Source organism: Zingiber officinale, chromosome 1A (genome assembly GCF_018446385.1).
Source record: "Zingiber officinale cultivar Zhangliang chromosome 1A, Zo_v1.1, whole genome shotgun sequence".
NCBI lineage: Eukaryota > Viridiplantae > Streptophyta > Magnoliopsida > Zingiberales > Zingiberaceae > Zingiber > Zingiber officinale.
In genome coordinates, this window is record NC_055987.1 from 59,355,861 (window position 1) to 59,427,949 (window position 72,089).

At 39.8% G+C, this 72,089-nt stretch overlaps 1 protein-coding gene across 2 annotated transcripts; it reads right to left on the reverse strand.

The window, feature by feature from the left end:
• Positions 1-4,385: 4,385 nt before the first annotated feature.
• On the reverse strand, positions 4,386-21,778 carry LOC122025392. 2 transcript variants are annotated; one of them, XR_006123687.1, is made up of 4 exons: positions 21,397-21,746; positions 17,152-17,918; positions 12,469-12,624; positions 4,386-4,855 (listed from the first exon to the last, which is right to left on the reverse strand). XR_006123687.1 is itself a non-coding variant. In XM_042584202.1 (3 exons), the coding sequence occupies exons 1-3, from the start codon at positions 21,652-21,654 to the stop codon at positions 4,670-4,672; spliced, it is 600 nt and encodes a 199-aa protein (XP_042440136.1). In that variant the 5' UTR covers positions 21,655-21,778; the 3' UTR covers positions 4,386-4,669. The 2 variants fall into 2 exon arrangements, 1 of the variants encoding a protein (XP_042440136.1); XM_042584202.1 differs by lacking the exon at positions 17,152-17,918 and having other exon boundaries at positions 21,397-21,778.
• Between the last annotated feature and the right edge of the window lie 50,311 nt (positions 21,779-72,089).

Genomic DNA, 72,089 nt, shown 5'->3' on the forward strand with positions numbered 1-72,089 from the left:
AGAGGGTTCCGGGCGCCCTGGGGAGATAAATTTTATCCCCCAATGTTCAGATCGAGTTTTGACTCGATCTGGTCAAATATTAACTTCTGGGCGCCCCGGTACGTTCCGGGCGCCCCGGAGGGGTCCGGGCGCCCCGATCAGCTCCGGGCGCCCCAAACCCAAAAGTCAACTCCGGTTGACTTTTTCGGTCCAGGTCCTCTGCTCCGGCTCTGGTCGCCTCGGTCCTGGTCTTCAATTCCGGATCCACTCGCTTGGGTGATCTCAGACATCCAGAAAAGGGCTCACCCGAACCCAACTTCCGGTCTTCTCGAGTGGGCTTCCGCTTCGGCTTCTCGTCCCTCGGAATCGCTGTGTGTTTTCTTCTCATCCGCCGGTGTACTCATTCGCAGTCTTCGTCCCTCGGACGCACCACGTGCCGTCCTTCTCGCTAGCTACGTCTCTTGCTCCTCGAGCAGTCTTCCGCTCTGGCTTTCGTCCCTCGAAACCACCGCACGCTTCCTTCTCGTCCGTCGGTGTACTCTTCCGTAGTGCCTCGTCCCTCGGACGCACTGCGTGTCGTCCTTCTCTTTAGCCGCGTCTTCCGCTCAACTACCTATGCTCCTAACCTCCTGCACACTTAGACACAAGGTTAGAAACACACATGACCTAACTTAACTTGTTGATCACACCAAAACAACCTTGGGGTTTCAACAAAGATATCTTGTGATCTAACAAATGTGACTGAGCTTGCAGGAAAGTCCTAAGTATTCTTAAGCAAAAGTCCTAATGGATTCTAGGCAAGTAGAAAATCCTAGGGGGAAGTAACCCTAAGTTATGAAAATTCCTAGCTATGGTTAGGCAACGAAGACCTGGTTCGGGGGACTGGGCGAAATCCTAGAGTCGAGGATTCTAGGTGAAAATCTTAAGGGTCGTAGACACCAAGTGGAAGATTGGACGGGTTGGGATCGGATGTTCAGCATGAAGTCCTGACATCTTGGACGCTAAGCAAAAGTCCAGACGGTTTAGAGAAATAGTTTGATAAAAGATAAAGTCTCCTAAGAGGAGCAGGTGAGCACGCATTCCTCAAAGAAGGAACAGTAGGCGTCGGTCCGACCTAAAGTTTCAACAAAACTCAAAGTCAAGACTGGATAGTTCGGAGACTGTCAAAGTTACATTTTATATATTGCTTGCCTATTATTCTAACTCTGTTTTGCAGGATACTAATAATTTTGTAGGTTTGGATTTTACCCTGTTCAGTCGTCCGAATGTCCGGATTGGTCGACCAAACCCCAGAGATAAGATTAGCTTGCAGCTAAGTTTCGACGAACCTTGAGTTCAGTCGACTAAATAGTGGATAAGCAACGACTTGATTGGACTAGATAAGTCAGCGATGATAGCGGGATCGGTCGACCGAACGGTGGGATCGGTTGATCGAACGAAGGCTTTATCCAAAGCGACATAATCTCGATGGGAAGCGGAGCATATTCATAAGGTTCGGTCGAACGATTAAAGGGATAGGTCGATCGATCAACGTCGAGTCAAACCTGATCCCGAGATCAATGGATTTAGATCAAGCTCAACTTGGCTATAAAAGGAGACCTTGACCAAGTACTTCAACAACAAATTCTGACAATCTCTCTAGTGCTCTCTACTCCAAAGACAAGTCCACGAAGTCACGCTGCTCCGACTACCGAAAGCACGCCTCTCCGAATTCTAAAGTCATCAGTATAATTGTTCATAGTACTTTAATTATATTATTATTGTACTTCATCTGTGTACTTGAATTTTTGAAACTATAGTGATTGCCCAACGAAAGCACTATCAAGTGCGGGCCTTGGAGTGGGATTAGCCACATGCTCCGAACCAAGTAAATCTTAGTGTTTACGATCGCTTGTTGTTCCTTTATTTCCACTGTGCATCCTGTGTTTTACGAAAAAGACCGTGAAAACGCCACGAGTGTTATTCACCACTGCCCCCCTCTAGCACGTCTCGATCCTACACTGTTTAGACTTTATCTGCTCAACATCTAATCGACCTACTAGGGTTTTCTCTTGATTCAATATCTAGTCTTCGCTAATCAAATCCATCTTGCCAAATGTCTAATCCACTGACCCATCTGGACTTCTTACCTAGTTTCTACGATCTACCAAGACTTCCATTCCTAGTATCTGGTCCAACTGACCTACTAGGACTTTCTAAGTGGAGCAACATGCACACTTGATCATTCTATTAGATCACAACAGTTCTTAACTTGAACACAATATCAAAACATAAGTTTAATTTTAATGCTCCCTACATCAACAAATATAATTACGCAAGAAACAAAGATTCACCTCGAATAAAGAAACCCCATTGTATGTAATTTATTCTAAACACTTGGAGACTCCATTATCACTAAATACATAATACATGAGTTAGATTAAATAACAATTAAGACTCTATAGTAAGAATTAATTATCACAACAAAGTAAATCACCTTCCAACTCATATATAGCTATTTCGCTAGGATCTTCATTCAGTGTAAGCAACATATAATATAATTAATAAATATAAAATATAAAATCTTATAATCATAAAGCACCATAAAATAATATTTATAATTATTCTTTTTTATTTTCATATTTTGAAATCTTTGTACAATAATTTTATTATCAACGATTAGAAATATATTTTTTCTACATAGACAATAAGACTATCATTTATTCAATTATCATTCATTCGATTGTCTAACCTGTCTTTCACAATTCTCATGGCAAAAAATACTCTATCTTCTGCAACCAGCAGAATTAATATCAGTCAAAAGCTTATGGTATACCACACTTTTCTTTGATATAACTAACTTCTCTAAAAGATTATCAAAATATTTTATTAAAATGCATATCACATACTTAAGTTTCATGTTGACCATCAAGTATGATGAGATCAAATCTTAAAAAAATTTATAGATAAACTCAGCTAGTTATATTAATTATTTTTTGTCAAAAGTCAAAAATGAATTTTATGGATACAAATAAACTATACGAGTAACTTCATAACTATCTCTGAGAAATAATCATTTCTCTTGAAATTGCATATCAAAAATATCATAAAATAAATCAATATGATAGTGATGTAAATTTATCACTTAAGATGGATTACGATGGATACCTGTAAATCAATAAAAAGCCAATTTAAATGTGATTATATCTGTCTATAACTCCTGATAAATACTTTCATGAACTGAGCTAGTTCTATAGACTACGTTTGACCTTGAAGATTCATTACATATTCTTTTCTCCTTGGAGCTCATCATTTAATGATTGTGTTTTTATTCCTTAAATAACTTTTTTTTTTTAATTTCATATACTATGTTTTTTAGGCCCAGTGTGGGCAGTTTCCCACACTAGGCCAACATGAGCTCCGTCCATGATTCCAATCCATATTCTTGAAAATCACAAGTCCCAACCTTGTAAAATTGAGCATTCGAGACTAAAAGAGGACTTTAAGAAATAACTACAATTGCTGCCCTAAATGAAAATCCATTAAAATACTCCTCAAACACAATTAAACAAATCTATAGTCGCTAGTGTAGAGGCCTCATCAATCCAATACACAACAAACTACAAGATAATGGTCAAAAGAATCTTATCGGGAAAAGATAAATAATGTGGCAAAAGGTAAAATCGCTCGCTTCCAGTGTCCCCGTCGCACCCGATCCAAGGTCATCACGAGAGAGGTAAATCATAGCATCCTGAGCGAGCATGTGGCAGGTGGGTGAGTTGCACAGGGACCGAAGATTTACACCTCGACTACCTTGAGTTTCGACCCCGCGACCTCATGTGGCAAGCATCCCATCATATATAAGCTCGGATGACCTGTGGGGAGGTTGCAATGTCACAGATAAATCAGCTCTTAATGAAAGTTTAGTGGGGAGGTTGCAATGTCGCAGATGGCAAGCGACGATAGTGTGATCAACGGTGATCTATCATGACGGCAACTATTTTCAGCATCAACGGCAGTAGGGCAACAACGATATAAGCAATGTGGCCTTGTCTGACTTTGAAAAAGAGCGGCGAGACAATGGCACTGTTATGACGAAAGAGGGGGCCAAGAAGAGGCAGGGCGAGGGCACCATACACGGCAAAGCAGTGTCCTTTGCCGTTTCCAGCAGAGAGGAGAGGGGAAGGAACCAGGAAAAAAAACACAAGGAATAAAAAGAAAGGACTAAAAGAGGGAAAAAAAAGGTGACGTGCGTGTCCGGGGTGATTGAGGTTTTTACTGGACATTTTGCAACTTAAACCACAAATATTAAAAATTACTATTTGATCCCTGATGATTTTCGATTTGTCGATAAAAGTTTGAACTATATCAATATCACTGTACACGAGCCAAACATATGCACAGCAGATCCTAGCACACTGCAGGGGTAAAGACAAAATGTTATATAGTTTTTTTTTCATGGTTAAATGGTTCCATCGGTACATGATGATGACGTAGCCGTTTCATTAACAAGATACAAATTCAATCAGAAGTGAGAAAGAAGGAAATGGTTTGGCTGTCAGTAACCAACAAATGGATCACAATTCAAAGCAGCAAACTGAGAATCAGAGCATAAGTTTGCAGCTTTGCTAAACAAATGATGAATGCAAAAAGCCAACATAACTGATCACGCTCACATTTCTAGGTCAGGGGTGACAGCTTTTCTCTTCATCTAGTTTGCTGCTTCTGAATTTGTTCCATTAATTTTAATGTCCTCACCTATGCTTAATTTCTCCACAGCATCACCTTCATTTCTGGATTTTGTTTCCCTCTCATTGTCAATACCTTTCAAACCCAAATTCAAGTCCAAATTAGCTAGGTTGTTATCATCTGCTGAATTTTGGTCCATGTCTGAAGCCTGGAACATAAAAACACTATGAATCAGGGTTTTCTTAGCACGTACACACCAGCAAGAAAAATGCACAGGAAAATTATGTGACGGACTAAACAAATCAAAATGAATAAAGATGCACTAAAGCCCAAATGGAACAGAATTATATTCCAAGCAGAATGCATTTTCATCTTTCAAGCGAATTAATACCCAAGTCTAGACTGACAATGGTAATTATTCAAAGCAACTGAGACAGATTGAGTGGCAAATACAAGATAACAATAAATGAAATGAAGTAACATTGTACAAGGGAATTGAACACTATGTTGCAAGCCTAGCGCAATCAAAAGGTAAAACTATTGCAGCCTAGAAGCCACAGACTCATTTAAAAAAAAAAACATTAGAATTATAAAATCCTAGACTGAGGCAGTGCAAGGAACTTGGGAGAACCTTATGCACGAAGGCTATGTTAACTTTGAAAGAAATCTGGAGAGCGAAGCAATTTAAATGAAAGTTGAAAAAAGTGATCATAATTCCTTTCTTTTTGTTTACAACTATGTTCGCTTGGAAGTAAATTCAAAGGATAAAAAAAATTATTTTACCCGTATACTATTTTGACCTCACAAAGGTAAACTAAATGCAACAACAACAACAAAACCTTATCCCACTAGGTGGGATCGGTTACATGGATCCTTTTACGATATTAGGCTCTATCCCCTACATATTATCGTTTATACTTAAATAAAATTTATCTTATTTTATTGTTGCTAACCAAGTCTTTTGTTTTCCTTTTCCTCATTTAATGTGTATATTTATCATAGTTTCATATCGCTCAATGGAGCATTTATTGATCGTCTAAGCACATGTTGTACCATTTTAAATGTCTCTCATAATTTTTTCTTAATAAATATAACTCTGACTTTCTAATGCTCTCATTTTTTATTCTGTTCATCCTCGTATATCCACACATTGACCTTAACATCTTCATCTCTGCAACTCTCATCTTCATGTGCTCGAGTCATAGCCCAACATTCAGTGTCATGTAATATAGCAGGTCTAACCGTTGTTTTGTAGAATTTCCTTTTAAGTTTTAGAGATACTTTACGATCACATAAAATACTCAATACTCTCCTCTATTTTAACCATCCTGCTTATATTCTATATAAGACATCTCTCTTAATTTCTCCATCATTTTGTAAAAATAATCCTAAATACTTTAAACTTTCAGTTCCTCCTATCTTAACAATTATCTTATTACGTCTAATATTATTAAACTTAAATTTTATATATTCTGTATTTATCTTTTTTTTCTAGTGTTTCTCACCAAGATTCTAGCTTAGCATTTACTCCTTCACGTGTTTCATCTACAAAAAATTATCATTTGCAAATAACATGCACCACACTACTATGTTTTGAATGTGTCAAGTTCCTCCATAATTAGTGTAAAAAGATAGAGACTTAGAGTTGACCTTTGATGTAACCCTATCTTTATTAAAAATGTCTCATACATATTCTTAATTAGTTCAATATATGTTACGCCAACACCTCTTTTTTCTAGAATTCTCTATATAATTTCTCTTAGAACTCTATCATAAGTTATTTCTAAGGTAATGATTACTATATGTAGATCTTGCTTTTACTCCCTATACTTTTCAATTAGTATTAGATGTATAGCTTATATTGTTGAAGTTCCAATATGAACCCAAATTGATTATCGATCACCGTGGTTTCCTTCCTTAATTATTTTCTATTACTTTTTCCTAAAGTTAATGGTATAACTCATTAGTTTAATACTCCTATAACTTGCACAATTTTGTATGTCTCTCTTATTCTTATATAAGGGAATTAGAGTATTTATCTTCCATTGATTAGGTGTTATTTTCGTTTTCAATATCATGTTAAATAATTTTATAAATCATTCAATATCTTGTTTCCCTAGGCACTTCCATACCTCTATCGAAATATCATCTGGTCTAACGGCTTCTTCATTTTGCATTTCATTTAAAACTTGTTCTATTTCTAAAATTTGAATTCTACGATAAAAATTTAAATTTCTATACTCATTTGACCTACTTAAATTACCTAAGTTAAGTTGGTCACCTAAACCTTTATTAAAAAGTTCCACGACTCTTTTATTTCACTATCATTTACTAGTACTCTATTGTATTCATCTTTAATATATCTTATTTGGATAGGATCTCATCTTCTTCTCTCTCACTCTAGCTATTCTATAAATCTCTCTCCCCTTCTTTTGTATCCAATTTTCGATATAACCGTTCAAAATTTTTATTCTTTGTTTCATTCACTGCTTTTTAAACCTCTTGGCTTTGTATATTTTTTAAAGTATTCTTCATTTTTATAAATACATAATTCCTTATAAGTTGTTCGTTTTTTCTTCACTTCCTCCTATATTTTCTCATTTTACCACTAAGATTCTTTTGTAGTGCATGCTTCATTGACTCACTGAGTATACTCTTGGCTACTTATTTTAAATTTTGATATTATCTTATCTCATATCGTATTAGAGTCACCGTATATTTCATTGACCTTCTCTTTAAATATGTCTTGATTCTCATTCTTTAACTTCCATACTTAATTTTAAGAATCGTGTATATTTACCTTCTATTGATATTATACTTAAGGCATATATTCAACACTACTAATTTATATTGGGTAGTTAAGCTTTCTCAAGGGATGACCTTGTAATCTTTGCAAATCTTTTGATCTCTCTTCCTAATCATAAGAAAGTCAATTTACGATTTATTATTTCCATTTTTGAACGTGACCAAGTATTCTTCTCTTTTCTTAAAAAACGTATTAACAAATATAAGGTCTCAAACCCAAATAAAGAAGAAAGGTTGCGTTAAGTTGTCAGCTAGCATTAAAACTATGATAAATATTCAATGAATAGATCTATTAAACTATTGTGCTAATGCTAGGTTGTTCCTCGAAAGGAACGTGTTGCAGGGTCCGACTATACGTCTCAGCAAACACTACTACATCTTCAGAACTCGGGTATAGTGCTAAATTTGCAAAAATTCACATTACAGGTTCAACTATAACATATCGACAAGGACCACTACATCTCCACAATAACTTGGGTGTAGTGTTAAATAGGTAAGAATTCTCGCACCATAAGTTGGATAAAAATAAATATGATAGGAAAACTAATAATGTAAGATTTGGAAGATGAAACACAAGAACCCTTACTGTAAATCATTGGAAGTAATAGATACGATGATTAGAAGAATAATTAGTATTTTGTGTGTACCAAAGATAAAATGGGTAGGCGAGAAGGTAAAACTGATAGAGAACTCGGGTTTTAAGTATTGGTACATAGGAAAGAGTAGAGAAAAAAATAGAGTGGATATTGTTGTAGATATTTCGTTAAAAGATAAAGTTATAAAAGTAGTTAGAAAAGGGGATAAAATTATAGCCCTTAAGATAATATTGGCGAAAGAAACTATAAACATAATTAGCGTATATGCACTACAAGTATAGGATTAGATGAAGCTACCAAATCAAGATTTTGAAACGATTTAGATGAAATATTACAAAATATTCTATCAAATGAAATAATTTTAATAAGAGGTGATCTAAATAAGCATGTCGGAGTGAAAAATAAGGAATATGAAATGGTATATGGGTTATGGTTTGAAAGGAGAAATGAGAAAGGGAAAACTATATTAAATTTTACGATAGCATAGCTAATATGTTTTTTAAGAAAAGAAAATATCACTAAGTCATGTTCAAAAGTGGAAATAATAAATTGCAAATTGACTTTCTTATGGTTAGGAAGAAAGATAAAAAAATTTATAAATATTACAAGGTCATCCGTAGAGAAAACTACCCAATATAAGTTAATAACATTGACATACGCCTCAAACATAATATCAATAGAAAGAAAATATATACGATTCCTAAAATTAAATGGTGAAAGTTAAAGGACGGAAATCAAAATATATTTAAGGAGAAGGTAGAAGTACAAGCATTAGGTGAAACATACGACGACTCTAATACAATATATGAGATAAGATGGTATCAAAGTTGAAAATAGTAGATAAGAGTGTACTCGGTGAATCAAAGAAACATGCATCACTAATTAAGGAATCTTGGTGGTGGAATGAGAAAGTACAAGAAAAAGTAAAGGAGAAGTGAATAGTTTATAAAGAATTATATATTTGTAAGAATGAGAAAAACTTAAAAAATATATAATAGTCAAGAAAGAAGTTAAGAGAGTAGTGAATGAAGCAAAAAATAAAACTTTTTAACAATTATATCACAAATTAGATAAAAAAAGAAAAGAAAAGAGACATTTATAGAATAGTTAAAGTGAGAGAAAGGAAGGCAAGAAATCTTATCCAAATAAAATGTATTAAAGATGAATATAATAGAGTACTAGTAAACAATGGAGAAATAAAAGAGCGGTGGAAGAAATATTTTTCATCAACTTTATAATGAAGATTTAGGTGACCAACTTAACATTGGTAATTTAAGTAGGTCAAATAAGTATACAAATTTAAATTTTTATCGTAGAATTCAAACTTCAGAAGTAGAATAATCTTTAAATGGGATGCACAATAAAAAAGTCGTTGGACCAGATGATATTCCAATAGAAGTATGGAAGTGCCTAGGAAAACAAGATATTTAATATCTTATAAAATTATTTAACATGATATTAAAAATAAAAAAACATTTGATCAATGTAGAATAAGTACTCTAGTTCGCTTATATAAGAACAAGGGAAACATATAAAATTGTGCAAACTATAAGGGTATTAAACTAATGAGTCATAAAAAAAGACCACGGTGACCGAAAATCAATTTGAGTTCACGCTTGGAAGGCCAAAAATAGAAGTTATACATCTTAAATAATTAATTAAAAAATATCAAAAACAAAAACAAGATCTACACATGATATTCATTGAAAAAAACTTATGATAGAGTTTAAGAGAGATTATATTGAGAATTCTAGAAAAGGGAGGATTAACGTAATATTTATTAAACTAATTAAGGATATGTATAAGGATGTAACGATCAGAGTAAAGACTTCAGATGGAATAACTGAAACATTTCCAATAAAGCTAAGGTTACATCAAGGATCAGCTTTAAGTCCCTATCTTTTTACACTAATTATAGACAAACTCACTGTAAACATTCAAGACACAATATTGTGGTGCATATTGTTTACGAATGATATTACTTTGGTAGATAAAACACGTGAAAAAGTAAATATTAAACTAGAATCTTGGCGAGAAACACTAGAAGGGAAAGGTTTTAGACTTAGTAGAATAAAGACAGAATATATGAAATTTAAGTTTAACAATATTAAACAAAATGAGACAATTGTTAAGATATGAGATGACGAGTTGTCTGGAACCGAGAACTTTAAATATTTAGGATCATTTTTGCAAAATGATGGAGGAATTGAAAGAGATGTTTTACATAAAATATAAACAGAATGGTTGAAATGGAGGAAAGCGTCGGGTATTTTATGTAACTATAAAGTACCTTTAAAACTTATGGGAAAATTTTACAAAATCACAGTTAAACCTGCTATGTTATATAGAGTTAAATGTTGGACTATGACTCGAGGGCATGAGCAGAAGATGAGAGTTGCAAAGATAAAGATGTTAAGATGAATATGTGGACATACGAGGATGAACAGAATAAGAAATGAGAACATTAGAGAAAGTCGGAGTTGCATCAATTGAGGGAAAACTCCAAGGGACGTTTAAGATAGTATAGGCATGTACTTAGATGATTAATAAATACTCCAATTATGTTATCTGAAACTATGACAAACACACATATCAAACAAGGAAGAAGAAGATCAAAAAAAGATTTTGTTAGCAACAATAAAACAAGATAAAATTTATTTAAATACAAATGATGATATAGTAAGAAAAATAGCTCAATGGCGTAAAAGGATCCATATAGTCGAACCCACCTAGTGGGATAAGACTTGGTTGTTGTTGTAAGGGATAAGACTTGATTATTGTTGTAAGGTCATATGCTATTACAAAATCCAATATAATGTTTCCTTCTTCATTTCTTGTTCCAAACCCATAACCACCTTACACCGTCTCATATTCCTCATTTTTTCACGAAGACATGCTTATTTAGATCACCTCCTATTAAAATCTTTTCATTTGGCAAAATGTTTTATAATACTTCATGATCGTCTCAAAACTTGATTTGATATTTTCATCTAATCCTACTTGAGGTTTATGTGCTAATTACGTTCATAGTTTTTTTACCACTACTATCGACTATAATTTTATCCCTCTTTCTAACTACTCATATAACTTTTTCCTTTAATGAACTATCTATAACATTTATCCCTCTTACCGCTCCTATAACTTCATTCTTAATAAACTATCTACAACATTACTCACTTCATTTCTTGTTTTACTCTTTCTTTGTACCATAACTTAAAACTCAAGTTTTCTATCATCTTTGCTTCTAGTATATCCATTTTGTCTCTTGTACACACAAAATATTAATTCTTCTCATAATCATCGTATCTACTACCTCCATTGTTTCACAGGTGAAAGTTTTTATGTTTCATGTTCTAAATTTAGACTATTAGTTTTCCTATAATATTTGTTCTTATCCAACCTATGTGTGAGAACTGTTGTCTATTTAATACTACACTTAAGTTCTTATGAAGATATAGCAGTCCTTACAGATACGTTATAATCAGACTCTACAATGCGAACTCTTATATATATTTAATATTAGACCTGAGTTCTAGAAATGTAGCAGTCCTTACCGAGATATTATAGTCGAACCTGCAACTTGTTCCTTGCGAGAAACAACCTAGCATTAGCACAATAGTTTGATGGATTTATTCATTGAACATTTACCCTAAATTAAGATTTGTTAGCAATCTAATGCAACCCTCCTTTAGTTTAAAGATAAACTAAATGCAACTTTTGAAAAATTCAAAGGAGTTAATTACCACTAAAGTAAAGTAACAATTTGAAAATAATTGATCATGACTCCTAGAAAATATAAAATTAAACACTATTTGAAATAAAATCTTGAAAATTTAGAAGTAACAAAACAAAAAAAATATATAAAAATTAAAATAATTAATCACCCAACTAATAACTACGAAAAGATACATTTATCAAGACAATGTCAACAAGGAAGATTAAGTGTTATTGCCAAAGGCATTAATTATATGATTATGGAAGTATGAGGATGAAATTGTCATTTAATTCTTTCCTCCCCTTACTTTTCTAATAAAATAAGCATAGCCTAAGAACATCTTTTGAGCAATCATTAAACTTTAAGTAAATGGACCGGCTAGAGACTACCTAATCATAATCATAAATGAAAAACTATATCAATGGCACTGCAAAAACGATCTTGTGCCACTCAACCTTAACTTGTTCAGGTAAATTCAAAGGAACCTTAGTTTTCACACCTCTATTCCAAACATGTTTTTTTAGAAGCATTAGAAATAGGTAAAATGAGCATGATCTAGTTCATGTTCATCCCCTTTTCAACAGGATTTAGATAATCATAGGCACATACTAAATCTTCTCATCCACTTTCATAAGTTATTACTCCAGACACCATAAGTCAAATTAACCAAGAAAGAGACGCTATGATGATATCAGAGATGATTACCGCCATTGATTCTCCCATTAAAATATCATTCATGCCAGGTTTCAAATCAGAAGAAACATTCCGGTTTATCTGTGATGAAAGGTCAACATTACTAGGTTCATATGTTTCATGAAGCTTTTCAGCATCCTCTTGTTTTTGCTCTTCGAGAACCGAAATCTGCATTGTTCAGAAAACACTAATAACCACCCACTAAGAAGTCTTACAGAAGAACAATAACTGAACAGAAAATTAACTTCCTTCCTGCACTAAATTACAAGAAAAGAATTGCAAAAACATAACTGAATGTTTTCTTAGCAAATATGCTATATCAATATGCTTTTGATGTTTCTTCCTTTTTTTTTTTTTTTGGGTATTAACAGCTTAACAAATGCACAAACAAAGACAAGATCCAAGGAGCTTGCTCCTAAAGCCATGCTAAGGGTTTATTAGAAATGTTAAATATATATAAATATTTTTCTCTAAAAACCGAAGATAAATTACTAAAAATAATTCACTCATCTATTTCAATCATGTCCAGCCTTCTATACAACCAATGCTATTTTATTCGTGAATGTGGATCAGAGACAAGCACACATACTATTATATTATTGAAAATTAGGATTCAGTTTGCTGAGGGTACATATATGAAACCATATTGAATAGTATCAATGTATAGCTTCAATGAAACTAACAACAAAGAACTAGAGGTGCATCTCTAACTAAATTAATAAGAAATCAATTTTGCAGATAAAACCAATAAAACATAGAACAAACAAGTTACAGTAAATATAAAAAAAGAGGGTATACTCCATAAGATTGCATTTGTAATCGGTAAGCAATTAAGCCAACACCTATAGAATGTAGGTGCTTTTTGTATTATTCCTAAATCCCAAATATTGGAAGTAAAAAGTGGGAAAATTGGGTACATAATTCGATAGAAATGATTGTTTTTCAAGTATCCATATCATACAAATTCTAAATATATTTACAGTAAAATGTACATAGATTAAGTTAGGTGAGACAATATTCTGATGAACATAGTAATCTACAAATTGTCTAATGTTGTCAAACCACAAGTGCACGGTTATGTCGTCCATAGAGACCGTTGATTGAGCACTAGTCAAGTTCGTAAAGCAAGTTATCTAGATAATTGAAGGTTGTGTGAAAGCATGTACACGCAAGAGAGAAAAAAATCCAATGAGAGCAAATGATCGAAGAGGGAAATTAATTTGGGGGAAACGATTCTAAAATTTCAGTTTCACTATGATATTAGTTGATTCTCTATGTATTGTTCATCTCCTCATCTCCATGTTTACGTTCTTGTAAGGAGTTTAACCAAATTACCGGTATGGACCTGTAAAGGTTATACCGGAGTGTTTGCACTACTTGCAATGTTATTAAGTAAAGAGATAACTCTAGAAAGTCTGGTTAAAGGGATACCTTCTGTCACATGAAAGCCCATGATCATACAGTCTAGTTTACACAAGTCACTTCCTAACATTAAGTTGGGAAAACCTCATTAAACTCTAATTAGCTAATCTCTTGCATAAAATTGCCCCCCTTTTCAAGGTGATAACTTTAGAAAGTTCGATTAAAGAATACCCTTTGTTACTAAAGGCTCCCCAGTCATATAATCTAGAGCATCACCTCTATATAGTAACTAATCCTCTACATCCAATCTCACATTCAACACACACAATTCATCAAATAAGAACAAGTGAACAAATACATAGTTCACATATTAACATCACATCACAGTTACTCCCTACATCCTAGAATTCGGAGAATCTACTCCATAGTAAAAGAAATACAATGGCAAGACATAGAAACTAATAATCTACAACTCAAATCGGAGAAAGAAGAGAACAGAAATCTTAGCGAGATGTTGCCGATGTCTTCGAATGAAATCCTAGTTTGGATGGTGGGCGGATCGTTGAAATCTATCTCAGAAATAGATTTTGTGGGTTCCCTTGAAGGGAAAACTCTTCTCCCCTTGAAAAGGGGATCTTCCTTCCCTTTTATAGGTTCCCACACACGCCCTAAATGACGCGACACAACCGTGCCTTTTTACACGACCGTGCCATGTCAGCTATGGTGAAGGCACGACCGTGCCTCATGGGCATAGCCAAACCGTTGGGAATTCTATTTGAGCTCTAGGATGCTAGAACTCATGGGAGATACGGTCATGCTTGTGAGGCATGACATTGCTTCCTGAATTCTTTCCAAGTTTGCTCCAATGTCTAATATGCTCTATTTTTACTCTAAAAATGCATCCTATCAATCAAATACAAAAAGAACAGATCTCCGAACTAAAAGAGTAAAAGCAATAAAATCATAATAAAATAGGGTGTGATAATGTAAATCATGCTCATGAAATACAAATAAATGTATAGCAAACAATGCCTAGAAACATGCATAATCTACACACATCACACCCCCGATTTAAACTTTTACTTATCCTCAAGTAAAAACTTGCAATCTAGATTCACGTGTCGAAATGGTGCATCATAATCCCTAGTGAATTAGTCAATCCTATCATATAGTTTCATTGATGATGTGATACAAAAATTATTTGAGTACGACCTAAGTAGAAGTTCTTCATGCTCAGTGCAATAAGTGACCTAACTTTTTTATGTCAATCTCCAAACCTAGTCAAGTCGTCATCTAACTATGTTCCTTATGCCTCAGCGATAGACACTTATCTGCCACACGCATAATTCATCCCTCTCAAAGTCTACACAAGGTCTCAAAGGATCACTCGAAATTAAGAGAAATGTAATACTTATTTCCCTAGTAACCTAACTCAATCTCAAAAAGATAACTTATTAGTTTCCACGCAAGACAACTATTTTTATATCCCTTATTCAATTTTTTTTTTTGCTTGCAAATGTTGCAGCACTAGAACAAATATAGGGTTTTTGATTTTTTTCAAATGAAATGATGTGATCCAAGTTTATCAAGTAACCAAAAAAAATAGTTGAAACGTCACCTAAGAAGCATAAATACTAGTCTGGTTCTATAAATCATGACTATTTTTAAAATTATCTACCATCAAAATCAAGGATAGTGTGAAGAAATCCTTAAACTAGGTCAACCCTCAAACTTTTCCAATAAAAATATAGCTCACTTCATGTTACAACGGATAGAAAAAAAAAGGTAGATCACTAAGCATGTTAGCACCATAAATCACAACAACATGAAAATTGAGAACAAGTGTGCTAGTATTTTTACAATAAGAACAAACCAGAAATGATATGATAACTAATGCAACTAAAAATGCCACAAATGAAACATAACCAAATCAAAACAAACAACTGAATTAGAACTAAATCAAACCAAGCAAAAGTAAACCAAACTGAAACAAGCATATGTGCATATGTACAAATACCCTAGACTAAGACACTTCATTGTCCTAATGAAAAAGAAAATCAATAAGGTGGGGATGGAGGAAAATCAGGGAAACCTAGAAATCCAAGAAGGTCAAGTTAATCCATTAACCTCCGATTATCCTTCCGTTTCTCCCATTCTTCCTCTTGAAGGTGAATGAAATCAGCAGGTAACTTAAATAATTCCTCTTCCCTCCTAAAGTGTTGTCGCACAAACTGAAACTGATCATCCGACATAAAACACTGTCGCTCTAAAAGATCTATATGCATAGTATGATCAGAATGATGAGCATCTAGTGTGGAGCGGAACTCAGAAAAGTCAAATCTAGAACCTGCAAGGGAATTGGCAAAAACTGATGAATGTCTAGCAGACTCAAAAGTAGAGGGAGCATGGCCACTTAAAACCCAGCTAGATGGATCTACTAGAGAGGGAACAGGTTGTTAATTGGTGTTTAACATTGACCAATTTTTCTTGGCATGAATGGTGGTTAAATCGTAGTTTGACAAACGCAAAAGGAAATTATCCTTCAAAATTAGATGGTATCCATTACCATCTCATCGGATCATGAGTATTGACAAACATGAGTTGATATCAATCTAAGGGGTACCATCCACTACCTCCAAACATTCTAAATCACAACCAAGGCCAATAGCAATACGAGTAAGCAACCCTCCCAACGATAGTACTAGAGGAAGAGGATCTCCCTATTTTTACTAAGTGTTGGATAAAATGAAATCCTATATTGATATTATCCTCCTCAAGCATAGCCCATAGACAAAGTAATTCACACTTACACAAGACTCCTTCACTATCACCGCGTCCAAAATATTGGATGCCTCAGAACTTGATGAAGATATCAGAAAACAGGATTAACAATGGACGTAGCCTTAGAAATGGAGGGTTTAAAATTAACATCACCACCAAGTGAAGCTCACATATATAAACTATGGAAATTATTGGGGATTACTCGTTTCGCCCTATATGATAATTCAAAACAGGAATTAAAGTCATCAAATGTCCACTCGTAATTATCATTAAACAAGCGAAATGAAATCTTTCATGCCTCGAAAGTATCTTGAAAATTGATAGAAATTAAAAATTCCAAGACAATTCTAGGATATGTGGGGAAATTTATATTAATGAGACTTTTCCATCCTATCCTATTAATCAACCATTCAACATCGTTCTTGAGACCCAAAATATCCAAAGTGTCATAATCTAAATATTTTTTTTAGACAATACGACAGTTCACCAAATAATTATAACGAGATTTTTGCTCATCATTATTAAATATAATACCGAGAGTATTGTCTATACCTTCGTAGTGTGCCCTTTGCTTTTCCTTAGTTATAGACTTTTCTTTCCCCTTGACTTTGGATGCACATCTTTGTGTGAGCCAACTCCCTTCTTAAGGATGCTTCAACATCTTATTAAGATAAAAGAACAAGCCTAAGGGGTTTTTAGGGTGTAAGGAAAAAAAACAAGGGGAGAATCCCTCACTTGAGAAGAGAAGAGAGCAGAGATGAGAATCTTTGGATGGGAGTGAGAAGATGGAGGTGAAAGAAGGGAGGTGGGAAAAAGTCTTTGAAAGAGGTGAAGGAGAAAGGAGAAAGGAGAAAGGAGAAAGAAGGGGAAGATAATGAGGTAGCACGGTCGTGTGGAAGTGGGACGCAATCCGTGATCTGGGGTTTAAACCCTTACATTCACGCCACGGTCGTGTCAACAAACACAACTGAAGCTATATGTTTGAACACGCGAAGCACAACTGTGTCAAAAGGATACGACCATGCTGTGATAAGTTCTGTGCCTCTCCTAGATTTTCACACGACCGTATCAAAAAGATAGGTCATGCCATGATACCTTCAGTGACCAGCAAAGATTGGCACGACCGTGCCAAAAAGACATGGTCATGTCACAGGTCTCCATAAACTCCTTCAAAAATGGCATGATCATGCCTGACCATGTCTTGGGCCTTCATAAACTCCTTCAAAAATGGCATGTGCCTTTTGGACACGGCTTGCCTTCAAATGCTCTTCAAATGTCGTTTACGCCTCACCACGGTCAACTCGTGTAGGTTTGCACCCCTGAAATAAGCAAAAAGAAGACTCAAATGAAAATCAAAATGAAGAAATTGAAAACATAAACTAGAACAAGAAAGCAAAACTCTTGAGTTGCCACCCAAAAAGCGCTCGTTTAAGGTCACAAGTTTGACCTTGTTTTAGCTCAATCTGAAGGATGAGGCTCAAAAAAATATTATTCTTCTTCATCTTCAACAGGCATTCTAAGAAATATCTTTTCAATCTTTGCTCATTCACTTTACAAGATCTTGATTTCTTGCTCTAGATGTCAGCTACTCCATATGAATATACCTTTTGAACTTTGAAAGATCTTGACCATCATGATTTTAACTTTCAAGGAAAAAAGACTTAGTCTTAAATTGAATAGCAACACAAGGTCACCTTCATGAAATTTCCTTCAATGTGTCTATCATGTTATTTTGTGTTCTTTCCTTGTCATAAGCATCCATCCTTAGTATATCTAATTCATTAAGTTGAAGTTTTCTCTTTCCTCCGACTGATTTCAAATTAAAGTTGAGTCGTTGAATTACCCAATAGGTTTTATGCTCCAATTCTACTGGAAGATGATAAGGCTTTTCATAAACCAAACGAAATTGTGTCATTCCAATTGGAGTCTTATAAACAATACAGTAAGCCCATATGGATACCGTCTTTTCTAATATACCTTTTATCTCTCTATTTGCTCACTTGTCTGCGAATGATATGGCGTTGTAATTTTATGGCTTACCCCATATTTCTTAAGTAAGTTCTCAAATTGTTTTTCAATGAAGTGAGATTCTCCATCACTGATAACTACATTGGGAACTCCAAACCCATGAAAGATTATCTTCTTGAATATCTTGATAATGGTTCTGGCATCACAAGTAGGAGAGGCTATAACCTCTACCCATTTAGAAATAATCTACAACAACTAGGATATAATTATTGCTACAAGATGAAGGAAATGACACAATAATGAAACAATCTACGTGAGGGGTTCTATTTTGAACTCTGGAAAGAGGCACAATCGTGTCGTGCCTACGGCCGGGTCATGTGGCATGTTGGAACTCATATGAGCCACAGCTGTGCCGATGAGACACGACCATGCTTGGGCTGAATAAGGCACGGTCGTGCCTGTGAGGCAAAGCCTTGCTTGCTAAATTCTTTCCAAGCTTGCTCCAATGTCATTTTTCCTCCAAAAATACGTCTTGCAATCAAAATACGAAAAGAGCATATCTCCGAACCAAAGAAGTAAAAGCAATGAAATCATAATAAAATAGGGTGCGATAATATAAATCATGCTCATGAAATGTAAATAAATGTATGACAAATAATGCCTAGAAATATGCATAATCTACACATATTATCTAACATAGATGGATTAGATCCTACATATAAGTTTTATTAAGGGTGGCAAAGTAGGTTAAATTATTCCTATATAGAAATATCAAATCAACCATATAAAGGCTTTAATATACTAGATCCATTTTAGAAGATGTTTTTGTTCTTGAAGTTACAAATTCTAGTCATATGTGGAAAAAATGAATTTGCTAAATTGGTTAAAATTCCTAGTTCCTTCACAAAAGCCACATTTAGTCTCAAAGTTATGTAACTAGTTCACATGAACCATACATTAAAAAGTCCTGTTGTATCTAGGCAAACATCCGAGCAATGCTTCAAATTATGATCTAAGTTTAAGGGTGTAAATTTCATGGTATCCCTTGATTGAAAAATCTTTGCAAGCTAAACCCTAGACCTAATTTAGGATATATGGCAAGTGGACTTATAGCCTTTATGTCTATTTACTTGAGAGGACGGATTCAAAAAATTGAGAACAATTCTCCGTGGGAAAAACTTTCCATTGTTTATTTCGTTACAAAGGATGGATTATTAATCTTTCCACGGTTTACTCATTACGAAATAATAGATGGACAGATTTGTAAATCTCTTGCGGATGGATTTTAAAATGTTTTTTTATTCTCCCAAATCAGGCGGAAGTCGAATCCTTCATCCTTCGCACTCAATAATGCAAGCCACCGGCACCATGTCCACCTCCTCCTTGTCGTCAACACAATGAAAGGAAAAAAAAGGGTAAAAAATAGAGTTAAGAAACTTCCACCACCCATCATAGTCGACACTATCTGTCAGCCTCAGCGACATCTGGTTTGATCTTCGACGGATGACGTTCAACTTTAGGTATGAATCACCTCTTTTCCTATGTTCAATCGATCTTTTTTTTTTATGTCTCCTCGCATGATCACTGGATCATCTTCTCGCTTTCCACCATGATCTGAATCGAGACCCCTCATTTTCCGATCTGAACCCACACACACTCTCATTTATCTTCAAGCTCCAACGACCACAAGCCCACATCTGCATCCCTATCCCAATGAAGCCTAGAATGTCGTCTTCATTGAACCACCAAAGCTTCTCCTACGCCAACGACCTCCCCAACGCCCATCTCCTCTGAAGGCAGCGGTAGGCCTAGCTCATTGTTGGAGGCCTCGAGCAAAAACTCCAGATCGGGAGGGTCCGGCACAAGTTTCTCTTTCTTTCTCTTTTTTCCCTCATCCTTTTCTGCGAGGATTCTCTTCTTTTCTCTCTTCTTCCTTTCTTTTCTCTTCCTTCACGTGAAAGGAATTTTTTCCACAGAGAATCCTTTCCTTTCTCAATCCACGCTTCGGAGTAAAGAGAGCATTAGAGTTTATATAAACGTTTTATAATGCCTAAACTTACCTTGACAAACTCTGGAACCAAGCGAAAAGGCTTGACCGAAAATTTATTACAATAATATAACTGCAAGAAGCTATGATTGTCTTAAATGTTGTTTATCCTTAATTTCTATTTATATGCTCTATGACCAGTTTCTGTTAATAAACTTAATTTATGCAGGTAATGATCATGGTCCTCCTTATCAAGCCATGTAAGTCATAAATATTTGAGATCAGTTACATGGATCTTATCCTCCATTGAACTCTATACGAGCATATAGCACTGAAATTATTACTATCATACTAGAAAGATAGCAAGATCAATCACATAGATAAATAATGCAAATGAGAACTCGGTCAACGCTTAAACAGGCAAATTAAGAAGCTGAAAGTTGAAATGACCCACAATACAGGTTGATCAAAGTCCGAAACTAGTATAAAACCTGCACTGGACAGGTGTTGTCAACTCACTTCTTTGAGATGATAGAACGGGGAGAAACCCAGAATAAATTTCTTTACCAGCACGAAATGATCCTTACCTTAGAGAACAGAACGACCAAAGAAAAGCTATAAAAAAAATCTAAAAGTGAGGGAAATCCAACACCAGGACCCAAATCGCAACTGGCCAACAAAGTTAATCCGTATCCACGAGAAAGAACCAAACTTGAGACATGAATCGAAGTTCACAGCCAATTGAAAGAGGGGAAACGAGAATTACTGCCCGTATCTTGGAAAGAACCCAACTTTACTGCGGGAATCGAAATAGTAATTCAAAGAAGAAAAGAAGCACTTACCGGTACGTATCGGAAGTTCCTCGGCGGGTGTTCCTCCGGTTGGGCAGCGCCGTCGGCGGGCGTGGAGGAGACAGGAGCCCACTTATAGAGGAGAAGGCGGGATCGGGCGGCGTTGCCGTTGGCTTTGGCCGCGGAGGTGTTGTTGGGGGTGGCGACGGTGATCCATCTCTTCTTCCACTTCCTCACCGGTCCGCTGAAGACCGTCGCTGGCCCATAACGGGTTGACGACCGGCCCAGACGGGCCCCCACCCCCTCCATTTTGATGTACTATTTTGTATACGATCGCCGGAGCGCGGTTGGGTGAAGCAGTGGGTGAAGGTAATGCTTCCGCTTCTTTTTCTGCCTACGGCCGCCCGTCGCATTGATGTGATGAAAAGAGCGCATAAAAAACGGAAGATCTGGTTACAAGGCCCATGTATCGGAGTCCGTTGTGATAGGCCCGGTGGATATGTATCAACTTACATCATTATAATATCATCACCTCATTAAAAAAAATCTATAGGTTCTACTTTCAAATACTCATTATAATAACCTCATTCTTTCATCCACATTTCTTTTAACATTAATATTTATTATTTATGGATCACACAATTCACTCAATCATCTTAAAATTATATCATATTAAATAAATATATTTTAAAATATTTAAATTGTTATTATTTTTTTAATAATAATCTCACTTTTAAAATATATATTTATTATTTTTCAAAAATAAAATTATTTTAAAATTATATTTATTAAATAAAATAGATGTTGAGAAAACTAAATTATAAAGTTGAGAAAATAAAATTGATGAAAATTTATAGATCAAGTTTTGAAAATTGTTAAAAAATAGTCGTTAAAAAATTAATCATTTTATTCAATTTTAAATTTAAAATTTAAAATTTTTTATAAATAAAATTTAAAAATTAAGAAAAATATACATTTGGGCGAGTCAGCCAAAAACTAGGTCACCCTACATTTACTTAAACGTGTTCAAACAAAGGGTATTATAACACTCTTTTCTTAATGTGGAACCGTCATATCAGCGGCCCCCCTAGAGTCGGTCCCATGGATATGGAGGGAGGTAAATGCAGGTATACAGGTGGAAAGTGTATGACGAAGATGTTAACCCTAGACAGTGATACCCCAAAGATCGACCCCTAGACTTTTCGATCACATAACCATGCACTCCTCATCTGTACTACGCTCGGGGACAACACTCTTTTCCTAATGCTTTTATTAGTAAGGGAGTTATTATAATTCCCATTAATATCTGCATTTAATATCTGCATTACATATGCTCTAAGAACATATTTTTGAAAGAAAACACCTAAAATGCTTTCTTTTTTTTTTTTTTTTGCTTCGAACAAAAGTCGATGGAGCTCCCTATTTTTCAAGAACTTTATAGTAGAATCATTATTAGATAAAAGTTCTAAATTAACCAATAAACTTCCTGCCAATCTATCCATTCCACTAGTCATATGGCACATCTCCATTATATCGTTGTTTCTTTTCATTCCATTCTCATCAACTATCTTTCTTTCTCTTTTCTATTCTAGTAACTTATCACTAATCTTATCTTACTATGTGAGATCAACTATCTTAAATCTATTTATGTCATTCAATTCTATTTTTTACTATATCATTATTTTTATCTAAATAAATTTTATTCAACTTTATTATTATTAACTAAGGGCATCTCCAATCGTTAAAATTATAAATAAGTTTTTTTATGATCCCTAATATGTCAGATCAAAAATATAAAATATTATTCTCTCTATAGGATCAGTGTGCATCGATAGAGGGGTGAATATTGACCACTCGTTTCTTTTTGTGTTTCATTATACGTTCATTTTTCTATCAGAGTTAGTGCATAACGAAAATATAAAATAATAAAACAAAAAAACTCACGGATTTACTTGGTTCCCGACCTCCTAGGGTTAATACATCCAAGACCTAATCACGAAAAGAACTCGTCTACTAGTGGTCTCCTTTTAAAAATTTTTTAGAGACATAGAAAGTCATCTTATAGTTTGTACGCAAACACAAATGGAAATTAAATACAAGCGTATAGTAATGTAAATATAAACAAACCAAACAAGTCATCGTCAATCTATCCGGAAGCTCTTAAGTGTCACACACTCCTCTTGGCGCTTCCATGGTGCCATGAGCATAACCTTATCGCTTTTCTTCAAGGATGGAGCGTATGAGCAATAGAAGAAATGTTGATAATTATGAACGTAAAGTCTTTGTATCCTTTTATAGAGTTGGATCATATCCTTATATGGATCAACTCTTATTTGGATGAAGCTATATTTGGATCAAGCATTATCTTTATCAACATCATATGACTTATCCTTATCCTTATCCAAATTATCAAGCTGAACTTATCTTTTTCCATATCATCTTTTATGTCAACATTTCTAACAACTCAGCAATCTAGAATCAAACTCAATCAGTGTATCAAACTACTAGTTCAGTCTACTGAGCCGATTTAAGTCTGGTTCGATCCGAGTCAAGTCCAGTTCACTCATTTGCATTTGTATGTTCGTTGTTCTGCTTCCAGCTCCAAGTACCTGTAAAATAACTATAGCAAACATAAACAAGCAACCTAAGATTAATCCTATAAGTCTACCTAACCTACTAAACTTGCCTTTCACTTGGAGTTCGCTCCTTCAAATTTTTCATTACCTAGGGTTACCTCTTATAGGGTTTTCCACTACCTAGCTTTACTTACTAGGACTTTCAATTGTTAGTATTAGCCCTTAAAGTCAATTATGAGCTGATTGACAAAGAAACTTTTATATCATATTTTATTAATAAAAGATAAAATTTATGGTTATTATGTTTACTTCAAATCTGTGTCAGATGAATACATATAATAATGTCCTAAGATAGTAGGTTCTAGTATACAATATATCAATTAGTTGAATTGATAGTGGAAGACTATGTTGGTGTTGCAAGATTGCAAACATAGTCCCACATTGAAAATATATGAGAAAGATCATGTGTTTATAAAGAGAAAGATATTTCCATTGGCATGAGGCCTTTTGGGTAGAACCCAAGAGCAAAACCATGAGGACTTAGGCCCAAAGTGGATAATATCATGCAATTGTGGAGATATCTAAATTCTTTTCGATTCAACAATTGGTATCAGAGCCCGAACTGCTAGAAGGTTTAACTGCCGACTGTGCACAAGAGTTATGATCTGATTAAACCATGTGGGTACAATATTGCCCTCGAACAAAGAAATTGGGGGCTCCTATGTTCGGATCAAGAGGACCAGACACCAAGCAGGAAGTCCTAGTTGCGACTAGGTAAGGAAGTCCTAGTAGGTCGGGTGGACCGAGGGGCAGGAAGACCTGGTGGGTCGAGGATCGGACATGGGAAGCCTGTGGTCCTTTGTTTGAGAGGGGATTGTTGGTGTTGCAAGGTTGAAAATACATGAGAAAGATCATGAGTTTATAAAGAGAAAGATATCTCCATTGGCATGAGGCCTTTTGGGTGGAGCCCAAGAGTAAAACCATGAGGGCTTAGGCCCAAAGTGGACAATATCATGCAATTGTGGAGATATCTAAATTCTTTTCGATCCAACAGACTATATATATATATATATATATATATATATATATATATATATAGGAGTCACTACAGTTCCATATATAAGAAGTTGTGTATTTTGGTATCGACAAACGTCATTGTAACAAGGTGGACAATAAAATTGATCACTAGGTATGTAATAAGTTATGCGAAAGGATGTAAGTGATGTAAATGAGATCTATCCTTTCCATATGACGGAAGTGATATCTGTGAGCCCCTTGAGTAAGTAGGACACAAGAATGCATGATCATGATCAAATTAGTCCCTAAACCATGAGGGCTTAGGCCCAAAGTGGACAATATCATGCAATTGTAGAGATATCTAAATTCTTTTCGATCCAACAGACTATATATATATATATATATATGAGTCACTACAGTTCCATATATAAGAAGTTGTGTATTTTGGTATCGACAAACGTCATTGTAACAAGGTGGACAATAAAATTGATCACTAGATATGTAATAAGTTATGCGAAGGGATGTAAGTGATATAAATGAGATCTATCCTTTCCATATGACGGAAGTGATATCTGTGAGCCCCTTGAGTAAGTAGGACACAAAAATGCATGATCATGATCAAATTAGTCAATATAAGATATTGAACTTATTTGATTGTGTGTGTCTACTTAGAGATCAAGAAACACAAAGATTGATAAGAGGATGACACGATTTATGTCTCATGAATCAATCTAGATATCGAGAATAGAATGACTAATTTATATAAGATAATAGACACAGAAATGTTAGGTTGGATCTCGACATTTTCGTCACTTGGGTAGCAATGATGCATTGCTAGATGTCACTCATTGCATATGTATCTAAAAAGGTTTTAGATATATTGCCAACGTTATGAGAACCTATTGGGTCACACACAAAGAACATGTTGATTTGCAGATGGGTTTATTTTAGTTTGACTAAAATATGATAGACCCTAAGATTATTAGGTTAAGTCTAATCCGAATTAGACTCATTGGATTAGACTCAACCACATAAGAAGATTTGTCACGCCCTGAGGGAGTCCCTGCCCGATAAACGGACAACATCTCCCCTCTTATGACAATATACGAAACTTGGGTACATAGCCACACAATTGTACAAGTATGATAATGACATCCCACACGGTTGGAAAACAATCACAATCATGCAGTTGTATATACAGCTCACATGGCTGGAAATAATCACAACCACATAGTTATATAAGCAGCTCACATGACTAAAATAGAAATACAGCAGAAGATAATAATGCTACTCAGCCTACATGGCTAGTACAAACACAAACCACGCAAGATAATAGATAGACTACATGTCGGCATGACTTACACCATAATAAAACCCAAAAAGTGAATAAAAGTTGCCACAAGACTCAAAACCCAAGAGCAAAGCAAATTATTACAAAACCAAGCCTGAATACAAAATATAAATAACGCAATGTGAAATAGCACAAAAAACTGATCTCAGATGTGACGTGGGACTAGCAGCCAGGATCCTCTAAGCAACTCTATAAATCCTCTACCTACTCCTTGGAAAAAGGAAACCAGTAAAAGGGGTGGCAATTCCGGGTGACTAATGGGTAATAGACAAATAATAGTGCATGGATAAATATGTAAGACAATCAAAGTATACAATCTCAGTAGGGAAATAAGAACATGATCATATATGATATGATAATCATACATATCAGTACTAGTCTAACACACATAGTATAACGATTAGTAATTCACTAGGAATCAGTAACAGATCTGCTCATATCACCCGGGCAATATATATGATAGTATATATATGTATAATAAATGCACATATATGAATCATGGCAAGAGCTCAAATATGTGCAACATGTATCTATAATATAAGCAGCATACTCAACTGTAAATAATGCAATTAGTAGAGCCAAATAATGATCAACATGGGTACTGCAAAACCTAAACATGTGCCAGTACATATAACAATAACAGATCATCATATGTAAGAGCAACGCTCCATCACAAGAATACATCATATGTGGGAGCAACCCTCCAATACAAGCAAACCATCATATGTGGGAGCAACGTTTCACTACAAACAATACAACACATGTGGGAGCAACACTCCACCACAATCAATACATCATATGTGGGAGCAATGCTCCACCACAAGTAATACAAATAACCAAGACATTGAGCTATCTAGTTAGGAACTACACGAGATCACTCTACTATAGATAACCCATGGACAGTCCGAAATGTCAGGTCTCTGTCTGCGTGATATCACTCTACCACAGATAATTCGTGGGCAGACAGGATGTAGCTTTCTAGGTACAGGCTGTGTGAGATCACTCTACCACATATAACTCATGGGTAGTTTAAGGTATAACAACCACTATCGACTGTTATGAACCTACAACGAGAGGAAACCTTGGTCTATAAGATACATGCAAATCTAGATGTATAATGATTACTATCGACTGGCTCTGACCTCAACCTATAATGGGTGGGAGCCCTGGCTGATAGGATACATGCAGGTCCAGATGTATAACAATCACTGTCGAGTGGCTCTGACCTCAACCTACAACGAGTGGGAGCCCTGACCGACAGGATACATGCAACGATATAGTATAATGTTACTACATAGTAACCAACTACATCAACAGGTGTATATGAACTCTATGCAATGGTACACAATCATACCTAACATGATAAACATCGGTATATCTAGAACATGACACTCACATATATCTATATGTATGAAGAGATCCAACAGGTGTCCACCATACAATATATACAGTAAGTAGAAACACCTATAACACATACCAAACATGTGTGCACACAACAACATAGGTATAATCAACATGATACTTCTAATAATACACACCAAACACACGTGCACACGCGACAGATATGTTTGCGCTCACAACATAGATATAATCATCAAGATACTTCTGATAAAACATGTCGGGCACGTGTGTATATACCACATAGGTATAATTAACATGATATCTCCAAATGTACACATCAGACACATGCACATACAACATACATATAATCAACATGATGCATCCAATAATACATACTAGACACATGTGCATACTCAACATAGGTATAATCAACATGATCTCCCCTAAGAGTACACACCAGAAACACGTGCTATGCAATGATACACTATCATACCTAGTATGATAGACCTTGATATATCTAGAAATATGATCTACCAATCATATATACCTATATGTTTGATAAGATCCAATAGGTGTCTACCAGACAATATATACAACAAGTAACAACACCTATAGTATACACCTGACACTTGTACATACACAACATAGGTATAATCATCATAATACCATCAATAATACACCATACATATGTGCACACATAATATGCACATGAGCACACACAACATAGGTATAATCAACGTGATACCTCCATAGCACACAGCAAACACACGTGCACACACGACATAGATATAATGAACAAGATATTTCCAATAGTACATACTAAACATATACATACATACAATATAAGTATAATCAATAAAATACTTCCAATAGTATACACCAGACATGTACATATACATAACACAAGTATGCATAGAAAACATGATCCATTAATCACATATATCTATATATATGAAAAGATCCAAAAAAATGTCTATCAACAATATCTACAATATGTAGCAACACCTATACATGTGTGCACACTAATATATGCATAATCTGCATAATAACTCCTATAGTACATACCAAACACGTGTGTACGCTACTACATATAAATCATCTTAATGCAAATTTCTATCATACATACTATACACATGTGTACCATATAAAATAGAAATATCAAGTAGTGAGACTGTATAGATAATAAAGAGATCGTCTCAAAAATCAAGCATATAAGTATGAAACTCAAATAAAATATGAGTAGAGCTAAGGTAAAGCAACCTAATCAGACAACTAAATCCATGCACTAAGGTAAATGAACTACTGAGGTCAAAGAAGAAATACCTGCCTTAAATGTAGCTCGTGTCAAATAATTCCCACGTTAAGATGCTTGTCTCATATCAAAGTCCTAAAATTACATGACGTACAAATTTAGCTAATTACATATGAATTAAATAGCTAAATTAAATCTCCAAACCTATTTAGGGTAACTCCAATCAAATACGATAATTGATAAACCCTTAATTAATGTTTAGGTATTACTAATACAATTCACTACCTAAACTAGAGTTAAGCCAATTTAACCCTAATTAATCCATCATTTTCATTAGACTAGGTTTAATCCTTTAATTAACTTTAACCATTCCATAATCCAATTAGATTGGGTAACCCTAAACCTTCCATACTCTAATTGGATTAAATTTATGCATGAACCACCTCCCAAAACTAGTTACCACTCTATTAACTCACGATCGGAGAACTTGCTGCTAGAAATTTGTGGCCAGATCTATGGATCACCCATGCATAGAGATGACCAAAGTTATAATGGCAAGACAAGCATCAAATCTCAATGTTTCAATACAAAGAATGGAAATTAGGTCTTCACTATTTGGATACATAGCATGTCTTACCTCAATCCAATGCCGACATACTCCTTTCCATGTCCAGATCTTCCGACCATCTAGTGATTGGTCGATAATAGAGAGCAAGAGGGCAAGGTGGCAATGATCCATGCTAGGGCATGACTTCGTGAATGGGAGACAACGCTCTCTGGTGGGAGGAGATGACGGCGATCAAGTGGCATCAACACAATTGGCAGTGGTGTCGAGCAGAGATGCGTGAGGGAGGGGGAACTCAACAGTGAGATCTAGTGCTAGGGAAGTGATGCCCAAGAGATCTGACACTCTTACAGCAAATGACGACTGGCTATGTGATCGAGGCTCACAACTATCAGTGTCGGGGCTCGGTGGTCGGTGGCGATGAAGAGAGGAGAAGGGAGAGGGGCGGCGGTGAAGTCAGCGAAGATCGCTTAGGGGAGGAGATCGGGAATGAGATTTAGGTCATATGTATACATATATAGTTAGGCTTTAATCTATTAAACCTTATGTTAATTAAACTAATCAATTCCCACTTAAGGGATATTCCAAACAGGTTTTCTCCGAGCCCAATAGAATCATCCCCTTAAAACATGTCATCGGACCTCCATTTAAATTTTAAAAAAATTCTAAAAATTCTATAAAATTATTTCTTAAATAATAATTATTATTGAATTTTTATATCATACAGGATTAATGTCCATTAATAAAGATTAATGGAGCATTAATGAAAAAAACCTTTTGTATTCACTAGATGAATACAAAAGTTTTTTGCAATGCATTTTTGTGCGCATTATTCTAGTCTTCCTTTTCTTCTTCTCTTATCCAAACTATCCAAATTGCTAGCACAATGAAGGTGGTTCTTCTCCAAAGGCTAAGTTCATGAGATAAACGAAGGATGTGTTCATGTGGATATCGAAGAGGCACGACCACTTCGATCACGCTGAGATCTACCAAAGCAAAGTTGATGTTGGGATTGTTCTGTTCACACAACAAAGGTAGCAACTCTATCAAACTTTGTATATTATATTCACATGGATCTCTGGAGGGATCAATTTTATTCGGATATGTCTGATGCGGTATGTGCTAAAACACGTTTCATAAACATGTGTAGTGGAAAATAAAATAATAATAATTTCAAAATTATTACATCACACGCACCACATGCATACAAGGATACGACATGTCAAACATGATTGCATAATTAAATTTTTTAACGAAAATTAAATTTACGCTAGGTGTACCTTACGGATGATCTGTAATGAGAAGGGCATCAACTGTAGCGACGTTGTCGAACCTTGCCTCTACTCATATCCACGTCGAGCTCCTCAAAATAACTCCTTGAGTACAAGTCTCTCCTTTGGAAGTTACTAACCACGAGCGAAGAAGAGGGATCAAGAGGAAGAGGAAGAGAAGCACATAAGGAAGAGACTTCTTCCTTGTGGTGGTCATGACAACAAGGGGAAGGGCTTCCCCTTGTTGGCGGCAGCAAAGAGAGAGGGGAGAGGGAGAGGAGAAGAGAAATTGGGTTAAGGTTTTCCAAAAATCTTACAAGTCAATTAATGATCTCATGTGTATAATTTTCTCTCAACCATATCAATATATAGCCCTCATTAATGAGTTGGATTAGAAAACTCAAATCCAACCCATTATCCCTTAACAAAAAATTAGTCCATTAACCCCTTGGTTTGGTTCAAAACTAAACCAAGTTGGTTCAGTTCACAACTAAACTAAGTTGATTCATAACTAATTCATGATTAAACCAAATAGGGTCCAACTCTTCCATAAGAGATGTGACTCATCCGCACTTCCATTGTGACAAATATTTCCATATTTGTCTTATGTATGGTCCAACCAAACATTTATCTCTTGATATAAAAATCCTATTCTTTAACTTATTTTACGTCTTTTAGAGACTTGTTAGTAAGTGTGACCCAATAGGTTCTCGGTTTATCTTGGCCATCTATAATTAATTACTTAATTATAGAATGATTATGAGTGTCATCTAGTAGTACATCATGATCCCAAATTAGTCAAAAAATTATAGTTAATTTTAGAATTAATTTTAAACCCTTCAACAGTTACAGTGAGTCGCGCCTCGTTCCTTTCACTTGTCTTAGACCCACTTGGTCTAGGACATAGTCTATGTGTCTCGTCCCCACTAGGCTGACTACATCACACCTAACCCAAATAATACTTCCGTATTCTACAGATTCAAATTACTCATACATGTGTACAAGAGTCTCGCACTCTTAACATATGATGCTTTAGCTAAAGACTTTGAGTAATACTCCTAACGAGTGGTCATAGGGTATATGTCTCCTTGCAAGGAGCAGTGAATCCTCTGTGGGCTATCCAAATACCTTCGAGCACTTCAACTTATACCCAATCATCCCGGGTCCACACCTCAATGAGATGCTTGCTTAAGATGTCAAAATATATGTCTCCATGACCAAAATGACTTGTATATCTCAAGTTAAAGGAAACTTGCACTCATACTACAATAAGAACTTCACAGACATATTTATATATATGTCGAGAACCATATAAAGTCTTATAGCGAGTCACTCCAATGAACTAGTTACTATGACCAGCATCCACGTTTAACTTTCGACATCCCAATGTCTTCAGCCAGTGAAAAAATAACTGCTTGGTCGAACCAAGGAGTATAACCCATGCTAGTCTTACAGAATTGATGATGTCCGAATGCATCAATTCGACGACTAGAGAAATTTCAATATATTCATAATTGCACATGTAGAGATAGTCACTAGTTGCGATCCAATCACAAATTCTCTTATGCTATAAATTATATTATGGACATTCAGTAAATGAGTTTAAGATAATCAAACATATAATATGTACTCAAATAGTGAATCTATACTTATCAAATAAATAGAAAAAAACTGTAAGGTGATCCCTCAAATTCAAACAAGTTTTTCTGCCGCATATATTTATTATTTTTTGTAAAAGATCCCTACATCAATTGCCTAACATCACTCACTAGGGCTTTCATTATCTAGCTTCATTAACTAGGGTATAGCTACACTCACTAAGACTTTCACAACCTAACTTCACTCACTAGAACTTTCACCACCTAGCTTCACTCACTAGGACTTTCACTATCTAACTTCACTCACCAGGATTTCCACTACCTACCTTAATTAACTAAGGCCTAGCTCCAATCACTAGGACTTTCTCTTACCTAACCTCCAATTAGCATTAGTCACTCAGTAGACTTCTCACCTACTTAACCTTCGGTTAGGACTTATAGTTGCTTGTCATCTAGTCTTGACTAGACTTCTCTCTTCCAAATATCAAGTCATGTTTAGATTAACCATTGGTCAAACTAACCAGTCTTAGGTACATTGTCAAACATTAAAACCCTAGAGGCTGACTACACCAATAATCTCTCCTTTTTTAATGTTTGACAATTTTCTTAAGTTGGGTATTAGTTTTTAAGATTTTATACCAAAGTTGGGAAATTCAAAATATTTCTAACTTAAGGTCACTCTCTACCTTTGACACACATTAAAAAATAACTTACCAAAGATTGAACTTAAGCTTTGCACCAACAATACCCTTTTTGAAAAAACTTAGAATATTTGAGATAAAATATTAATTTCAAAAATCATTTAAGTACTTTAAGGATTTTTTTTTAAAAATGATAAGTATTTGAATATTTTTCAAAAAAAATTTGCTAAGTATTTGAGATAAAGTTATTCAAGAGTTTTCAAAAGTTGTTTCAAACTTTTTCAATTTTTTTTCAAATAATTCTCAAGATTTTTTAATGTATTTGTAAGAATTTTTAAAACATTTTAAAACAATTTTTCTAAAAATACTTTAAAGAGTTTTTAATGTTTTGCAAAGCTAATTTTTGAAAGAATTTTAAAAAGTATATTTGTGATCTTTTAATCAGGGCTTCCCCTCATCCTAACACGTCCTTAGGACTCTTTGTTAACCATAAGGAAGCTGCCTTGTGTCTTAGGAGTTGATCCAAATCGAAAGAGCAACTAAAATACATTTTCAACACAGTTGGCAAAGCATGAGTTTTCAAAAAAAATTTCAAAATTTTTTTCAATATTTTTCAAGGAATTTTCAACAATTTCAAAGACTTTGTAAAGAATTTTTAAACCTTTTTTTAAATAAAAATATTTCAAAACAATTTTTTTAAGTATTTTTATAAATTTTCAAAACTTTTTTTTTAAGGAATATTTCAAAGGTACCTCCCCCTTAACTTGATACACTCTAGTTATTCTTGTTCATCATAAGGAAATCTACCTAAGTATTTAGGGGACTAGGTTGTAGTGTTGACCTAAGGATGTAGACTTTTAAATGTTGGTCAACAATTGAGATATTTCAAAACATACATTAGCTTTTCAAAAATCTCACTCATTCTAAATGTCTTAATACAATAAAGCATGATATCCTTATGAGTTTTGTAAGATGTTTAGTCAATTTTACTTGATTTATTTTGAATTTTAAAGATTATTTGACCTTATATTATATTCAAGTTTAACCATCAATCAATAAATATACATCTCAAAAATGAGCTTCCAAGCTATTGTGAGGCACGGTGATCTTCTTGGGTATCGGAGCAATGACCACTTTTAAATAAAGCTTTTTAAAAAAATTATACATTTAACCTTTCTATTGAAAAATCTTGGTCTAACTAGTCTAGGATGAGGCGAGATTGCTTAGTTCCACTTAGCTAAGTAGATCAAGTAAGATACGCCTGACCCTTCTTGACTTCCTAGGTCAAGCTTCTCTAACATATTATCATCTCACTTCACCCTGGTACTATATTGAACAAGAATCAAATTATCTTTTTCCTATCTAACCATTCTAGATTAAGTAATTAATAAAAGACTAGTATAAATGATATAGCATTTAAGAAAAAATAATTAAACATATGCATATTCATGACAATTATGCATGGGCCAACCAAGTCAAATATATTTCAATTGATTTCTAATAATGCATCAAATTTTTAATTTGATACATTTCATATGCACTCGTAAATGTGTCAACCCACTTTAACATATTTTGATTTTTTATTAAATTTATTGTTTCATTGAGTAAAATTTTATTAATTAGTTCCATAATTAAAAGGTATATTATTATAATAATTTAATTATGGATATTTAAATTTTAGATTTGACTTATTAAAATTTGTAAATTTATTTTCTTAAATTAAGGTAATTAATTTCAACTTTTTTCAAGTTAAATTTTAAATTTTTATATTTACTTTTTGAATTCATTTTTTTCATAATTAAACGATACTTGATGATAATCTTTTATTTTTGGATTTAGATTTAACTTGTTCTAATCTATAGATATATTTTATTATTTTTTGGTATTTAATTTTGGATTTTTTTGGGTTTAATTTTGAATTTTTAAAATTATTCTTTGTTTTGTAATTAAAGGGTACTTTATTACAATTAATTTTAATATTTAGTTTTGAATTTTATTATTTAAATTTGATTGAATATTATTATGATTTGTAGATTTATTTTTCAAGTGTTTAGGATTTAATTTAAAATTTTTAAGATTTATATTAACATGAATAGAATTTATCTGAACATAATTTAAAATTTAAAATTATTTTTAGGATTATTTCGAATAATTAATTCATTATTTATTTTTGAATTATTAAAATTTTTAGGATCAAAATTTGAATTATTAAATTTATCTTGATTATTAATTAAAATATTATCTTGGTTGAATTATTAATATTTATTAGATTAGATTTATCTTGATTTTTAATTACAATTTTATCTTATTTGGTTGAATTATCAGTATTTATTAGATTAGATTTATCTTGATTATTAATTAAATTACTTGAAATTTTCAAACTAGAGTTAACTTCATCATTCTTAATTGAATTTTTAATTGAGTTTGGATTACTTTTATTACTTAGATTTGAATTTTTTTGATTGATTTTTTGTAAATTTATTTTTTTTAGATTTGTTGAATTAAATATTCTATCAAGTATTTTATCAAATTCATACATGTTGACTTGGTCATTTTCTTTAATTGAGTTTTTAATAAATTAATTATTTTAAAATTTTTAAGTTTTAAATTTTCAGATTTATTTAAATTTTAACTTTTATTTGAGTCATGCATAGGGATATTTTTAGAAAAAATATCATCATGTAAATTTTTGGACTTATTTGAGAATGTAATATGATTGTAAAAAAAATCAGATTTGCATGAATGGTAAAATCATTAACTATTTTCACAATTTTCCTTCTTGGGCAACGATTCTTGTAGTGTTCGAACTCCTGGCACTTGAAGCATTGAATGTGCTTCTTATTCCTCAAAACTCCTTGCATTGGTTCCTCATTTGTCGCCAGCAGTATCACCCAAATCTTATGAGTATGACACATATTTTTATAGTGTCCTCTCTCCCTGCACTTAAAGGATATAATCTGTCATTTAAAATTTAATATTAATAAAATTACCTTTTTATAAGTACTCTGTGTTAGCTTTAATGTGGGCAACTAAGTTAATTTAGGTCATGTTGTATTTTGATCCTTGTGTCTAAGTGTGCAGGAACTTAGTAACATAAGAAGTTGAGTGGAAGACACAGCGGACGAAAAGAATGGCACGGGAAGTGAGTTAATAGGCTTGATGCATTCGAGGGGCAAGAAACTATGGAAGAGTACATCAACAGATGAGAAGGGCGTGTGTGGTGCTTCCGAGGGATGAGAAGCCAGAGCAGAAGATTGCTCAAGGAGAGAAGGCCAGAGTTGGGTTCGGATGAGTTCAACTCTGGATAGCCGGAGGAATCACCCAAAGCAACTGGAGCAGAAGCCGGATAAGTCAACATGTAGTTAACTTGTCCAGGCGCTAGACTAAGTCCAAGCACCCGAACTCCAAGCACCTGGATCACCTTGGTACCGAACAGGTAGCTCGTCAAAGAGACGTTACTGTGGATGACAATCGGGTCCACATTAGCAGCACTCTAGGCATCCAGACCGATCTAGGTGCCCAGGCGAGGATAAAATTTTATCCTCAAACTGTTGCATAGTCGTTGCGAGCATATAAAGGTGCACTGTTGGGGCGCCCAGACCAAGTCCAGGGGCCTGGAGATGCCACATCAGGAAAATGACTAGTTCAACCAATAGGCTATAAATAGAGCACTAATCCTCTTCATTTGAACAACACGTGTTCTTCAATTGTTTACTGTTTTCCAAGTTTTTATGTACTGAATTGTTGTAAGAGGCTCTTCTGCCAAAAGGAGACTTTTAATGAAGCTTTCAAAGTCTTGGACTACAATCTTCTGATTGAAAACCAAGTAAATCAGTCTTTTCTCTTACTCTTTTTTATGTTTATTTTGATTAACTAATATTTGTCTATCTTTGCTAAAATCAGAAAGAAAAAGAAAGTGTGTTATTTTTAACAAGGCAATTCACCCCCCCCCCCCTCTTATCGACCACACCAGAGACTAAAAAGTGGTATAAGAGTCCAACCATCTCAAAAGAACTAACCACCGACTAAAGCAACACAAAAATGGTCGAAGCGAGTATTCACCGACCAAAGCTCGAGGGAGATTTCGCCATATGGAAGAAAAGAATAGAGGTATTCTTTAAGATTGATTTTGAAATTTTATTAACTATCAAATATGGATTTGTAGCATCTGAAGATTAGCACGACGATGAAAAAGAAGATCATCTTTGGAGCAAGAAGGAGCAAGCCGATTTCGTGGTAAACGACAAAGCAGAATTTCATCTATTAAGCATTCTACCACTAAAGAAATCAATAGGATAGAAGTCGATGAGTCAGCCAAAAAGCTCTAGGAGAAGTTCCTAGAGTTACAGGAAGGGACCTCAGAAGCCAAACTCATAAGATGAGATCTGCTCCAAAACTAACTCAGTAATCTGTAGTTGAAAAAAGAAGAAATAGTCACTCATCAACACAGAAGAATCAAGGAGCGGATCATCGGACTCACAAATCACGGAGAAATGGTAACAAACTAAGATTCACTAAGGTATACTTTAAATGCTTTTCTAAGAACACCCGAGTGGATGTTAATGGTAGACTCTTTATACATCTCCAAAAACCTTAAGGTAAGTAAATTAGAATTTTTTTTTTCACTTTCGAATTACACGAGTCAAGATGTGTATGTTTAAAAAGGAAAAAGGGGCCAATTCAAAATTTAGCACTAAAAGCTAACCAAAAAGATGACTCATATTCTGACACATCACTCGACGAAGATGAAGCAACCTTTATGGTAAGAAAGTTTAGTAAGTTCCTTAAGACTAACAAGTTTAACAAGTCACAGGCTAAGAAACTTCTATGAAGAAAACAAAAGGTTTGGTGCTGTAACTGTTAAGAAGAAGGATACAACAAAGACAACTGCTCGAAACTAAAGACCAAAGAAAAAGACAAGGACAAAGGACCAAGACAAATGAAGCAAAATCTAAGGGTGACTTGGGATAAGACTTCATCCAAATCCAAGATGGAGCAGTATGCTCGACTTGAGCTAATGGCAAATCACCAAGAAGATGATGAGACTTCATCAAAGATGAGCATCGAAAAAGGGGAAGACACTTCAAAAGAAAGCAATAATAAAGGGGGAGCGTCAAACAATGACACTGACTCGGTAAGTGAGGTATGCTTTCTATCTCCCGATAAATAGTATAATTTTATCAGTAAGTGAAGGTTGGACATCAGAGGTCAGCTAGTTTGCTTCAGTAGATTTAGATACCAGAATGGAAATAGGAGCATACTACAATGGACTTTATTGTGGGATTACCCAGAACATGAAAAGGATATGATACGAGTTGGGTAATTGGTGGCCGATTAACCAAATCTACTCACTTTCTATCGATCCGTAGAATAGACCCATTGGATCATTTAGCAGAGTTATACTATAGAGAGGTTTTCAGACTTCATGGTTTACATCTGAGTATCATATTTGATAGAAATCTATGATTTGCCTCATGGTTTTGGCAGTGTTTATAGTAGGCCATGGGTACTAAGCTCTGCTTTAGTACAACTTTCCATTCTCAATAGATGGATAGTCTGAGCGTACTATATCGATGTTAGGAGATCTACTAATAGTGTGCGATATGGATTTCAAAGGTAGACTTTGCTTACTGCAGAAGATAGAAATATCAGAGTACTAGAAGTAGGGTGAGATCGTAACCTACATAGTTATCACTATCTACTTAGAAGTAGATTATCATGTAATTTTATAAGTGAACCTTAATCCCTCATAGTTGAAGATTTGTTCATGGTACTAGGATGGAATAGTATATGGGTATGTTACTTAGTTGTTTCTCTTAGATGATGATCCCTTAGTTTGAGTAGTAAATTTGGGGACTAAATTTTTATTAGTGAGGAAGAATATAAGATATGACAATTAAATAATAAGTGTTATTGGATAAATAACCTTATATAATTTTATAAAAAAATTTAGAAATTTTTCAGGATTTAAATTGAATCTGTATGACATGTTTAAGGGGATGAATAGACTTAGAGAAAGCATCTTTGGAATATCAATTAAGTTGGGTGTTGTTTGGTTTAATGAAACTAAGGTTGTGATTAATTAACCTAAGTATTTATACAAATACCTAAGTTTATTGCCCTAGCTCTATCCCTATCCCTATCCCTCTCCTCACCTCCCCGATTGATTGTCGTCTCCCCGTTTTTATGAAGACCTGACCGGTGACGCCACAACTGTTGCCATCGCGAGGGGTCGACGTCGCCAGCTCCCCAGCATGCTGCCCATCTCTCCCATCACCTGCTCTACTGCCTCGCTCTCGCCAGTGAGGCTATGCAACGCCAAGGATCCACATCCCTTTAACTGTCCCTTTGTCCGGCCACCATGAACGATCCAGCTAGCCCATGACCATCACCTTCTCTTTATTGCCCTATTCATTGCCTCGACCACTGCCTAAAGCCTCCGCTCGATCGCGTTAGCGCCACTCAGCCGTGACCACCCTCCTCTGCCCTGATTCGACACCACAACAGCCACCACTGAGCCTTCCTCTTTCTGATTCATCACTTCTGTCTCCTCTCACTGTCTTTCCCTAGAGCCCCATCTATGCTCCATCTAGATTCTGAGAGAGGAACGATTATCGGAGACACCATCTCCTCTTCGAATTTGAAGAGGAGAGCTCCATTTTCACCATGGCAGTATCAGATTTCTTCATCGAAGGGCTACAGATCAGGTTTAAGGTAAGGCATGCTTAGTATTAGATTAACAAAGATTTGATTTCATTTCTATGTTGGAATGGTTAATTTAGTTGAAGATGGTGTTTACTTGAGTAGGATTATCTCCATTGCATGTGGATTGATGAAATGGATTGAGTCAAACCTAACTGGATTAATGAATTTGGTTAATTATCATATTTTGTGATTAGTAATTGCTCATGACGTTAATGCATATGTTGGATTAATTATCAAATAGATTGAAATGCTAACCAATTCTTGTTGTGATGTTTAGTTATCGTTAAATAAGAATAGCTTGGGTGAGTTTTAAAGATGATACATGTAGGAACCTAATCTAATTAGGTTGTGGAATGGTTAGGGTTAATTGAAAGACAAAACTTAATCTAATGAAGATGATGGATTAATTGAGGTTAAAGCTGGCTTAACTCTGGTTTAAGTGGTAAATTGTATTAGTGAGACCTAAACATTGAATGTGTGTGTGTGTGGGGGGGGGGGGGGGGGGGGGGGTAATTGATGATCGTGTTCGATTAGAGTTATTCCGATTAGTTTTAGGGATTTTATTTAGCAATTTAATTTATATGAAATTTACTAAATAAAATATATTGATGAAGGACCCTGATTTGTGACGAGCAGCTTGACATAGGGGTTATTTCTGACATGAGTTATATTGAGGTGAGTACTTCTTCCTTGGCCTTTATAGTTCATTGAACTTAGTGCATGATTTTTAATTGATGGATTAGGCTGCTTTACTTTAAATCTATTTGTATTTATCCATGCTTGATACTTACCTGATTGACCTTGGAGATGATCTAGTTATTGCTTATATAGTCTTAGCTTTGGTTATCTATACTTCGTAGAGTATTCACACATATGGTATACACTATAGGAGATACAATATTGATTGTTTATAATATGCTTGTGGTGTGTATACATGTATGGTGTACACTATAGGGTTTAATAGACATAGGTGGGGGGTGTATGATAGGTGTCTCTATGTACCGTAGGTGTGGTTTAATAGACATATGTTGGATCTTTTCATATATATAGTCTTAAATAATAAACAGATTATGTACTGGATGTACTTATATTGACTATGTTGTTGCATTGATGATGAATATATCTGTATCATGATTATTTACATCATGTTCATCATTGATAGATGTGGTTTGGACTTTATGGGTTGTTTGGTAAACACCTGTTATATCTATTCATACCTATAGACTTAAGTGATAGATAGATCATGTACTAGATGTACTTAGATTGACTATGTTGTTGCATTGATGATGATCGTCTCTGCATCATGGTTATTTGCATCATGTTCATTATTGCACTATATACATGCTGACGACTATTGTCTACCTTGTGGTGTGAGAGAGTCATTAGTCATTGATACGGTTAGTGATGGAGGGGCCCAAGAGGAAAGGATTAGAAAAGTCCAGGCTATGTGGCGGTCAAAAGTCACGAGGAGGTGGCGGTCAATAGTCGTGGCGACTTGGCGGTCAAAAAGGCAGGCTGACAGGGCAGTCAGGGCTCAGCATAGGCAGAAGCGGGTTGGGAGCGGCAGAGCTGAGAGGAGTCAGCTCGATCCACAGGCCTGCAGTAGAGGGCCCGGAAACACAGAGCACATAGGCCGGTCAGGGTCGGCAGAGCTGAGAGGAGTCAGCTCGATCCACAGGCCTGCAGTAGAGGGCCCGGAAACACAGAGCACATAGGCCGGTCAGGGTCGGCAGAGCTGAGAGGAGTCAGCTTGATCCACAGGCCTGCAGTAGAGGGCCCGGAAACACAGAGCACATAGGCCGGTCAGGGTCGGCAGAGCTGAGCGGAGTCAGCCCGAACCACAGACCTGCGGTTGAGGGCCAGGAAGTACAAAGTGCAGGATGCAAGTCGGTATCGGCAGAGCTAAGCAGAGGCCAAGAACTGGAAGTATAGGCCAATGGGTCGGAAGCGGCAGAGCTGATCAGAAGCAGCCCGAACCACAGACCTGCGGTTGAAGGCCAGGAAGTACAAAGTGCAGGACGCAAGGCGGTATCGGCAGAGCTAAGCAGAGGCCAAGAACTGGAAGTATAGGCCAATGGGTCGGAAGCGGCAGAGCTGAGGTACAAAGCGCAGGATGCAGGTGGAAGATCAGCGTAGCTATGTCTAGACAGTTAGGGCTGCAGGTCTGCGAGTGGGAGGCCTGGAAATGTGAATCACAGGTGCAGGCTGGTGCGGGGGCACAACGAATCGGAGGAGCTAAGTAATACGGGAGCGGAGAATCTCAACGGTCCGTCAGGGGTAATCATTACATACCAACAATGCGAGCGAAGGCGAAGGTTCCTGAAACGAAAAGATGCCCTCGTAGCCAGTAGTAGCCTGCCAGCTGTCTCTCATTACAGGACAAAATCCAAGTGCGAAGGCAGAGGTTCCTAAACAGAAAGATGCTTTCACAACAAATAGAAGCGCGACAGGTGTCCATGATTAGAGGACAAAGCTGGGCGTCCAACGTTTTCTGACAGGAGGGCAGATTCTAGCAGGAGGACGGATAAAAGGGGAGAAATCCCTCGTACGCAGGTACGCGCACACACTCTCTCGTCACTTTTTTCCACAACTGTTTTTTTCTTTCTGCTTCTCTCTGTTCTTTCTGGGGAAAAAGGACCTGATTTGAGCGTCGGAGGGCCTAATCCGGGGACTTTTTCCCTGGGTTTCGGTCTCTAACGTGGAAGGGGGAGATCGTATGAGTGTGTGCAGGGTCCTGCAGCCGCATCAGCCACCCGTGGGGAGCCTGCGCCGCCCGCGACTTTCCGTCAACGTCCAGTCCACCGCGACCGGCCTTCGTCCGACTCAGCTTCCGGACGGGATCAAATTTGGCGCCGTCTATGGGAACACCACAACCTGTTCCGGAGCGTGAAGATGGAGGACTCCGGTCGAAGCTCTAGCCGGAGGATCAACGTAACTATGACTGCGGGGGAATACGAGCTTTTCAAGGAGGTTAGGAAGCAGGCCGCCTCCGAAAGACAAGGCACAGTTTCACGACCTCGCCCAGCCCTCGAGGTATCCAAAGAACTAGCTCCCGCTTCCGACAGGAGCTCAAAGAGGAAGCAGCCGGAAGAACTTCCGCGTGCTTCATTCCGAGAGCCTCGCCGCGATTATCATCGGGCCGGACTTCGCGGGAGTAGTCCAAAGAAGGAGGAGCCGCCAGCCTCAGTGGCGGAAAGCTCTCTACACCCGCCTCGGGATTCAGGAAAGGGGAAGGCCGTGATCATGGCTGAAGATCTGCCCGAAGATCCTGATGATAAGGTACCTTTCTCTGCCCAGATCTTGAAAGAAAGCCTGCCGCGAGGTTACCGAGCCCCAAACATTGGAGAATATGATGGGAGCAAGGACCCAGAAGAGCACTTGAGAAAGTCCAAGAACGCTGCTATATTGTATCAATATAGCGATGCCGTCAAGTGCCGAGTCTTCCTGCACACTCTGTCTGGATCGGCGCAAAAGTGGTTCGATGGATTGCCCCCAGAATCCATCAGCCACTTCAGGGACTTCAAAATGGCCTTCCTGCGCCGTTTCGCCAGCAGTCGTAAGTACCAAAAAACCGACCACTGTCTTTTTGCCCTCAAGCAGGAGTCAACGGAGCCCCTGCGAAGCTACATCAATCGATTCAGTCAAGTAGCCAACGACGTCCCCTCTGCCACCTATGAGATACTGATGAGCGCCTTCTCCCACGGATTGCGAGAAGGAGAATTCTTCAGGGATCTCATCAAAAACCCCGCCCGGAGTTTTGACGATATGGTAGAGAAAGCTTCGTGCTACATCAAAGTGGAAGAAGCGCAGGCCGCCAGGCGGAAAGCCGAGAAGACGGTGGCACCAGGCAACCGACCTGAAAGAAGAGCACCATAGCCAGCCCAGCCCTTCCAGCGCATTCAACCCAGGCCTGCCCCCCAGCCCGTTCAGGGAGCCAGGCCAGCTCCGCGAGTCGCCGCCATACAAGCGCCCAGGCCTGGACCAAGGGGAGCACTATATTGCACATATCATCGGTCCAGGACACACGATCTCAAAGAATCGCCCACCGCCCGGATTCCAGTAGCCACGAGCAAGGTTTGCCCCTGGCGCGCCAAATACGTAGAATGGAGGAAGAACGGCACCGACGTGCTCAGCAGACCCCCGACCTAGCCGCCCATCTAACCAGCCGGCCCCAAGACCAAGAGACGCCGAGAACTCGATAATCGGGCAACGTGGCTAGGCGAGAGATTGGTATGATTTCGTGAGGGCCCATCAAGGAGACTCGTGCCGCACGTAAAGCACATAGCCGCGACTATATGGGGCCGTGGGATGCAGCCACGAGCAAGACCGCCCCGCCTCGCCTTCGGCCCCAAGACTTGAGGGTTTAGAAGCGCCCACGATGATGCCCTCATAATCGTGGCTTATTACATAGCCGAGTGGCTCGGTCTTTGTGGATACCGGGAGCCGCTAACATTTTATTCAGTGGTCGCTTGAGGAGATGCAGATCGATCGAGCTACAACCTGTAACCACTTCCTTGTACGGATTTACAGGTAATGAAGTCAAGCCCATGGGTCAGATCAAGCTGGCCATTTCCATGGGCACTGAGCCATTGGTGCGCACGCGGAGGAGCACTTTCATTGTGGTGGATTCGCCTTCCTCCTACAACGTTATCCTGGGAAGGCCAACCCTGCATGAGTTCCGGGCTGCCGTTTCCACCTTTCACCAGAAGATCAAGTTCCCGGTCGGCGAGCAGGTCGGAGAGGTTAAGGGGGAGCAGAAAGCGTCTCGTAGCTGCTACATAGACATGGTCCGAGTAGAGGCGCGCAAAAGCCGGAGGACGCAAGATGGGGGAGTACACGCTATCCAAGAGGAACCGCTATCTATTACTGAAGAATCGATCTCTTGGGAGGAGGTCCAGCTACACCCCGACAGATCAGAGAGCATCACTCGCATCGCCAGTGACTTACCTCCGGAGCTTAAAGCGGAGCTGATACAGTGTCTGAGCCGCAACCGAGACGTCTTTGCTTGGTCGCCAGAGGAGTTGCCCGGGGTCAGACCAGAAGTGGCCGAACACAAATTGCATATTATACCCGAGGCTAAGCCAGTCAAGCAGAAGAAGAGAAACTTCCCTGCCGAGCAGAATAAAATTATCCGAGCTGAAGTAGAGCAGCTCCTGAAGGTTGGACACGTCCGAGAGGTGCAATTCCCGTCTTGGCTCTCTAACGTCGTGTTGGTAAAGAAGCCAAACAACAAATGGAGGGTGTGCATAGACTTTCGCGACCTCAACAAAGCCACCCCCAAAGACTGTTATCCTCTCCCGCGTATCGATCAGGTGGTGGACTCAACGGCTGGTTGTGAAAGGATATGCATGATGGACGCTTATCAGGGATATCATCAAATACCCTTAGCCCGGGAAGACCAGGAGAAGGTCAGCTTCATAACGGCTGACGGTACTTTCTGCTATACCGTCATGTCATTCGGACTCAGGAACGCTGGGGCTACTTACCAAAGGATGATGGACAAAGTCTTTCGGGCTCAGATCGGGCGGAACGTAGAGGTTTATGTTGATGACATCCTGATCAAGTCCCCTCTGGCGTCCAATCTGATAAAAGATGTAGAAGAAACCTGTGGGACTCGAGGCAATATGGGGTGAAGTGAATCCTTTGAAATGTCTGTTCGGGGCCAAAGGAGGGAAGTTTCGGGCTATCTGGTGACCGAACGAGGGATAGAGGCCAACCCCGAGAAGGTGCAAGCACATCTGAAGGAGACGCAGAAGCTGGTCGGCAGGATAACAGCCCTGTCCCGATTTATCTCCAAATCTGCAGATAGAGCGCGCCCTTCTTCAAAGTGCTCGAAAGCGACCAAGTTTCAGTGGACGGAAGAATGCACATAGGCCTTTGAAGAGCTGAAGCAGTACCTGGAGTCTTTGCCATCACTGTTCAAGCCTGTTGTGGGAGAGCCCCTTTGGGTCTATTTGTCAGCCACCCCTGAGGCCGTGGGGGCCGTGCTAGTTAAGGAGCAGGACAATGTACAACGGCCGGTGTATTTTTTCAGTCATTTATTGAAGGTGGCCGAGTCTCGGTATACGACCCTGGAAAAGTTGGTCTATGGACTTGTTCTCATGGCTCGGCGTCTCCGACCGTATTTCTTAGCGCACCCCATTACCGTCTTGACGAACAGTACAATGGGCCGAGCTCTCACCAAGGTGGAAGTGGCGGGTCGGCTTATCAAGTGGGCAACTGAACTAGGGGAGTATGACATACAATATCAGCCTCGAACCGCAATCAAAGCACAGGCTCTGGCAGATTTCCTGACAGAAGTATACCCAGTGGACTCAGAAGAGGTCTGGAAAATCTACGTGGACGGATAGGCTACCCATCAGGGGAGTGGCATAGGAGCACTGCTCATATCCCCACAGGGAGATATCATGCAGTTGGTCGTGCGGTTAAATTTCAGAGCCACCAACAATGAGGCAGAATATGAAGCTCTACTAACAGGCCTGCACGCAGCTCGGCATGTGGGGGCGAGCCGAGTCATCATATATTCCGATTCCCAGCTGGTAACGCAGCAGGCAACCGGGAAATTTGGGGTGAATAGCGAGAGGATGCAAGTTTATAAGGAGGCTTATGAAAAGATGAAGGGAGAATTCAAGGAGGTCACAGTCACGAAGATTCCTAGAGCTGAAAATGAAAGAGCGGATGAGTTGGTTAACATGGCTAGTTCCCTGAGTACATGGACGCTCGACCGATCTATAACGCAGACCTTCCTTGTAGACCAGATAGATTTACAGAATAACGCGGGAGAGGTAATTGATTGGAGAGCGCCCATAATGAGCTTTCTTCAGCAAGGAGCCATATCCACCAACCCCGAGGAAGCGCGTATGATCAGGAGGCAAGCCCACTCTTATGCAATGATCGGGGATCAGTTGTACAAAAGGTCTTTCTCCAGACCTCTACTCAAGTGCCTGAATATGGAGGAAGCAGACCAGTCCTTGCGAGAGATACATTCGGGGTGCTGTGGTAATCACGCTGGGGGAAGAACGCTGGCTCGGAAGGTATTGCTAGCTGGTTATTTTTGGCCTACCTTGCAGAAGGACGCACAGAGGTTGGTGAATACTTGTCTATCATGCCAGAAGTACCAGAGCCTGACGCACAGACCTACAGAGCTGCTGAGAACTTCTACAGTATCCTGCCCTTTCGACCAATGGGGTATGTATATCGTGGGGCCTTTCCCGATGGCTACCGGGCAGAGGCGCTTCTTGTTGGTAGCCGTAGACTACTTCTCCAAGTGGGTAGAAGCAGAAGCCCTAGCCAGAATCACTGAAGATGCGGTGATCCAGTTCCTATGGAAAAATATTTTTTGCAGATTCGGCTTACCCCATAAGTTAGTGTCGGATAATAGCAGACAATTCCAGGGGCACAGGATACAGGATTGGTGCAAGGGGTTCGGCATAACTCAGGCCTTCACCTCAGTGGCTCATCCTCAAAGTAATGGTCAGACCGAGGTGGTCAATCGGGAGATAGTACGCGGGCTTAAAGTTAAGCTGGATCACATGGGAGGTAGCTGGGTGGACGAGCTCCCAGGCATTTTGTGGGCCTACCGAACGACACCCCGAGAGAGCACAGGTCTGACACCCTTTCATCTGGTCTATGGTAATGAAGCGGTGGTTCCTCTGGAGGTCGGGATACCTTCTGTAAGAAGGATGATGTACGACGAAGAGAACACCGAGCGGCGGCTGGCTGAACTGGATTTCATCAGCGAAATTCGTGAGCAAACAGCTGCCAGGTTGGAAGCCTACAGACAGAGGATGAGACAGAACTATAATAGGAAGGTGATCCCTCGGTTCTTCGGAGAAGGTGACCTGGTCTGGAAGCAGATAAAGCCCTTAGGGGAAGTGACGAAGTTAGCTCCTCAATGGGATGGGCCGTACAAGGTTATCAAGAGATTGGCATCGGGAGCCTACTATTTACAAGACGCTCAAGGAAGGAAGTTGGATCGACCTTGGAGTGCCAACTACTTGCGGCCCTATCGAGTTTGAGGGGGTTGGCTCTGTGGACGTAGGCTGGATCAGACGAGGGGTGTGGAAACAGTAGGATAGTCAAGTGAAAACTCGAAAAGACATATGTATATGTAATGATTTCCCAGTTTAAGTGGCTAGTACAGATCATTTGAAAGGAGCAAAAATCTCATCCGGAAAGCCTTGAATGATTAGGTTGTGATTCAAGAAGTCTGCTGCGGGGATGGAGCTCAAGAAGCCCTGCGTGTTTAGTTGCCTGATAACTCCCGCCGCCGTATATGGCACGATCATAGCAAAGCGTGCCCCAGCCTGGGATAGAAATTCAGGGGAAGTCAGATACGACATTCGGCTTCGCAGGCAACGAGCTTCTTCTCCCTCTTGATAGGCTGACAAGGCTGTAGACACTCCCGTCAGAGACGCCCGAGATTGAGACAGTTCCTCCCTCAAGGCCTGCAGCTCTACTTCCTGGGCTGCCAATTTAGCTGCCTGAACCTCCAGCTTAGTGTCCTTCTCTCGCAGCAGGGTATCTCTGGACTGAGTCTCCCCAACCTGATGGGCGAGCTGTTGCTGATGTCCCGCCTCTTGTGCAGCACTTTCTTCACGCACAGCTCGGAGCTCATCTCTGACCTGCGTCAGAGACCTTTTTTGTCGCTCAGTCTGGTTGGTTAAAGCTCGAATCTCGGCTCGCAAAGCGTGGCTGGCTTGATCGGGATCATTCAGTTGTAGCTCTAGTTCAGAGACTTTGTCCCGGAGGTCTTTGCTTTCATGATGGAGGGTGTGGAAGGATTGGTTCAGCACTAAGGACTCTGCGTGAGTCTGGAGCAAGAATAACAGCCCTCAGTTAAAACAAACTCGCATTCAGGAGAAGGAACGGGGTACTTACTTTAGCCCAAGACTTCGAAAACCTATCCATTTGAGCTAAGGGCGACAAGCTACCCATTTGATTCATGCTCTCTGCCCACAAGTCGCCAAGGCAGCCCTTCATTGCCAAGACGCTAGTAGAGACATCATGTCGTCGAGCCTGAGCTGCTTCAGAGGGGATAGTGGTCCTATAACAATGGCGGGCAGGTTGAGAAGGGCCGGCGGGTTGAGAAGGGCCTGCGTCTGAGCCAGGAGGAGCAGGAGGCGACTCGGGAGTGGGCTCGCCTGATGCCGGGCCACGTCTCTCACCGGGACTGTCCTCCTCCTGAGGAATGGGGGTAGAACGAGATGCAGAGGGTCTTCCCCTGTAGGGGTTGGGGGAGGCTGCCAGGGAAATAACGCGACAATAACAAGAGGAAATGCTGTTAGAGCCAGCCAGGAGGACGGCAGGGAACACTGCGGCGATAAGGGAACAGTGTCGAGTCCGCGAGAAGTCAGACATGGTCTTCGGCGCCGTCTTTGAAGTTGGGGCTGATCATCGAGCCGAATCGTCAGAACGCGGACCACTGCGAGGGGCCCGTGGCATTGCCACCCGCAGCGCCTTGACCAGACAAGTTTCGACCCGCGCGATGAAGAGCCGCGCGACCCCTTCGGGAGGCCCGGGGGGCTCCTCGGAAGACCCGCCTAGCTCGATGGCTAGTCTGAGCGTGACCCCGATCCCCGCTTGGGGCGACTGGTGGAGGAGGAGCTTCATGCGCAGTGGGGTCGGAAACGGGTTGAACTGCCGCCCCAAAGGAAACGGGGCCGGGATGAGGGAGCAACCTCCTCTCCAAGATTACTCGACCACGTCGCATTATTTCCAGATCATTTAAGGGCAGGGGCAGAACTTCTGAGGCACGATACAAGACCTCCGCTGTAGGCGTCGACACGGAAGGTTACCCTTACAGAGAAAACAAGCTTAAGCAGGAGAGGAGAGCTAAGCGTGGATTTACCTAAGGAGCGCGGAGCCTCGGAGAAGGAGGGATTCAGCCGGAAGAAAGAAAGCATGTCTTCAGATAACAGTCTCGTCAGATCCAGGCGCCAATGCTCCATTCTTGTCGCGGCTGCAGGATAGGAGAGGTCCATGTGAAACTCTTCCAACGCCGGAGGCGGAGGAAGTTCAGGTTGCCAATGCATTGGCCAGCCTGTCTCTTCAGGAAACCGAAGAAAAAAGAATTTTTTTCCCCCAGTTGGCGTGAGGAGGAGGAAGACAGGAGAAAAAGGCAGTTTGACTGCGAGCTTGAAAGTCAAAAAGACCATCGGCACGCCGAGCGAGAGCGAAAAAGCAGTGAAAGAGAGGTGCAGACCAGGAAACTTCGCAAACCTCACAGAGTATCACGAAGCCACATAAAATCTTTATGGAGTTGGGAGTTAACTGACCCAAGGGGATGTGGAAGTAGCGGCACACTCCAGATAGGAAAGGATGTGGAGGTAAACGAAGGCCAGACACAAATTGCTCAGTGAAAAAAGTACACGAACCCGGCGGAGGATCGAAGTAAAGGTTTGCACTAGTAGGGATGATAGGGCGGAAGCTAGCAGGGATTTCATAAGTGTACCGTAGGTCATCCCAATCTAACTCGGCGAAGTTCGAAACGCCTGGGAAATGCTCCGCCAACAGAGAGGCCCAGGAAGGAGAGGCCATGGAGGAAGATAACACCTTAGAGGGTGGAAAGGACAATCGCAAAGGAACGCCAAAGGAGAAGGGACGGATCACGGCAAGGTCTCGGAGGAAATTAGTCGGCGGCGGCGACGTTTGAGTGCTCTACTGTGATGATGAAAGAAAGAGTCAGATGATACTTATAGGTATGGTGGGTGCAGGACATTTTCGTAAGTTAGCAACGGACGGTAGATGTAGGGTTTGGAGTAGACGAGGAACGCTCTGTGATGAGCTTCAAGAAGGTAACCAGGGGGTATTAAGGGAACGACAAGGGCTCGATATACGAAGCGCCTCCCTAGGAAGTTGTTCCAAACAGGACAGAAGTGTACGGAGGGGTCACCAGAAGGCGGATAGGTCAAATCAGCGGGCTGCACGGACACGCGAGGTAACCTTTAGCCCAGGCAAGCTCATTAGAAGGGCGGCGATGGGAGGAAAGGCTACGTAGCGAAGGAAAGTAGATAAGGGAAATCTGATCATCGGAGCTCGGCCGAAACCAACGAGCAACTTGCCGAAGAAAGCAAGCTATAAGTACGCGAAGGGGATGCGGCACAGTTGTAGGATCGCAGGGGAAATCGAAGACAAACGGGCCGAGGTCAGTACCATTACACAAATACCACCGAAGAAAAGCCGGTATCAACGCATCAAAAAGTAAGCAGCATAACATAGTTCTAATTACACTACATTCGGAGAAGGAGGAGACGGGTCATCAAAAGCCGACAGAGGGGGTGCCGGGTCGGCCGGCTCAGCAGGAGGAGGGGCAAGGGCATCAGAAGCTTCGCGGACGGCGACAGGAAGATCCTGGGGAGACACCTCTATGGGGGTTGGATCGGCCGTAGGAGGAGGAGCAGCCTGGAAGAAGAGCCCGTCATCCGCCTCGAAGGAGGGGAACGTGTCCTGCGGCAATTCCCGGGCCAGGCGAGCAGTGTCCAAGAAAGTGGCGGGGGGCGCTGCACGCAAATAACCTTGCTCGAAAGCTTGTCTCACCCCGCCAGCAGCCCCGTAACTTAGCAGCAGGACCATCCAGCGCCCCAGCTTCTGAAGGAAGAAGGAAGAACGAACATAGGCCAAGCAGTAGGCCTTCAACCGCCCGAGCTCTCCCGCCAGGTACTCTGCCATGGCATCTTTGTCCTGGGTAGCCTCCGCGCGAGCTGCAGCCAGGTCACTCTGACCCTGAGACACTGCCTCCTGGGCCCGCGAAAGCTCCGTCTGCAAAGATTGAAGCTGGGCCTGGCAGGCTTCCCACTGAGCTCGCAGGGTGGTTTCCCGACCCACAACAGCACTGGACACGGTTTGGGCTTCAGCCAGCCCCCTCTGTAGGAGCTCCCGACCTTGCTTCAGCAGAGCCAATTCCCTGGACTGGGCAAGCAGCTCTGCCTCTCGGTTTTTCAGTTCAGAGGTCGCCGCCTGACGGCGTTCCACTTCAGAGGCCAGAGAGGACTCACTCGCCTTTAAGGCTGCCTCCAATGCCCGCAGTTTGTTGGATGTGGCATCAGAAAGGGCCCAGGCAGAGGCCGCTGATTCCCCGGCGGTAGGCAGACAGGAGTCCAGGCCTCCCAGGGAGGGCTCAGAAGGAGCTGTGAAAGATGAAGGGGGTTCCAGTTCCCGGAGACGGGCTTTGAGTGCCGCATTCTCCCGCTCTAGTTCGGCCGCTCGCTGAACTACGCTCAGACTCGCCGAGCAGGTCTGCAAATGCCCATAGGAAGGGAAATGAGGTTATGGAAACACACGCATGCCCAGAAGAAGGAAAAAAAGGAAAGAAGAGACTCACCGCGACCAGAGAACAAGCAATCTGATCGAACTCTTCCAGAGGGCAGTCGCTTTCCCAGAACTGCCGATTAGCCGATTGCCAGGAGTTGGCCAAGGCCCCGTGGAAGTCGACCCTGCCGAAAAAAGGGGAGGGGTTGGCAGCCGGCACGTTGGCCGGGTCAGTCTTCGAAGGAAGCCTCCAGAGGGACCTAAAGGCCCAGTACGAGGAGGGCGGTTCCGAAATAGGCACGGCCGAGCTCGTTGGCATCATAGGGGAGGAGGCTGGAGGAGTCAACGAATCCAAGGGTTGGCCACCAGAAGATGAAGGTGGGGCGGGTAGCACGCTCTGGAGTGGCGCCGTAGTAAGTCGGTCTAACGGCGGGCTTGCCACCTCCAGGTCATAGGCCTGTTCCTGGCCCAAACTTGTCTCCTGAGCCGAGCTCGTGCCCGAAGACTTGGAGGGGGAAGAAAGAATCACCACGCGTTGGCGCTGTGAAGGTGGAGGAGAAGTAGCGGTGACCGGGACCGTCCGTTTGCTATTGCGCGTCACACGCAGCCGCAGAGTAGGACGGAGAGGAGGAGCCTGTCTAGTGGGCGAGGAAGCAATCGTCGGTTGATTGGAGGTGTGAGACAATGCTGGGTCTGCAGCGCTGGGGGAAGGTAGCACTGAGAGCGGCGGGGCAATCACAACATCAGAGGTCGGGGGTGCTGGAAGTTGAGGACCGAGGGCAGCAGCTGGATCAGAAGGTAGGCCTGGTGTCAGCTCCTGATGCAGGGCTTCAAGGACAGCAACTGCGGGCGTCTCTTGGCAGGCGAAGGAACGGAGGATAGCGACCGCTACAAGAATAAAAAAGAAAAGGCACCTCAGTTAGCGAAGAACGGCGTGCAAGAATAGACAACTTACCAAAGGGAGCTCTGATTTCTGCAGGGACGGGACTAAGACCGAAGGTGTATAAAATGCCTTCCAGCATCAACACAGACAAGCGAATAATAACACCGGTCAACTTGTCCGCAGCTGCAAAGCAGGCAGATTCATGAACATGTGGGGGAAAAGCCGAAGCCGGGAGGGGGCGCCACTGAGAAGACCCGGCTAAGGGGGAAGGTGGTTTAAGAAAGAAAAAGCGGGACCTCCAGCCCTTATTGGAATAAGGTAGGCCGTCAAAGAACTTAAAGCCGGACTTGGCCTGAACGTTGAATATCCCCGCCTCGGCTCGCCGGAAAGAATAGAAGTGCTGGAATAGGTGAGGCGTCAAGGAAATTCGATAGATACGGCATAAGATGACGGTTCCACAGATAGCCCGAAATACATTGGGAGCAAACTGGGAGACGCCGATGCCGCAATATTGGCACAAGTCTGAAATAAAGGGGTGCAAAGGAAAGCGAAGACCGCCCATAATCTGATCTCTAAAGACAGTGATACAGCCTTCAGGAGGGGACGAAGGATGTTCATTAGGTGATGGGAGTCGAAGCTCATAGGAGGAATCCAATTGCAGAAGGGATTGTAATACCGACAGGTCACGATGGTCCAAATCTGAAAGATAGCATGAATACCAGGGGAGGTCCTTACCATCCATCGTCGCGGGGAAGAAGCAAGCAAGAAGGGTTGAGGCGAGAAGGATCACAGGCCAGGAACGATCAGAAGGGCAGAGGGGTCGCGAGCTCAGGCCGGAAGATGGCAAGTTGCACTAACAAGGACGAGCACGGAGGAGGAGAACGAAGCGTTGGAAAGGAAGCGGCAGATGACTTTTAGGGTTTATAAAGCCCATTCAGGCCTAGGAAGCATCGAGAATCGGGCCGAGTATCTTTTTGGGTAACCCGCCTCGCGCCGTCTAAAGGGAAGTAAGCACGGAGGCGTACGAAAAAGGTATGGAAACTGACGTCAGGAAGCGTGGGCCATAAATGCAACGGACAGGTGTCAGCATAAGAATAAACCTATTAAAGATAGGCGCGGCGGGGTAATCATGACAAGGTGTGGCTCTAAAAAAGAGGCATCCCTCGGTAAGGTCAAGCGGGAGATTTTACAGAGCTGCAAAGGCCAGGCGATTCAGTAGGGATTGCGCAAGGAACAGGGCTGATCAGCGGAGGTTAGGAAGGCACGGGTGGGCGGCCAGGGGAGCTGCTTACTCGGAATAGCTAGGCAAACATCTCGGTGGAGACAGCCCCCAGGCCGGTTCGTTAACCACACCAGCATGCAAAGGCACGCAAAGCTCCCACAAGCTAGAAGAGTGTTGCGTGCCCGGGGCCGAATAAGGTTCAGGTTCCCTCTCTTCCGCCCACATCCTATACTATGCATGATATGCTTGCAGGAAGACGAGGGATGCGGCAGAACGAGCGTAAAACTGGCGAATAACGCTCAGCCCGGTAGAAGTAATTAAGGCGGTGCAGATGAGGCAGATGGAGGCTGAAGAGAGCATCACATTTGTGCTACTAGCGAGGAGGGTCCAGCAGGTCTCGGACCAGCGCCATCGCCACCGGTCTCGGACCAGAATATCATTACTGGTCTCGGACCAGCGCCATCGCCACCGGTCTCGGACCGGAATATCATTACTAGTCTCGGACCAGCGCCATCGCCACCGGTCTCGGACCGAAGTATCATTACTGGTCTTGGACCAGCGCCATCGCCACCGGTCTCGGACCGGAGTATTATTACTGGTCTCGGACCAGCGCCATCGCCACCGGTCTCGGACCAGAGTATCATTACTGATCTCGGACCAGCGCCATCACCACCGGTCTCGGACGGAAGTAGCCCAAACTCTCGCCCCAGTGCGAGTTATAAGTGAGCTCTGTCCTCACGCCCAACGACCTTTTTAGGTCGGCTCCCATGCGAGAATTAAAAGTGAGCCCTGTGCTCACGCCCAACGACCTTTTAGGTCGGTAGTCCCAGACTCTCGCCCCAGTGCGAGTTATAAGTGAGCTCTGTCCTCACGCCCAACGACCTTTTTAGGTCGGCTCCCATGCGAGAATTAAAAGTGAGCCCTGTGCTCACGCCCAACGACCTTTTAGGTCGGTAGTCCCAGACTCTCGCCCCAGTGCGAGTTATAAGTGAGCTCTGTCCTCACGCCCAACGACCTTTTTAGGTCGGCTCCCATGCGAGAATTAAAAGTGAGCCCCGCGATCACGCCCAACGACCTTTTAGGTCGGTGACCCAGCTCGGCTCCCATGCGAGTTATAAGTGAGCTCTGTCCTCACGCCCAACGACCTTTTAGGTCGGCCCCATGCGGGAATTAAAAGTGAGCCCCCCTGCGCAAATCTTAGGCGAGTCCCAAACTCTCGCCCCAGTGCGAGTTATAAGTGAGCTCTGTCCTCACGCCCAACGACCTTCTTAGGTCGGCTCCCCTGCGAGAATTAAAAGTGAGCCCCGCGCTCACGCCCAACGACCTTTTAGGTCGGCAGTCCCAGACTCTCGCCCTAGTGCGAGTTATAAGTGAGCTCTGTCCTCACGCCCAACGACCTTTTTAGGTCGGCTCCCATGCGAGAATTAAAAGTGAGCCTCGCACTCACGCCCAACGACCTTTTAGGTCGGTAGTCCCAGACTCTCGCCCCAGTGTGAGTTATAAGTGAGCTCTGTGCTCCCATGCGAGAATTAAAAGTGAGCCCCGCGCTCACGCCCAACGACCTTTTAGGTCGGTAGTCCCAAACTCTCGCCCCAGTGCGAGTTATAAGTGAGCTCTGTCCTCACGCCCAACGACCTTCTTAGGTCGGCTCCCATGCGAGAATCAAAAGTGAGCTCTGTCCTCACGCCCAACGACTTTCTTAGGTCGGCTCCCATGCGAGAATCAAAAGTGAGCTCTGTCCTTACGACCAACGACCTTTCAGGTCGGCCCCATGCGGGAATCAAAAATCAACCCCTCTGCGAAAATCATAAGTGAACTCGGTGCATATGCCTAACTACCTTTCCGAGAGATGTGTTGGTTGCTACTCGGAAAACCTAGAGGTTCCACTGTACAAAATTTTGTACAAAGGTCTGAACCTTTTCCTAGCTACCATGTGTTCTTTTAAATTAAATTTTGGATCGCCTGCGGAACTTAACACGTTTGATCCAAAACTTAATCTATTCGTTCTTTTAGGTTTTGACTTGGGTCTCCTGCGGAACTTAACACGTTCGACCCAAATCGCCTTAAGTTATTAATTCCATTAAATATTAATTTCCATAATCGGTTCCCAGTACTGACGTGGCGAGGCACATGGCCTTCTTGGATATGGGAGCAACCACCACCGACTAGACAAAACCTTTTATAGAAAGCTAATATTTAATTTCCTAAAATAACTTTAGGTTAATCGAAAAGAACAATCAAATCACAAGGAAAAGAAAAACAAAAGAACACTATATCGAAAACGAATTCGAAACTCTAGAATCGTATACCTCTTGTATTTAGTATTATTTCCATAAATAACTAGCATGATGCGGAAAGGAAAAATTACTAGTTATACCTTCTAAAAGACCTCTTGATCTTCTACCGTATTCCTCTTCTAACCTCGGACGTTGTGTGGGCAACGATCTTCCGAGATGAGAACCACCAAGCACCTTCTTCTTCCTTACAAGTTTCGGCCACCACAATTCTCCAAGAGAAGTAGAGGTCCGGCCACCACCACCAAGCTCCAAGGGATGCAAGAAACAAAACCACCTTTCTCTCCTTCTTCTCCTAGCTAGAACCGGCCACCATCAAGAGCTCCAAGAGAGGTTGCCGCCGGCCATAAGAAGAAGAGAAGAGGAAGAAGCTAGGGCCGGCCACCAAGGAGGAAAAGAGAGGAGAAGAATAATAGAGTTTTTTTCCCCATGAAGGCACCTCTACCCCCTCTTTTATAATCCTTGGTCTCGGCAAATAAGGAAATTTAATTAAAAACTTCCTTAATTCTTTTGCCATTAAAAAGGAAAATTTATTTAATTAAAAATAAATTTTCTTTTCTATTTGTAATGGCCGGCCACCTTAATCCCTTTAATCAAGGAAATTTTAATTCACACAAGAATTAAAACTTCCTTATTTGCTTTCGGAAATTTATAAAAATTTCTCAAATAATTTTTCCCTTCATGGTGGTTAATAAAAAGGAAATTTAATAAATTAAAATCTTTCTTTTAAACATGTGGATAAAAAGAAAGTTATCTCTAAAAAATTAAAATCTCTCTTAATCTACAAATAAGGAAAGATATCAAATCTTTTCTTAATCTTTTGTAGAAACTAATAAAAGAGAATATTTAATTTTTAAACTTCTCTTTTAAATTATTATCATGGTTAAAAAGGAAAGTTTTTCTTAAAAATAAAATCTCCTTTCAATCTACAAATAAGGAAAGATTTCAAATCTTTTCTTAATCTTTTGTAGAAAGCTTTAAAAGGAAAGATTTAATTTTTAAACTCTCTTTTAAAACTATGATATCCACATAAGAAATAATTTTAATAAAAAATCCTTTTTAATATGATGTGGCCGGCCACCTAAGCTTGGGCTCCAAGATATTGGTCGGCCACCTTAAGGCCAACCTTTAGGCTTGGCCGGCCCTAAGCTTGAGCTTCAAGCTTAGCTTGGCCGGCCCCTATTGGTTGGGTAAGAAGGTGGGTATGTGGTGGGTATAAATCTCTATATACAAGAGGCTACGATAGGGACCGAGAGGAGGAATTGGTTTTGGTCTCCCGATGAAATTAAGCTTCCCGTGTTCGCCCCGAACACAACTTAATTCCATCAATAATAATTCATTCCACTAAAGAACTATTATTGAACTACCGCACCAATCCCAAATTACATTTTGGGCTCCTTCTTATTATGAGTGTGTTAGTCTCCCTGTGTTTAAGATAACAAATGTCCACTAATTAAGTAAGTTACTGACAACTCACTTAATTAATATCTTAGTCCAAGAGTAGTACCACTCAACCTTATCATCATGTCGGACTAGGTCCACCTGCAGGGTTTAACATGACAATCCTTATGAGCTCCTCTTGAGGACATTATCAACCTAGTATCTCTAGGACACAGTTTCCTTCTATAATCAACAACACACACTATAAGTGATATCATTTCCCAACTTATCGGGCTTATTGATTCATCGAACTAAATCTCACCCTTTGATAAATTAAAGAAATAAATATCAAATATATGTGCTTGTTATTATATTAGGATTAAGAGCACACACTTCCATAATAACCGAGGTCTTTGTTTCTTTATAAAATCAGTATAAAAGAAACGACCTCTAATGGTCCTACTCAATACACTCTAAGTGTACTAGTGTAATTATACAGTCAAGATAAACTGATACCTAATTACACTACGACCTTCTAATGGTTTGTTCCTTTCCATTTTGGTCGTGAGCTACTGTTTATAATTTATAAGGTACTGATAACATGATCCTCTGTCCACACACCATGTTATCTACAATATAAATTAATTGAACAACTACATTTATCACAAATGTAGACATTTGACCAATGTGATTCTTATTTCTAGATAAATGTTTATACCAAAAGCTAGGCTTTTAGTATACACTCTAACAAGATGTGCCTCACCTTGAGCAGAGCGTTTTCCATAATCAGGTCAGCTATATTTGGATTTATTTTATGCAAATTGCAAATATGCAGCAAACACGCAGGGCAAGGGGTGTGAAAGGCCATCTACCCTACTCCTACAGCGCCAATATTAACTTCAAAATCAGGTTTTACACGTTCATCTCAGTTGCAGTTTTCAAGCACTACATTGACTTTATTATCCGAAATACATGCATGAAAAGAAATCATGAAGCGACTCTAGGCTCTTACCCAAGGGCCAATTTCTAAAAATGTGTTTGCTAGATGAAAATTGAGCAGGAGAAACTGGGCCAAAAGGGGACGGATCGACGAGCGTAGCAACGCCGTTCAGCAAGGGAGGGATACAGCCTAGGCCACAAGCAGAAGCGCCGTTTGGCAAAGGAGCCACTGAGACAACTATTCCCCAGGCCAGCTTTTACTCGTGGAAAGAATTGGCCCGGGGGAATGAACACTTCCGCGGGAAGACCTGTCGGGGGATTCGGGAGCGTTCACAGCTTGAGCCAGCTCCGCGCGCAAAGATCTGATGACCGCTTGCTGCTGAGTGATAGTACGTTGCTTATCCTCAAGGCCTGCGCGGAGGAGGGAGAGCGCTTGTTCATGCTCTTGACGCAACTGTTCCTGGATACCGAGTTGACGCTGCAGGCTAGCCTGGCACTGCTCCTTCCTCGTCCTCTCCACATCCACGCAGTACTTCGCAAGGCGGTACTGGTCTTCCATGGAACGCAGAGCAGCTACCTGGCGATCTCGATCCTGAGACACGCGATTCAGCTCACGCTCTTTTGAGACAAGTAGCGTGGTGAGTTCGTTTACCATTACTCGGGAGGGTGGTTGGGCAACTTCCTGAGAAGAAGGAGGAGAATGCATCGTGTGGAGAAGCGGTTGGCGGAACGCAGGAAAGACAGCGTAAAAAAGAAGCGATAGCACGGAGAAGCAACCTTAAGGCTCCTTATAAAGAGGAATGGCAGCTGAATCCAAGCAACTAAGTGGGCGCGGCGGCCCAAGCGGCTGGCGACACAGTAAAAGAGGCATGATATCCCAAGCAACGTGACACAAAAGCTGATGCGTGACGCAGGAAGCAAGGTGCGCAGAGATATGCTGAGATCATAGAGATACGCTGAGGTAGATACACAGAGATCTGCTGAAGTCACAAAGATAGGCCGAAGTCACAGAAATGTGCAGAGGTCTAGTCAGTCAGACTGTCGTCCTCCTTCGACTAGACTTGTGGGGGAGGCTTGTGATACGGTTAGTGATGGAGGGGCCCAAGAGGAAAGGATTAGAAAAGTCCAGGCTATGTGGCGGTCAAAAGTCACGAGGAGGTGGCGGTCAATAGTCATGGCGACTTGGCGGTCAAAAAGGCAGGCTGACAGGGCAGTCAGGGCTCAGCATAGGCAGAAGCGGGTTGGGAGCGGCAGAGCTGAGAGGAGTCAGCTCGATCCACAGGCCTGCAGTAGAGGGCCCGGAAACACAGAGCACATAGGCCGGTCAGGGTCGGCAGAGCTGAGAGGAGTCAGCTCGATCCATAGGCCTGCAGTAGAGGGCCCGGAAACACAGAGCACATAGGCCGGTCAGGGTCGGCAGAGCTGAGAGGAGTCAGCTCGATCCACAGGCCTGCAGTAGAGGGCCCGGAAACACAGAGCACATAGGCCGGTCAAGGTCGGCAGAGCTGATCAGAAGCAGCCTGAACTACAGACCTGCGGTTGAGGGCCAGGAAGTACAAAGTGCAGGATGCAAGTCGGTATCGGCAGAGCTAAGCAGAGGCCAAGAACTGGAAGTATAGGCCAATGGGTCGGAAACGGCAGAGTGAAGGGCCAGGAAGTACAAAGTGCAGGACGCAAGGCGGTGTCGGCAGAGCTGAGCAGAGGCTAAGAACTGGAGGTATAGGCCAACGAGTCAGGGTCGGCAGAGCTGAGCGGAGTCAGCCCGAGCTACAGACCTGCGGTTGAGGGCCAGGAAGTACAAAGCGCAGGATGCAGGTGGAAGATCAGCGTAGCTATGTCTAGACAGTTAGGGCTGCAGGTCTGCGAGTGGGAGGCCTGGAAATGCGAACCACAGGTGTAGGCTGGTGCGGGGGCACAACGAATCAGAGGAGCTAAGTAATACGGGAGCGGAGAATCCCAACGGCCCGTCAGAGGTAATCATTACATACCAACAATGCGAGCGAAGGCGAAGGTTCCTGAAACGAAAAGATGCCCTCGTAGCCAGTAGTAGCCTGCCAGCTGTCTCTCACTACAGGACAAAACCCAAGTGCGAAGGCGGAGGTTCCTAAACAGAAAGATGCTTTCACAACAAATAGAAGCGCGACAGGTGTCCATGACTAGAGGACAAAGCCGGGCGTCCAACGTTTTTTGACAGGAGGGCAGGTTCTAGCAGGAGGACGGATAAAAGGGGAGAAATCCCTCGTACGCAGGTACGCGCACACACTCTCTCGTCACTTTTTTCCACAACTGTTTTTTCTTTCTGCTTCTCTATGTTCTTTCTGGGGAAAAAGGACCTGACTTGAGCGTTGGAGGGCCTGATCCGGGGACTTTTTCCCTGGGTTTCGGTCTCTAACGTGGAAGGGGGAGATTGTCTGAGTGTGTGCAGGGTCCTGCAGCCGCATCAGCCACCCGTGGGGAGCCTGCGCCGCCCGCGACTTTCCGTCAACGTCCAGTCCACCGCGACCGGCCTTCGTCCGACTCAGCTTCCGGACGGGATCAGTCATATTTATTGCCCATTGGCCACTTAGGGGGAGTGGTAGCTAGTGTTGGGTTCAGCTTGTCCTGTTGTGTCTGCTCGACCATTCTCAGTACTGGTAGCTGGAGTCATGTAAACAGTGACCCCTCCTTGTTATGTAGCTAGATAACTACTCTATATCCAGTTTGTCTGGCCACATTGATATAGTAGTAGTTGGAGGCGCAAACAGTCTTCACAATCTTACGCACTCGACAATTCAGATGTAGTGATAGCTGGAGTGGAGTGTAGGAGTGATGTATACATGTTCATATGCGTATGATGTTTGTTGCATCTTTTGGAGATATATTTGCATATGCTTGTGATTTGTTGCATTTGATTGAGCTATGATTGTTGCATATGATTGTCATGATTCATACATGTTCATTTATCATACATGTATATATTGTCATATATTGCTCAAGTGTTACAAGTAAATATGTTGTTGATCCCTAGTGAGTGTACTGATCACTATATCATGTGTGTTAGATCTAGATTGGGTATCTGTATTTATTATGTCATATATGATCATATTCTTATTTCCCTACTGAGACTGTATGCTTTGATCTTCATGTTACATGGTGACCATGCACTATCATGTCTATTACTAGCTAAGTTACCTAGACTCAACACCCCTATGCATGTTTTATGTTCCTCAAGTACATGTAGATAATGCGGAGTCGCTTGGAGTTGCCTGTCTGTCGATCCCACATCATATCTGAGGACAACTTTTATTGTATCATTTTTATTTACTTGCATTTCCTTGGTTTTTTTATGGATTCAGTATTGTAATAATTTTGACTTAGCCTTGTGGCTACCTTTACTATTTTTGGTGCTTGTTGAGTTTAACCCGAGTTGGCTCACAATCTGTCATTTTGGTTTGGGTGTTCTACCTTATGTCTTCCGTTGTGTTTTTATTTTAGTCGTATGGGCTACTTATTATTTTGCGTAGTCATGTATATTTCCAGCCATGTGGGCTATTATTTTTATACTTGTACAATTGTGAGACTATGTATACAAGTTTCATACGTTGTCATAAGGGGGCTAAGATGTCCATTTGTAGGGCAGAGACTCCTCTAGGCGCGACAATTTTTTTAAAGGATTTTTAAAAATATATTTAAAATTATTTTTCAAAAAGATTTTAAGATGATTTTTAAAAGGATTTTTGAAATTATTTTTTAAAAAGATTTTTAAAATAATTTTAAAAATAATTTTTAAAATGATTTTTAAAATAATTTTTAAAAGGATTTTTAAAAGGATTTTTAAAAATATTTTTAAAATAATTTTAAAAAGGATTTTAAATATAATTTTTAAAAATATTTTTAAAATTACTTTAAAAGTCATTTTTAAAAGATTTTTACTTTTAAATTAAGTTTTTGAATCTTAACTTTTTAATTTAAGTTTAATTTAAAGTTTTAGTTTTTAATTTAAGTTTTAATTTTCTTAATTATATTTTTAATTTAATTTTTAGTTGAATTTTTAATTTAATTTTTAGTTGAATTTTTAATTGAATTTTTTGATTTTACCTTTCCTTATTCATCTCACTCGGTTTAATTCTTTAACCAGGGTAGTCTTATATTTTTATGAGATGAGTTGGTTAAATTTTTATTTTGAAAGTAGTTTGACCTTATGTTAGATTCAGATTTAACCGTTAGTCAATTAAATGTATCATTTAAAAATCGACTTCTAAACTATGGTGAGACACAGGGACCTTCTTGCATCGAAGCAATGACCACTTTTAGACAAAGTTTTTTTAAGAAATTAGCTATTTAATTTTCCTATTGATGATACCTTAGTTTAACTAGTCTAGGATGTGCAAAATAGTTTTGGTTAGTTCCAATTAGCTAAGTAAACTAAGTGTTGGTGTGGGAAGCATCCGACGATCCAACTTGAGTTTTGATAATGGAAAAGGATTCAAAGTTAGGGTTATTTATGATCTAACATGTTTGAATGAGTTTGCAGGAAAGTCTTAAGTGTACTTAAGCAAAGCTCCTACCTACAGTTAGGCACGTGGAAAACCCTAGGAGGTGGTAACCCTAGGTCCTAAGGGTGGTAACCCTAGGTGAGGAAAAGTCCTAGCTGTGGTTAAGCAAAGGGAAAACCCTAGGGGGTGGTAACCCTAGGCACAGAAAGTCTTGGCGGATCGAGGGATTCAGGCAAAAACCCTAGAGTCGGGGACTCTAGGTGAAAAGTCCTGGTGGTCGCGAACCAGGTGAAAAGACTGGACGAGTCGTGGAGTGAACGTCCAGCAGAAAGTCCTGGAGAGTCGGGCACTGAGAAAAAAATCCAGTCGGTCTGGAGGACTGGTCTGGCAATAGGTTAACTCTCCTGAGTGGAGTTGGTGAGGACACGTTCCCCGGTGAGGGAACAGTAGGCGTCGGTTCAACCTAGGATTTCCGGAGGTGAAATCCGAAATCAGAATCAGATAGTCTAGTGACTGTCAAATTCTTATATTTATTTTATTTTTGCTAACTCTATTTTGTAGGATATGTTTTGTATTTTGTACTAACGTATCTTGCAGGGAATGAAAAAGAACTAAAAGCCCGGATGAACAGTGTCCGAGGCGCCCTCCATGGAGCTTCGAGGTGCCTCGGGTGCCTTGGCTAAAGCAGCGCAGGAAGCAGGCTGAGGGCACCCTCCATGGAGGTTGGAGGCGCCCTGGACACTGGATGGAGGTCACCCTCCATGGAGGTTGGAGGCGCCCTTAGGTGGATAAGTTGTGAGCAGTGCGGAGCTCATCCACACATGGCTGACCTGGGGCTTGGAGGTGCCCTCCATGCAGTTGGAGGCACCCTCAATGACCCACTTAAGGCTGGTTCGAACAGCAGTATGTACAGAACTCGAAATCACAATCTTCCTTCCATGCTCTGCTCAAAGAATGATCCGACAAAGTTGTAACAAGACTCTGATAACTAGAAGCTTCAAGTTTACTGTTTTCCGTTGTTGGTATAATTATTATTACTGCTTTAAATATTGTACTTCAAATTGTAAAGAAATTTTGAACTTATAGTGATTACCCACCGAAAGCGATCAACAATCGCGAGCCTTGGAGTAGGAGTCGCCATAGGCTCCGAACCAAGTAAATCTTGGTGTTTGTGTTTACTATTGTTTCTTGTATTTCCGTTGTGCATTTACTCAATAGTTCTAAAAACGAAGTGAAAGCCACGAGCGCTATTCACCCCCCCTCTAGTGCTTTCAATCCTACAATTGGTATCAGAGTGGGGTCACTTCGAATTGGTGAAACTCTTATTCAAGCAATTTTTCGTGGTAATTTTAAACTTTTCAGAGTCAATCGGAATCAGTAAAATTGCCGTCTTCCGATTTTTTCTTTCAATCAAGTTTTTTCGTTTCTTGAAGTCGGTGCAACCACCACTCGAGTTCTTATTATATTCTCTTACTCCCGCACTACTAAATCCAAGACCCAGTCTTGGAATCTTTGTTGTTTTTTCTTGTGTGTACGAGGTTTCCTCTTAAATGACCCATCAAGAAGGCTATAGCACAACATGCCCACCTCTCTTCTCCGGCGAAGACTTCGGCTACTGGAAGGGCCGAATGGAGTCCTACCTCCAAACTCAATTCGAGATGTGGATGATCATCAAAACCAGCATCTCACTCCCACTCGACGGCACGAGGAAACCAATATCATGCGAGAATTGGGGTGCAAGTATAATAAAGAAGGTCGAGGCCAACGCCAAAGCAACATGTACGCTTCAATGTGGTCTAACAAAGGAGGAGCTGAACTGAGTTGATCCATTCTCAAGTGCCAAAGAATTATGGGAGAAGCTAATTGAGCTATATGAAGGGACCTCCGATACTAAAGTAAGTAAAAGAGATCTAATTTTAAATAAACTATATAACATAAAATTATAGGATGGTGAATCGGCAAGTCAATTGCACGCACGCATCCAAGACCTCCTCAACGACCTCCACGCGATCAGACGGAAGGTGGAGAATTAAGACATAATAAGGTACACACTAAACGCTTTTCCGAGGAATACGTTATGAGCATCAATGGTAGACGCTTACAAAGTATCCAAGGATCTTTCTCTAATTAAATTAGATGAATTATTTTTTGAATTTGAATTGCACAAACAGACTAATGCACGTCTAACTGAGAAAGGTATTGCTTTGATTGTAGGTATGAGCAGAACCCAGGAACCAAAAGCATGATGGATCAAAAGCGTTAGAGGGGGGGGTGAATATCGCTCGTGGCTATTTTTAACGATTTAAAACACAGAATAGAAACGCAGCGGAAAGTAAAATAAAACACACAGAGACGCAGGTGTTTTACTTCGTTCGGAGCCTATGGCGACTCCTACTCGAAGGCCCACGGTCCTTGACCGCTTTCGGTGGGCAACAACTATATATCGGAAAAGATTACAATTTGAATTACAATCAGTGTAATAAAAGAACTAATACCGACAACACAAGATTGAAGAGTCTGAGCTTTGGGTTGTCGACGTCGAGTAGTAGCACTTCAAGATCGTCTCGTTCGCAGCACTTCACAGAAGACAGCTTAGCAATTGATTGTTTTTGGCTGCACCCTCGACCCTCTTTTTATATGACCTTCCGGGCGCTTGGACCCCTTCCGGGCGCCTGGAGTGTGACGTGGCCAACCAACCAGGATGCTCCACGTGGCGAAGTCGCGGCAGGGATAACATTTGGTCCCGGGCGCCCGGACCTATTCCGGGCGCCCGGACCTCCGGGCGCCCGGATCCATCCCGGGCGCCCGGACCCCTTTTTCCAGCAGGTTCTTTACCTGCAAAACAAGGTTAGTCTGAGCAATAAAACCCTGCAAGACAGTGTTAGATTCTGATAAAACATAGTAACGAATAACTGACAGTCTTCGGACTGTCCGAGTCTGACTTCGGATTTCCAACCGGAAACCCTAGGTCGACCCGACGCCTACTGTTCCCTCTATGGGGAACGCGTCTTCACCTACTCCTCTCAGGAGAGATTACCTGATGCTAGTCCGGTCCTCCAGACCGACTGGACTTTCCGCCTAGGGTTACCACCCCCTAGGACCTAGGGTTACCGCCCCCTAGGGTTTTTCTCCACCTAGGGTTACCACCCCCTAGGACCTAAGGTTACCGCCCCTTAGGGTTTTCCTCCACCTAGGGTTACCGCCCCTAGGACCTAAGGTTACCGCCCCTTAGGGTTTTCCTCCACCTAGGGTTTCCGCCCCCTAGGACCTAAGGTTACCACCCCTTAGGGTTTTCCCTCACCTAGGGTTACCGCCCCCTAGGACCTAAGGTTACCACCCCTTAGGGTTTTCCCTCACCTAGGGTTACCGCCCCCTAGGACCTAAGATTACCACTCCTTAGGATTTTCCCTTTGCCTAACCGCAGCTAGGACTTTCCTGAAACACTTATTCAACACGTTAGATCATCACAAACCTTAACTTTGAATCCTTTGCCATTATCAAAACTCAGGTTCGATCGTCGGATGCTTCCCGCACCAACAATCTCCCCCTTTTTGATTATGACAATCGAAATTCAAAGTTAAGTAATAATATGCAGTAAGGTATAAGTACAAGGAAAGAAAAAAATGACATTACAAACTCCCCCTTAATATAACCTAAATGGCATTACAAACTCCCCCTTAATATAACCTCCCCTTTGGATTTTTGTTCTCTTTGAATTTTCTCTACTCTCCCCCTTTGTCATATATAAAAAATAAGCTAGTTTTGAAAAAAAACTTAACTTTTCAAGACAAAACTTAGCAGAATTTGTTTAAAAATCTTAACTTAGGCAAGGGGCAAGGAGAAAAAAATTTTTTAACTTCAGAAAATTTTCAAACAAAATTTTTCAACTTCAAAAATTTTCAAACAAAATTCTCAAAAAAATTTTCAACTTCAGAAATTTTCTAACAAAATTTTCAACTTCAGAAATTTTCTAACAAAATTTTCAACTTCAGAAATTTTCAAACAAGATTTTCAACTTCAAAAATATTCAGGTGTTTAAAGAAAATTTCCAAGGAAAAAATTTTAACTTAAAAATTTCAAAGTTTTAAATAATACTGCTTTAACTTAAAAGTTTTTAAAAGTTTTAAAGAAAATAATACTTTAAAAAAAAATTTAAAGTTTTAAAGTAGAGAACACTTGAAAGTTTTAAATTTGGAGAAAGTTTTTGAGAAAGTTGCTTAAGGCATGTTTTTCAAATGTATTTCAAGAATACTTAAGGCAAAGGAGAAACGATGACCTTATTTTTAAATAGCTTGCCGTTTGTTTTAGTAAGGTATCAGAGCCCTAAAGTCCAAGCATGAGTCAAGATTTGTTTTGATCAGGTATCAGATCTTTTAAGTACAGACATGCTTAAACTTATTATTTCCTTCACCAACTGTCTAACCGTTTAGCTACTTGCTGATTGCCTAGAGGGCAACAGTGTTCACTTGGTTAGTCAAGTCAAGTCAATAGATCCAGTTAGATTTGACTAAGGCTGGAAGACTTGATTCGATTACTTTTAATCACGTATTTAACGCCCAGACTCATATTGATGCACAGAAATAAGCATTCTCGAGTACAGGCTGTACCCTATGCATCTCACACCGTTCTATGTTTTACAAGCACAAGCAATGTATACCTAGGTGTTTGTGATATGCTCTGGTTGAATCCTGGGGGAACATGATTTCTAGGGGGAAATCCTAGGCTAAATCCAACTTTTGAAAGTCTAGTAAAGTAGGGATTTTGAAAAATCAAGTTTTGCCTAGAGATTATAAAAACAAAACATTAAAAGGACTAAATTGAAAGTATCTATTCTACCCAACACATTCCTATTTGTCTTCTAAGTGTACTGAACTCAAGTTCAGGTAAGGGTTTTGTAAAGATATCAGCTAAGTTTGATTTTGACTCAACATAGTTGAGTACAATGTCACCCTTAGCTACATGATCCCTTACAAAGTGGTGCTTTACTTCTATATGTTTAGTCATTGAGTGATGAATTGGGTTTTTGTTAGATTTATTGTACTTATGTTATCGATTGAAATTTTTGTTTTTTGATATTCAAGTTGATAGTCTTTAAGGGTATGCATCATCCATAGTAATTGAGATGTGCATTCACCTAGTGCTATATATTCAGCTTCAGTGATAGATAAGGCAACACAGTGTTGCTTTCTACTTGACCAACTTACTAGGCAGTGCCCTAAAAATTGACAACTGCCGCTTGTGCTTTTTCTATCTAGCTTGCACCCGGCATAGTCAGAGTCAGAGTAGCCGGTTAGATCAAGGGTGCAAGATCTAGGGTACCAAAGTCCTACGTTTAGGGTTCCCTTAACATACCTAAGGATTCTTTTTACTAGGGTTAAGTGAGACTCTTTTGCACAAGATTGGTATCTTGCGCACATACCTACTGCAAAGAAGATGTCTGGTCTACTTGTAGTTAGGTACAGTAGACTTCCTATCGCACTTCGATAGTATTTCAAGTCTAATGGTTTACCTTATAAGTCTGAGTCAATTTTAACATTAGTAGCCATTGGTGTATTAATGATTTTTGAGTTTTCCATTCCAAATTTACTAATTAATTCTTTAGCATATTTGGTTTGATAAATATAAATTCTATCTTTGGTTTGCTTAATTTGTAACCCTAAAAAGAAATTAAGTTCACCCACTAGACTCATTTCGAATTTATTTTCCATTAGTTTGGTAAACTCTTTTAAAAATTTTGAGTTGGTTGATCCAAAAATGATATCGTCGACGTAAATTTGTGCTATAAAGATGTCGTTTTCAAAGGTTTTTACAAAAAGAGTTGGGTCTATTTGACCTTGGTTGAACTCTTTTGATATTAGATAGTTGGACAGTCATTCATACCAAGCCCTAGGTGCTTGTTTTAGTCCGTACATGGCCTTTTTTAATTTGAAGACATAATTTGGATTTTCTATGTCCTCAAATCCTGGAGGTTGACCTACGTATACTTCTTCTTTAATAAATCCGTTTAAGAACGCGGATTTTACATCCATTTGAAAGAGCTTGAATCCTTTGTGTGCTGCATAGGCCAGCGACATCCTAATGGATTCAAGTCTTGCTACAGGAGCATAGGTCTCATCATAGTCTAGCCCTTCTACTTGACTGAACCCTTTGGCTACTAACCTGGCTTTATTTCTTACTATTTCACCTTGATCATTTAATTTGTTTCTAAAAACCCATTTAGTCTCAATTATGGTTTTGTTAATGGGTTTAGGCATTAATTCCCATACCTGATTTCTTTCAAATTGGGCCAATTCTTCTTGCATTGCTATAGTCCAATCTGGGTCTGGTAGGGCTTCTTCTATGGTTTTGGGTTCAATTTTTGAGATTAAAGCTATTTGACTCTGGTTTCTATAGGATGACCTAGTTCTTACGCCTACAGTTGGATCACCCAAGATTTGGTCAGATGGGTGATTTGTGCTTGTTCTGGTTGGTCGTATGTCATTTGAATTAGTTATTTGTTCTTCAGATTCAATAGGTTCAGGTTGAGTTTCGTCATCTTCTCTGTTTATTGGATTAGCACTTTGTATATCCTCAGTTTCAACTATAGTGTCTTCATCAAATTTTATATTTGTTGTTTCTTCTACTTTTAGGGTATTCTTGTTATATACTCTATATGCTCTACTAGTGGTTGAGTACCCTAAAAATATTCCTGAGGTTGTTTTTGATGTAAATTTTCCTAAGTAATCTTTAGTGTTTAAAATAAAGACTTTACACCCAAATACTTTTAAATAGTTTAAGTTAGGAATTTTATTATAATAAATTTCATAGGGGGTTTTATTTTGAAATTTATTAATTAAGATCCTATTTTGAATGTAGCAAGCTGTACTAACTGCTTCAGCCCAGAATTGATTAGACAAATTATATTCGTTTAACATGGTTCTGGCAGCTTCTTGTAAGGTTCTGTTTTTACGTTCTACTAAACCATTTTATTGGGGGGTTCTAGGGCAGGAGTATTCATGTTTGTACCCATTTATTTCACAAAATTCAGTGAAGTTGTGATTCTCAAATTCTCCTCCATGATCACTCCTTATCCTTTTAATTTTAGTATCTTTTTCATTTTCGGTTAATTTGCAAAAATTACTAAATATTTCAAAGGTTTCATCTTTTGTTTTTAGAAATTTTACCTAGGTGAACTTGGAGTAGTCATCAATTATAACTAAGCAATATTGGTTTTTACTTAGTGACTTGGCTCCATGTGAATCAAATAGATCTAGGTGAAGGAGCTCAAGTAGATGGGTAGTTCTAACTGTATTGGTTGACTTATGGGTGGACTTGGTTTGTTTTCCTTGTTGACATGCATTACAGATTGAGTTTTCAATAACTTTTAATTTGGGCAACCCTTTAACTAGTCTATTTTGACTCATTTTTGAAATGAGTCTTGTGTGCATGTGACCGAGTCTTCTGTGCCATAACTCAGTTTCCTCTTGTTGTGTTAGAAAACACTTTATTGAGGATGATGGTAGATAGATGGTGTAGACATTATCTTTTCTAGTGCCCTTAAGTATGATTTTTGGATTATCGACATGTTTGACTATACATTCAGATTTGGTAAAATTGACTGAATAACTAGTATCGCATAGTTGACTTATACTTAATAAATTGAAATTAAAATTTTCAACTAAGAGTACTTTTCGAATAATAAAATCAGAATTAAGTTCGATATTACCTTTTCCGATTACTTTCAGTTTTCCATCGTTGCCGAATGCAACTGATCCTAGATTCTTTAGTTTTAACTTAGTGAACTTCAACCGATCTCCAGTCATATGTCTGGAACATCCACTGTCCAACATCCATTGATCCAATTCCTACACATAAAGTAGTTGATGGATCAAAAGACAGTTTGATTGAGGTAAGTTCCTAATTTTGTATCTTACCTAATCTGAGTTGATTCTATGGGGGTTTGTTTGGTGATTTGATGTTTAAAAAATGTTTAGCTTAACTTAAGTAAGATTTAAAATTGAGTTTGCTTAATCATCTCACCCGATGTATGTTTTTAAATCAGGGGATCATATTATTTTGTGAGATGAATTAGTTCAATTTTTAGGGTTTGTTTAACTTTACGTTAGATTCGGATTTAACTTTGGGTTCAACAAGTAAGCGTTCTTTGGGTAAACTTCTGGGCTATGGTGAGTCACAAGGAGTTCATTAAAGTAACCATGCCTTTGAGGTTTCCCAAATAGTCCTACCCATTGAGCTTAATACTAAACCTTGGTCTAACTAGTTAGGATCCATTTAAGGGTAGCTTCGGTTAGTTCCACTTGGCCAAATGCACCAGGTCGAAGCCATATCTTCCTAGACATGCGATGCCCAAGTTTTTCCAACGTACTATCATCCAAAAACTTCATCATTACTGTGTTTCAAGTTAAATCTAACCCTTTTTAATCTATCCTTATTTACCCTGTCGGGTAATCTACTCTTGTTTACCCATTTCGGGTAGATTAAGTTCGGTTACCCAGTCGGGTAAATAGATTTCGGAGTTGCCAGCTATTCTGGACCCTCCTTCTATTTTGATTTTTGGATTTTTGAATTAATTTCAAATTCATGAATGATTAATTTCGAATTTTGAATTTTCGAATTTTGAATTTTAATAATTAATTTCGAATTTGAATTTTAAATTTCAATAATTAATTTCGAATTTGAATGAATAATTAATTTCAAATTTGAATGAATAATTTTAATGATTAATTTCTAATTTGAATTTTGAAATTTTAATAATTAATTTCAAATTTTGAATTTTAATAATTAATTTCGAATTTTGAATTTTAAATTTTAATAATTAATTTTGAATTTGAATGAATAATTAATTTCGAATTTGAATTTTGAATTTTAATAATTAATTTCGAATTTTAAATTTTCGAATTTTGAATTTTGATAATTAATTTCGAATATGAATTTTAAATCTTAATAATTAATTTCGAATTTGAATTTTAAATTTCAATAATTAAT

Bases quoted from the DNA above. Each gene is read 5' to 3' on its own strand.
- LOC122025392 (XM_042584202.1), bottom strand. From the start codon at position 21,654: ATGGAGGGGGTGGGGGCCCGTCTGGGCCGGTCGTCAACCCGTTATGGG. The intron at 12,625-21,396 runs GTAAGTGCTTCT...TGAACAATGCAG, and splicing joins GGAACTTCCGATACGTACCG to ATTTCGGTTCTCGAAGAGCA. The intron at 4,856-12,468 runs GTAATCATCTCT...TTTATGTTCCAG, and splicing joins TAATGGGAGAATCAATGGCG to GCTTCAGACATGGACCAAAA.